At 39.0% G+C, this 72,089-nt stretch overlaps 2 protein-coding genes across 3 annotated transcripts in view; both read left to right on the forward strand.

The window, feature by feature from the left end:
* The first annotated feature begins 38,172 nt into the window (after window positions 1-38,172).
* LOC127417408 (NEDD4-binding protein 1-like) lies at window positions 38,173-51,380 on the forward strand. The gene is made up of 7 exons (XM_051657442.1): window positions 38,173-38,737; window positions 40,988-42,531; window positions 48,336-48,466; window positions 49,068-49,164; window positions 49,398-49,505; window positions 49,688-49,789; window positions 49,873-51,380. Exons 1-7 carry the CDS (start codon window positions 38,429-38,431, stop codon window positions 50,177-50,179), a joined length of 2,598 nt encoding a protein of 865 aa, XP_051513402.1. The 5' UTR covers window positions 38,173-38,428; the 3' UTR covers window positions 50,180-51,380.
* A 5,086-nt stretch (window positions 51,381-56,466) lies between these two features.
* LOC127417412 (E3 ubiquitin-protein ligase Siah1) overlaps window positions 56,467-72,089 on the forward strand; it is a 32,479-nt gene continuing 16,856 nt past the window's right edge. Inside the window, exon 1 of one of the 2 annotated variants that reach the window (XM_051657452.1) lies at window positions 56,467-56,628. Coding sequence is in view for 1 of the 2 variants with exons in the window: in XM_051657451.1 (XP_051513411.1) it covers window positions 67,340-67,436 (97 nt within the window). In the remaining variant the exon portion in view is untranslated. Of the gene's footprint in view, window positions 56,629-66,619; window positions 67,437-72,089 lie in introns of those variants that run through there. The other variant, XM_051657451.1, reaches the window with a different exon arrangement.

Genomic DNA, 72,089 nt, shown 5'->3' on the forward strand with positions numbered 1-72,089 from the left:
ACTTGTATTGTATGGACTACAGAGCTGAAATATTCTACTAAAAATCTTAATTTGTGTTCTGCTGAAGAAAGAAAGTCATAGACATCTGGGATGGCATGAGAGTGAGTAAATGATAAGAGAATTTTCATTTTTGAGTGAACTATTTCTTTAAGTAGCACATGGAGGGGGCACACTGAGATACAATGTTCCACATTGATTTAGTTATTTTCAATGTTTTCAATGTTCCACATTGATCTTTTAAGCCCAGAAATAGTTGTGTTCTCATTCTAATGCATGATGCACAATTTTCTGAAGTTTGTGACTGGTGGAATGTTCTGCCTGAAGTGTTTCTCTACAAAGGTTGATACTTTTCTATCAGGCATTAGAAAAAACATGATAAAGGCTAAGCATAATTATAAATTATTTTATCATCTCTACTTTCCTGGTAATTTATTATACAAATTAACACTCTCTACATCAGGGGTCGGTATTATTAAAAAAACCTAACAATATTATTAAAAAATATTATTATAAAAAATGTCACTGTTTTATTCTATTACATTAATATTTTTAAAGCTACTCAAGTTATTCAGCCAAAAGTTGTGAGTGGTTTTCTCATTTCCTTGTTATTGTTGTTTGATTAATAGCCTTTATATGACATAGCCTACTAGACAGTGCTCAATTCGGTTACGTGCACATCAAGTCCAACATTTTGATGCAAATACACTTTTTGTCCCACTGTTTACGTTCACTTTAGACCAAACCGACTGCGTTACCTCACCAAGATGGGCATTGGTGGAATTATGAAGTGTATTTGACCATTTAGGTACGTACACGCATTAGCGCACAAACATTAGCCGCCTGTCAATCAAACAGCATGCAGCTACAGACGTCAGGAAATAAAAAGTTTTTTATATTTTATCTAGATCAACCAACCTTGTACCTAATTACAGTAATGTGAGTATTTGTAAATCGTTACTTTACACCCCTGGGTGCCAGTGGCTTGCAACATCCCTTCAAGATCTATAAAAAAAAAGCCCTAATCATCAGCGTTAGGTGTGTAAATATTAGCCAAAATCAACCTTCGCCCCTGAATTTCAGCTAAAACAATAATGACTCTTCCTAATTTATCTTTAATCTGTTTGAGACATTTGAATTGTAGATGTTTACTTATCAATGTAATGACTCACCTGCTCTTACTTGAGCCAGCATTAAAGAAAACATGTCCACCCCATATCAAATTTTTCAGCTTCCTGCGGGGAAAGATGTGTTTCTTGAAGAAACACTATATGATGTTTCTTACATTTAAGAATAGAAATAGCCTTCCTTCTTTTTATGGGGTGCCCCAACCCATTCACATTCCACGTGGAGAGAGACAATCCACTCATATTAACATCTAACATTTTGACATATTAGAAAAAGTAGATTGTGTCAAAACAAAATTATAAAGACCACATTCCAAAATTAGAGCAAAAACATACCCCAGACTTCCCCCAGAACAAAAACAAAAAGACAGAAAAATGTGCGCATTAACCCCACGCATGACAGCGCCAACTGGCATCCATCCCTCTAAACTCAAACAGTCACTTTTGCCATCGGATTGCTCAAGTCCGGTGTTTCTATAAAAATTTTGTGAGACAGAATTACACAACAGAAAATAATCTATAAAACAAACTCCAGCCAATATGAGGCATAAGCACAAAGAACATGTAGATTCATCCACATAACTGTCTCGAAGGTGTGTTCCTCCACAAACAAGCTCCAGCTGCTAGAGGAACCAGCAAAAAAAAAAAAAAGGCAGTTCAGTTTCCTCGGGCAGTCAAACAAATGTTCAGTGAGCCAGCCCGTTCAGCTGTTACATGAGTGGAACAGATGCCCTAATCACTCTAATTGTCATGTTTATGTGTTTTGTTCTTGTTTTCATGTCTTTTATTTTCAAGTTTAATTCCTGTTCAGGTCATGTGGTGTCATGTCATGTGATTTCCTGTTCCCTCGTGATCTTGTCATGTGTTTCTGCTGTTTATGTGTCTTGTTTTCATTGGTTCATTGTTTGATTACTTTGTTTTTAGTCTTGTCTTTTCATTGGTTAAAGTTCATGTTGTCTTGTTATCTTGTTTATAGTCTAGTCTTGTGATTGGTTGTCTTGTTTACTTGTTAAACATGTCCTTGTATTTAAGCCCTCATGTTTGCTTTTGTATGGTGTCAGGTATTGTGAATGTAGCCTTGTTGTTTTGTTTATAGCCACATCAAGTCGAATTCATGTTTATGTTTTATTTCATAGTCTAGCCAAGTCATGTAAAGTTAAGTTTATCAAGTTCATGTTTATGTTTAGTTCACATTTGTAGTCAGGGTTTTGGGATTCCACGTTTGGAAAATAAACTGCACTTGGGTTCGTCACTTCATCGTCATCGTCTTCATCATTGTCAGTGCCAGCAGTGCATCGTTACACTAATGATTTGCAAGAAATATTCCACAAAACAAACTCCATTCAATAGGAGGCATAAGCACAAAGAATGTGCAGATACATCCACAAACTGTCCCAAAGGAGTGTTATTCCACAAAACAAACTTTAGCCACCAGGCTGAACCAACACAAAAAGAAACAAAGAAAGCACTCAGTTCCTCAGACAGTCAAGTGAATATTCAGTGAGTCAGGTCCACTCGGCTGTAGCGAGAGCATCACACAATGACTTACTCATTCCATTGACTTTATAAAGGACATCGCTTGCTGTGGGCATGTAAATATTTTGCGGCCATCCTTAGTACCTATTCTCAGTGCAAAAGCGACTTTCCATTGATGTAAGAGTTTCTTGCATTCCTTGAAATCGATCATGTTTCTCTCTTGTCGAATTCGCAAGGTCTGGGAAAGAAAATGCTGTGGTTCTTCCAAGAAAGCCTTCCTTTACTCCTCGCCTCGCATAACACAAGAGCTTTATCGGATGATCTCAGATATTTGGCCAGAATTGATCGGGGCCTGTCTCCCTCTGTGGATCTCCGAGCCGGATCTCTGTGAGCTCGCTTGATTTCCAGCTTATGGCCTGTTATGTCGAGCAGACTCTGGAAGAGCTCATCTAGGAATTTCACCATATCTCTGCCTTCTTCGTTCTCAGGAATTCCAACAATTTGGATGTTGTTTCACCGGTTACGATTCTCAAGGTCTTCCAACTTTTCCCAAACGTGTTCCAAGTCGACCTTGGTCGCTAGCGGATTAGCAGCTAATTCCCTCTCCGATGACTCCAGATAATTGATCCGTTTCTCGACATCCCCCACTCTTGTAACCAACCAAATTTAGTCTCCATGGCAGTGAGCGATTGACGTATTACAGTAAGATCCTCCAAGTCAACAACGACCTTCGCCAGCAATGCCGACATGATTGACAGCTGTCGCTGAATCTCTCCCACCACACCATCCAAACTGAGTCCCCAGTCTGTGACCCTGTCAGGGGCTTCAGCTTGAGCATGTAAGTGTCTTTTTAATGTCTTCAGAGCCCGAGAATTTTGAATTCTTTGAAATATTGTAAAACATAGAACAGTTATGGAACAGGGTGTATCGAATCTCACTGGTTTATGACACAAATGTATTAAAAACTAGCAAAGTGCGCAGAGCTCGCCGTTCACACGTCCGACCCTCGCATGGCGCTACGCGACTCTCCGACCAACTGTTTTTGAGATTTCGGTGTTCCCCTATTCAAGTAGATAAGACTGCTTGGATCATTCCAAAGATGGCCACCCGTTGACTGACTTGCTAGAAAGACTTTGGCTGGGCTTCCAGGTGGGATAAAAATGCACTGATTGAAAGCCCACTGTCCAATCAACAATCCAATCATTTCCCTCATGCAAATAGCACTCATGAAGCTCCCATAGAGTCCCAGAGACTTTTTTGTGTCAAATTACACTCATGTTGTCCATCAGTATTGCACTGTCACTTAAACCCCTGCTGCAGTTCCGCTCACGCGATGCTCCTGCTACGCTCTGACGTGCTATTTCTTTGTTGCCCAATTTATTAGATGTTGAATTTTCATAACCCCTTGCTTTTAAATTCAGGTTTTGTCATGTATTGTATATTGACCTTTTTTATATATATTAGTATTTTAAAAAATCATGTGACTTCTTGTGAGCATATAACCTAATTTAGATAATTTGGTGATCATTAACTGTCATTATCTGTTTCTTTATTGCTATGGTTCATTTTGCATTGGGGTTGTGCCTGATGAAGACCTAATGGTCGAAACGTCACAAGTTAACTAGGATTAATAAAGTTTTTTTGGAGCAATAATATCAGTGTTCTCATACTTACCATTTTCTTCCTTACTTACTGTATTGTGTCTTGCACCTGTGCCCAATCTGGTTTGGATGTACTGTTACTGTGCATACCTTTATTTGCATTTTTTTCTAAACCCTTAACACTAAGGCCCTTTTCACATTGCAAGCGTGAGCAAAGGCGTGAGCAGAGCATAATTTGTTTTGGTTATTTTGGCATCTATTACAGGTTAGAGCAATGTGCTGCCAAACGTAAACAAATACACAAACATTATGATCATTAATAAAGGAAATACTCAATATATTTACATAAAAATTATCATTGCCGGTTTAAGGAAGTGACGTCTTTGTCCCGTGAACATTTATCTTGTTGTCAAACTCATTCAAAACAACAGCGGGAGGCGCTTCATTCATTGTGACTTTAACACAATTAACGTTAAAACAATTAACATGATTGTTTGTGGCTGGAAGCTCTCAGGATGCCTGGAACCAACGGAAATGAAAGCATTTAGATTGCTGAACGAGCAACCACAAAAGGATGCATGAACCGCTGCAGTAAAGAAAGATGACTGGATACGTGCTGTATTAACAACTGTATCACACATTTTATCTTTGGTAAGTGAACCACATTTGCCAACTAATAGTAAATTTGATAGGTAGAGTTTAGCTAGTTAGTTAAGTCAGAATATTTCTTTACAGATTCTAAAAGTAACTATATCACCCCCATTAAAATGAATGAAGCTGCGCAAGTAATTTACATTTAGTCAGTTAGCAGACGCTTTTATCCAAAATGACTTACAAATGAGGAACCTAACAAGCAATTTGTCACATAAACATCAACAATATCTGCAGTATTGCACTGCTAAGTTCTCAGAGTAGCTGGAGTAGTATGGAAGCTAGCACAGAAGAAAAAGACACAAGGAATGTTTTTATTATCATTTAAAGCTTACAGCATTAACCGTTTCATTGGTTATAAGGAGCAATCCAATGTTCCTTGCTACTGAGGAAATAATTCTGAGCATCTAAACTATGATACAGTTTCATTGCCTCTCTCGCGCAGGCACGCTCAGTATCAACAACACATCTCTTGAGGTAAACTTTTGATGTTCTTTGAGAAAATTTGTTGACATTTGTTGACTTATTTAAAGGATCCAGTAATGACACGTCATTGTTTATTTTCAGTTTTTGCACATATCTTGTTTGTTCTGTTTTAGCTATACTCTAAAGTATACAGTACGTGCTAGTAATTTTATTTTCACAGTTCTGATTATAAAAATGCTGCTACCAGAAATGCTTCAGGGCAAGACATGCACAGTAGCGTTCTAATTAATTTGTTATTGTTTACATCCTTGAAAAGGTCTATAACGCGGCTGTAACGCTGTAAAAAAAATGCTTCTATTGTGAAAGCCCTGGTGGTCTGCAGCTGTAGTTATGATGTAGTTGTGCTGTAGCTTCACACACACCTTGCTCAAGCTTGCGTGCCTACAATTAATTCAGCTGCTTAAAGGGATAGAATTAAAATTCTCTCATTTGCTCACCCTCATGCGACCTCTGTAGGTCCATACAATGCAAGTGAATAGGTGCCAAAATGTTGACGCAGCAAAAAACACATAAAGGCATCATAAAAGTAATCTATATAACTCAAGTTTTTAAATCCATATCTTCAGAAGTAATATGATAGTTGTGGGTGAGAAACAGATCAATGTTTAAGTTTAGAAATTATTTTCCCTGCCCAGTAGGGGGCGATATGCATGCAGAAAGTGAATCACCAAAAACACAAGAAGAATGTGAAAGTGAATGTTTACAGTGGAGATTGACTGAAGATATCTTCTGAAGATGCTGATTTAAACACTGGAGTCTTATGGATTACTTTTATGCTGACTTATGTGCTTTTTGGAGCTTCAAAATTTTGGCACCCATTCACATGCATTGTATGGACCAAAAGAGAGAGAAATTATTTTAAAAAATGTTTGTGTTCTGGAGAAGAAAGAACATCATACACATCTGGGATGGCATAAGGGTGAGTAAATGACAAGAGAATTTTCATTTTTGGGTGAACTATTCCTTAAAAGCTGTACTCAAATCAAACTTTGTTGTTGTTGTTGTTGTACATAAGTTCAGTCTTAGTTGTGCTATTTTTCTGTAAACTTCTAACTTTTTAAGAAATTTAAGATGAAAATTAGAAAATCTCCCAGTGGCTTACATAGAATGTTTATCATTCAAAATGTAACCAACAACAATGTAACTGTATTACATTAATAATATTTACTTCAATTGCTGAATTTACTGAACTGTGATTGGTCTTGCCAATATTCAATATATAACCATTTAAAACTGCCTTTATAAGTTATATGAGCTAAAACTTACCTAAAATGTTAACACTATTCTTTAGCTGACTTGCAAATACACTATACTGCCAAAAGTATTCACTCATCTGCCTTTAGACGCATATGAACTTAAGTGACATCCCATTCTTAATCCATAGGGTTTAATATGACGTTGGCCCACCCTTTGCAGCTATAACAGCTTCAACTCTTCTGGGAAGGCTTTCCACAAGGTTTAGGAGTGTGTTTATGGGAATTTTTGACCATTCTTCCAGAAGCGCATTTGTAAGGTCAAACACTGATGTTGGACGAGAAGGCCTGGCTCGCAGTCTTCGCTCTAATTCATCCTAAAGGTGCTCTAACGGGTTGAGGTCAGGACTCTGTGCAGGCCAGTCAAGTTCTTCCACACCAAACTCGCTCATCCATGTCTTTATGGACCTTGCTTTGTGCACTGGTGCGCAGTCATGTTGGAACAGGAAGGGGCCATCCTCAAACTGTTCCCACAAAGTTGGGAGCTGGAATTGTCCAAAATCTCTTGGTATGTTGAAGCATTCAGAGTTCCTTTCACTGGAACTAAGGGGCCAAGCCCAGCTCCTGAAAAACAACCCCACACCATAATCCCCCCTCCACCAAACTTCACAGCTGGCACAATGCAGTCAGACAAGTACCATTCTCCTGGCAACCGCCAAACCCAGACTCGTCCATCAGATTGCCAGATGGAGAAGCGTGATTTGTCACTCCAGAGAACGCATCTCCACTGCTCTAGAGTCCAGTGGTGGCGTGCTTTACACCACTGCATCCGACGCTTTGCATTGCACTTGGTGATGTATGGCTTGGATGCAGCTGCTCGGCCATGGAAACCCATTCCATGAAGCTCTCTACGCACTGTTCTTGAGCTAATCTGAAGGCCACATGAACTTTGGAGGTCTGTAGCGATTGACTCTGCAGAAAGTTGGCGACCTCTGCGCACTATGCGCCTCAGCATCCGCTGACCCCGCTCTGTCATTTTACGTGGCCTACCACTTCGTGGCTGAGTTGCTGTCATTCCCAATCGCTTCCACTTTGTTATAATACCACTGACAGTTGACTGTGGAATATTTAGTAGCGAGGAAATTTCACGACTGGACTTGTTGCACAGGTGGCATCCTATCACAGTACCATGCTGGAATTCACTGAGCTCCTGAGAGTGGCCCATTCTTTCACAAATGTTTGTAGAAGCAGTCTGCATGCCTAGGTGCTGCATTTTATACACCTGTGGCCATAGAAGTGATTGGAACACCTGAATTCAATTATTTGGATGGGTGAGTGAATACTTTTGGCAATATAGTGTATGTCCTTCAGGAAATGCAAATCTTGTTATATATTTGTCTAGTTTCTCTTTCTCTACTGTAAATTTATTTTCTTTCAGTAAATGTTGAATCTGAAGAAAGATTGAAAAAATTCAATTGTATAGTGAACCTCTATTTAAATGACAATAAGAATTTGACTTGACTTGAAATTACTGTATAACTTAACTTGATCCCTAAACCTTGCCGCTTCCTTTGGTGAAGGTTGTGCTACACTGATAGACTGAACACTGGGCTTCTCGCTGGTAACGAATATTATCCATAACAAGCAAATTCATTATTAAACATGATAGTCACTCTAGGGAGAAATGCAACTGTCGTATCTGCAGGTCAGAGATGGTGAAGCGGGGGCGTTTTGGCCTGTCAGTCATTGATGTTCTATGGCAGTTTTGGCATACCAGGATGGCTGCTCGAACACTTCCGGTGGCTTCACCTCCTGCTGGCAGTTTACCCTTGTGTGAGTGATCCAGTTTTATGGATGCTTCTCATTTCCTAAATTGTGCATCCTCGTTCCTCGCTCCTCCGTACTCGGGCCCGTGACCCAGAAACCGTTTGAAGTCCGCCACCATTAAGGATGTACCAATTCTTTAAATGCACCACTACGATCGAGGACAGAGGAAGCTTCCCGAGGACGCTTGCACGAGGAAACACCGGAGCATCCTATGCCTTAGACTTTTTGGTCGAAGCACCTGAGGCATGTATAAATTGTCCTCCCCCCTTCACATCTGACACAACAGTTTTAATTCGTGTTTCACCTTTGAGGTTTAAATAAACCATAATTGTCACATACTTCAACAGAGCATCTTGAATTATTTCTATTTATTATGAATATATTAATTCATAAAGTTTCAATAACATAAAAGCAAGCATGCCGAGGTACTCCAGCTGTGCAAAAACGCACTCTGAAGTGACACGCAAATGAGCAAGGACATTTCATTTTACAAACACGTTTTGCTTAAATACCTCTGTCCTCATTTCCTTTCATCCTTCCAGAGGATGAAGCGAGGAAAGGAAGCAAGGAAAGGAAACGAGGATGCACAATTTCAGAAATGAGAAGCAAACTATATATACACTCACCAGCCACTTTATTAGGTATACCTTTACATCTACTTATTCATGCGATTATCTAATCAGCCAATCGTGTGGCAGCAGTGTAATGTATAAATCATGCAGATATGGGACAGGAGCTTCAGTTAATGTTCACATCAACCATCAGAATGGGGAAAAATGTGATGTCAGTGATTTAGACTGTGGCATGATTGTTGTTGCCAGATGAGCTGATTTGAGTATTTTTGTAACTGCTCATCTCCTGGGATTTTCATGCTCAACAGTCTCTAGAGTGTATAGAGAATGGTGCGAAAAACAAAAATCAACTAATGAGCGGCAGTTCTGTTGGCGAAAAGGGCTTGTTAATTACAGAGGTCAGAGGAGAATGGCCAGACTGGTCCAAGCTGACAGGAAGGTGACACGCATTACAACAGTTTGTGATGAGGAGGAAGGCGTGGCCGGGCCGTGAGGGTGCACGGCCAGGACTGAATCAGATGATCAGTGGGAGAGTGAGATAAAGGGGAGCCGGAGACGCCAGTTCGAGAGAGAGAGAGAGAGACGCACGCGGCCGAGCTGCATGTGTGTCTGTGTCCTCATGTTTTATGTTGTTTTAATTTCATTTATATCATTGAAGTTTATGTTGACTGTTCAGCTGGTTCCCGCCTCCTCCTTACCCATCCTTTACCTGTTACACAGTTTTATGCAGAAAAGCATTTCTGAACATACAACACATCGAACATTGAGGCGGATGGGTTACAGCAGAAGAAGACCCCTCTGGGTACCACTTCTGTCAGCTAAGATCAGGAAACTGAGGCTACAGTGGGTACAGGCTCACCAAAACTGGACAGTAGATGATTGGAAAAATATTGCCTGGTCTGACGAATCTGGATTTCTGCTGAGTACACAAATGGTAGGCCCACGGCAGCCTCAGTTTTCTGTTCTTGGCTGACAGAAGTGGAACCCAACGTGGTCTTCTACTTATGTAGCCCATCCGCCTCAAGGTTCGACATGTTGTGCATACTGAGATGCTATTCTGTTCACTACAATTGTACATTGTATTTTTATCTGAGTTACTGTAGCCTTTCTGTCAGCTCAAACCAGTCTGGCCATTCTCTATTGACCTCTCTCATCAACAAGGCATTTTCATCCACAGAACTGCCACTCATTGGTTGTTTTTAGCTTTTTGCACCATTCTCTATACACTCTAGAGACAGTTGCACGTGAAAATCCCAGGAGATCAGCAGTTACAGAAATACTCAAACCAGCCCGTCTGGGGGGGCCTGGGTAGCTCAGCGAGTATTGACACTGACTACCACCCCTGGAGTCGCGAGTTAGAATCCAGTCAGGTCTCCTAAGTAACCAAATTGGCCCGGTTGCTAGGTAGAGGGAGAGGGAGGGTAGAGTCACATGAGGTAACCTGCTCGTGATCACGATTAGTTGTTCTCGCTCTCAATGGGGCAGTGGTAAGTTGTGCATGGTTCGCAGAGAGCAGCATGAGCCTCCACATGCGGAGTCTCCGTGGTGTCATGCACAACGAGCCACGTGATAAGATGCGTGGATTGACTGTCTCAGAAGCGGAGGCAGCTGAGACTTGTCCTCCGCCACCCGGATTGAGTTGAGTAACTGCGCCACCATGAGGACCTACTAAGTAGTGGGAATTGGGCATTCCAAATTGGGAGAAAAGAGGATACATTGGTTTTTTTTAAACAGCCCATCTGGCACCAGCAATCATGCCACAGTCTGGCATTATGTTGTCATGCCAATGAAGTTGTAAAATTGGCTATAACTTTACACATGTAGTGGGACAAACAGTGGGCATTGTTCAGAGTTTGCTGTAATTATTGTACCACGCCTGTGGGTGCATGGGTTGTCCAATCATAGGCCTTTAGGGATCCTATAAAATGGAAATGTAGGGCACTGCTTGTATGTCAGAGCACCGTTTGTGCGTCACTGCCTGAGGACCGCCCATTCCGGTTTTGATCCCTTCCGCTTTGGAGGTATGTATGTTTGTCTAACTAGCTAACACTAATATGCTTGGTTTGAGGTAACCGGTTTGTTTATTTGGTCAGTTAGCTTTAGTACATACAGTTTATCGCTGTGGTCAGCTGGCTGCTGTCATTCCCTCAACATTCTCCCTTCAACATTCTCCCTCCGTTTTGGAGTGCTTTACTGGCATGTTGATGCCTTTGTTATTCGCGTGGGTGTGCGGTTGGAGCTACAACATGAAGGTATGTGGAACTATCGCTATTTAGGCATATTTTTATATAGTTATGTTGTAAACAATCCTTTGTTTAATATGTAGGGGGAATAATCGGTGTTCTAGGAAACATCTCGTTGATCCGGCGGGGCAACATTCCCCGCAGAATAATCGGGTGTTTTGGAAACCTCTCGTCTGATTAAGCCTGCGGGGCAACAGTCTCCAATGCTGCTGCTTTGTTTGTAGTTGCTTGTCTTTAGTTTGTGTTTGTGTTTAGTTGTTGTTTTTGTTTTTATTTGTTTGGTTTTGGTTTTATGAAGTTTAGCCTTGAGCTATTTTGAGTTTTGTTTCATCTAACCTCTTCTTTGGCTCTGTGTGACTGAGTGTTGTGAATAATCACCTCCATACATGTGCTATATTTGTGGGCCTGTGAGGTTATTTGTTTTGTTCTGTTATTTATTTTGTTGATTTATTGTTTTGAACTGTTCATAGAGAGTGGTTTAATATATAAACAGGAGTTTCACGTCTCTATTTTCCCTGATTAACAACTGTGACCACTCTCTTGTGCTGTTGTAGTGTTTGTTTTTCATGGTTTAACTGTAATTTATTATTTTTGGAGTTTATTATTTGTGGTTAACTTTTGTTTCTGTTTACAGGAGCCGAGGCCCAAGGCAGGCAGCTAGCCAGCCTTCTTGTGCGGTGGTGGTACTTCTGTTACTGAGTGATGTGTATTCACGCTTGACCTCATTTGTGTGCTGATGTGTGCGTGGTGAGATTTGTGCACTGGGTGGTAAGATTTCATGATATAGGAGCCCTGTGCTCATCAGCTAGCCTACCTGCCACTGGTAAGCCTCAGCCTCTTGTTTTGTAGTGTTTGTGTGCATGTGTGCATTCTTCTGCCTGGGTCATACAGTTTTTTAAATGTTTTAAAGTTAATGCTTGATAATTGTAGTAAATAAAGATTTTGTATTTTTGGTATATTTTGTATTTATGTCTTTGTTCCTTTTTTTCGAAACAAGTGAACATGTGTGCCCTTTTTGGGTGATTTAAATACATTTTAATATTTCCCTGTTTAACAGGGTGGCGTAGTAGTATTTTTACGTAAAAAAATGGGCCCCCATTCACTTACAGTATAAGTGCCTCACTGTAACCCTGATTTCTGCTTTTTTTAAAGAAGAGGAGGGGCAAGTAAAAATGAATTTTTGTGGTGTTGGGCCTCATGTATTCAGATAGAAGACAAAGGCAGGCCTTACAGTCGTAAAACCTAACTCAGCCCCCACACATTTCATGTCGTAAATTTTCCTGATAAAAATCGCTCCAAAATCAAACAAAGGGAGTCCAAAACAGACTACAAATCCAGGAAGCCTTGCTCACTAAAGGATCGAGCTCTCAACTCCTATTGGATGAGGCACACAACAGAACGTCCCTCAAACATGACATCATCAGGAGTTCAAATATTTCTGAAATGCTTCCAGAATTCGCTTCCAGCGACTTCGTTCACCGAATAAAGACATAGCTTTTGCTGCTCTCCGGTGCAACCTTGTGGCACAAGGAAGTAATGTCCGAACTTGAAACTGTAGCCATACAATCTCCATCTCGCTGGACGAGTTGAGATTACTCTGTGTTCAAACGAACACTCTAACGGATCCAAACGAGAATCAACAGCCGTACCACCCGCCGAGCAATTCGCATCTTCATCCGTTTGCCTACAGAAGTGAAGAGATTAAAGATTTCTCTTCCATCTTCAATCAAGTCAACATTTCTGAGTTCTCCGCCAGCCCGCCGAGAATCAACAGCTGTACCACCCGCCGACAGAGCGAGGAAACGGCCTTCCATCATCACACGAGCCTCAAGGAACCGGGTCAAAGTTAAAGGACGGAGGAAAACACATTCTACCTGTGTCCTCATGCGATTCAAGTAAGAGGTTTACGTCTGGGCAGAGATAGAATATTATAGTGTGTTATTCTTGTGTTTCAAGGTTTTTGCTTGTACAGTTTACGGACCACCATGTCCGCTCATTATTAATACTCAAATATTAATTATCACAAAATTGTTTTGCTGTATTGTGGTCCAACCAAATTGGATTGTTGTGCATTTTCGCCATCGTGGGGGAAGACAGAAACTGAGTTCATCCATTAGAGTCAAATAACGCAGGACTTTTACGAGCCCCGCTCGTAAAACCGCATCTCTGAGTGTTGAACACGGCTGCTTTCTCTCCAGCTATCGTGAAATCAGCTTTCGGGCTGTCACTTAATAATCTTTCTCTCTCTCTCTCTCTCACTAACCACACTGACACACCCACACACTGTCACACACACACCTTATGTGTTATAGGATTATTTTTATTTCCATATCTAATCATGTCACTGTTTAGTTTGTTGTTATAAGTCGGAAGTTTATTGACTGCATTGTATTAATTATTAATTGATATTACTGCATAAATAAACTTTGTTTATATTACAAAGAGAAGTGTTTTGGTTTGTTTTGCATACGCCTGTGTCATGCTGACGGGATGTCAGTGCTCGGATTCAAACCTTCATTCATTGTTTTTTTTTTCCCCGAAAATCGATATTCTTCGGATGTCGATTTTCCTAAGAAAACAATCTAATATTGAGACTGTTTTACTATTTGGTTATTAGTCCCTAATTCCAGGGTGGTGCCCCGTCAATGTTAATCCTTATTAATATTCTATTGATTTTTGATAATTGATAATTATCTTTGATTGAATTTGAATGATCAATAAGCTAATGTTAATTTTAATTAATGTTTCATCGATGTTAACAATTAACGATTATCTTTGATAATTGTTGATTTAAAGGATTAAAAAAAAGCTAACATTGATTCTCATCAATGTTCTATTGATTTTAATAATTAATAATTATCTTTGATAATTATTAATTATTTCTAATAACCAAACTTGCTCCTAAACGTAGCACACTACATTTATTGGAATCCCATATGAGGTTTTAATGAGTTAGATCCAATTAATTAATTTAAATATTAATTAATAACTACAGAAATAATTATTAATTATTTCTGATAGTAACACTGATCTAAACAACCAGTAAAGCCCTACAGTGGTAATCAATATTTTGCCACAAATGCTGTCGATTAAGCTTAACTTGTATTGAACCCGGAACATTCCTTTCAGCTCCATCAAAAGCATTTGTGGCATAATGTTGATTACCACAAAAATTTATTTTGACTCGTTCCTCCTTTTCATTAAAAAAAGCAAAAATCGAGGTTACAGTGAGGCACTTGCAATGGAAGTGAATGGGGGCCAATTTTTAACATTAAAATACTCAATGTTTTCAAAAGTATAGCCACAAGACATAAAGGATATGAGTGTAAACATGATTTAATTTCGATAAAATCGCATACAACCTTTTCCATGTAAAGTTATTGCCAATTTTACAACTTCGTTACAATGACGATGTTATGTCAACAAACCCTAAAACGACTGTAAAAATGGCAATTTAAACAACTTTACAGCTCAAATAATACACAAGTTTTAACAGAATAATGAATTTAAATGCTTTTATAAAATGATGAGCTTCACATGTGCCTCACTGTGCCATCGATTTTTTTTTATTTTTAAAGAAAAGGAGGGACGAGTCAAAATTAATTTTTGTCGTAATCAACATTATGCCACAAATACTGTCGATTGAGCTTAACTTGTATTGAACCCAGAACATTCCTTTTAAGAAAACCTTGTTAAATATGTTAATTACTGCATAAACTCTGGTTTCAGAGTAGGAAGGCGTGCGCACGCAGATGTTCATGCACACACTAAAACAGTAACTAAATAATGCAAACTTCTGATATCCTTGATGTATCAATCTCCTGAGGAATGAGAATATGCATATTACGATAGCAGCGCTGTCTTCAACCTGAAATCCCCCAGGTGCCTAGTTGCGTGAAACATCATTAATGGAGGAGCTGCTAAAACAGATAAGTGAAGTGGTTAATCTCTGTCAGATTATAGTTTTACCCCCTACGTAGTGTGCTACCTCCCCAAAGTTTACACACACACCAATAACAGGGTAAACCAATAATTTGGGTTAGGAGTCAGTCTATAGTCGGTGATTGGCACAAACACATGAACATTTATTTAAAATAAAAATACCTCAGTTTAAATTTATCAAAATAAAATACCAAATACTGTGTGGATAAAATTTATCAAAATAAAATACAGTTTTATGTATCTTGAAAATACAAAATACATGTAAAATTGGCCATTCAATGATGTATCACTATTAGGCTGAAATCTCTCTGGACCAATTCTGAATGCAAAGAAAATGTTGGTGTACAACTGCTTAGAAACTTTTGATTTCATTTCACCTAACTCTTCCCTTCCCCTGCCCAGTAGGAAATAAGAAAAAAATTATAATAATTAAAACACCTTTATTTATTTATTTATTTATTTATTTATTTGTGATATGTATGTGTTACCATGTTTTTGGACCTAGCACCTGATGTAAACTATGGTAATGGTTTATATCAAAGTACCATCTGATGCTATCACTGTATGGCACTGCCACAGTACTTTTTTGTAAATGTTAGGTAATGTAAGGCAATCATTAAAGACAAATATTTATAAACAGGTACCTGATTACAAACTTAAGTAGTGCAATATGCCAAATAGCAGCCATTTCTATACTTATTTCTGTCAAGGTTACACTGCAGCCTGCTATTACTTGTGGTGAACCCATTAAATAAATCATGTGTAAAACAGTGGGTACATTTCTTGCTATCTAGCAAGGAGTAATGTTTTACACACTTGACTAGCTAGCTAGTAAACACACAAGCAGTTGCTAACACCAACAACCGATTAGCTAGCAAGACTAGGGTGACCATACGTCCTCTTTTTCCTGGACATGTCTTCTTTTTTGGACCTAAATTTGCGAAAATGTCCAGGATTCGACTTTAGTTGCATTATGACGTGCATCTGGTCTAATACTTCTATGTGTGTGCGCGCATATTTGCATTGCTTTAAACCCTCTTTGTAAGTCCCGCATTCTCGCACACCAATTGGTCGATTATAAGAGGCTTGCAGCAACTATTGTCCAAATTCCTGCCTGTCAATCTTTCCGTGAACGCACAAAGCATTGTTGTGTTCAGCATCAAACATTTGCTTCACAGTAGCAGCAAATGACAGCTGAGTGGAAACAATGCCCAAACGAAAGTGCAAATTTACAGAAGATTTGCACAAAAAATTCCCATGCTTTCGTCCAGGTTGAGATCCGTGGGAAGCAGAATCTATGACACTTATGTGTCAGTTGCTAATAAAGGTGCAAATGATTTAGAAGCACACATTAGCTCTAAGAAGCATAAAGGGTCAGAAAAAGGTGAAATCAGGTAAATTAATGGACTACTTTTTGTGACCAGGTAAAATTGTTATCACATTGCTTCATTTTCCATGGCCATTCAAAATAATATTAATAGTAAACTAGATAGTAAAGTTTGAAGACAAACTTCATGTTGGCTTGATAAAGCCTTGTCTGAAAGTTTAAAATAGTTTGAAGAGTTGGAAGTTTGAAAGTCTTAAAATCAGACAGACTGAAGGAACATCATACAGAGAGCAAGAAGTCCTATGCAACCCTACCCCTTGCTTGTTTTTCTTAATGGCAAATTGGTTGCTAGGGTAACCCCATTTGGTTGCAAGGCAGTTACCAAGGTGATACTCAATAGGCTCCTTGCCATCCTGACTGAAATAAGTCAACCCGGAAGTCTCAACGATGTTCTGGTGCAGAGATATGTAATTTGTTACTTGGTTGCTAGGGTAACCCCATCTGGTTGCTAAGAAGTTACTAGGGTGATACTATTCAAGGCTCCTTGCCATCCTGAGTGAAATAAGTCAACACGGAAGTCTCAACGATGTTCTGGTGCAGAGATATGTAATTTGTTACTTGGTTGCTAGGGTAACCCCATCTGGTTGCTAAGAAGTTACCAGGGTGATACTCATTCAAGGCTCCTTGCCATCCTGAGTGAAATAAGTCAACCTGGAAGTCTCTACGATGTTCTGGTTCAGAGATATGTGATTTGTTACTTGGTTGCTAGGGTAACCCCATCTGGTTGCTAGGCAGTTACCAAGGTGATGCTTGTCAAGGCTCCTTGCTACCCTGAGTCAAATTAACAAAACCAGAAGTCTCTACAATGTTCTGGTGCAGAGATATGATTTGTTACTTGGTTTCTAGGGTAACCCCAACTGGTTGCTATGCAGTTACCAGGGTGATACTTATCAAGGCTCCTTTCCATCCTGAGTGAAATAAGTCAACACAGAAGTCTCTACGATGTTCTGATGCAGAGATATGTGATTTGTTACTTGGTTGCTAGGGTAACCCCATCTGGTTGCGAAGCAGTTACCAGGGTGATACTTATCAAGGCTCCTTGCCATCCTGAGTGAAATAAGTCAACCAGGAAATCTCTACGAAGTTCTGGTGCAGAGATATGTGATTTGTTACTTGGTTGCTAGGGTAACCCCATCTGGTTGCTAGGCAGTTACCAGGGTGATACTTTACATGGCTCCTTGCTATCCTGAATGAAATAAGTCAAGCCGGAAGTCTCTACAATGTTCTGGTGCAGAGATATGTGATTTGTTACTTGGTTGCTAGGGTAACCCCATCTGGTTGCTAAGCAGTTACCAGGGTGATACTTGTCAAGGCTCCTTTCCATCCTGAGTGAAATAAGTCAACCCGGAAGTCTCTACGATGTTCTGATGCAGAGATATGTGATTTGTTACTTGGTTGCTAGGGTAACTTGCTAGGCAGTTACCAAGGTAATACTTAACATGGCTCCTTGCTATCCTGAGTGAAATAAGTCAACCCGGAATTCTCTACGATGCTCTGGTGCAGAGATATGTGATTTGTTACTTGGTTGCTAGGGTAACCCCATCTGGTTGCTAAGCAGTTACCAGGGTGATACTTATCAAGGCTCCTTGCCATCCTGAGTGAAATATGTCAACCCGGAAGTCTCTACGATGTTCTGGTGCAGAGATATGTGATTTGTTACTTGGTTGCTAGGGTAACCCCATCTGGTTGCTAAGCAGTTACCAGGGTGATACTTATCAAGGCTCCTTTCCATCCTGAATGAAATAAGTCAACCCGGAAGTCTCTACGATGTTCTGATGCAGAGATATGTGATTTGTTACTTGGTTGCTAGGGTAACTTGCTAGGCAGTTACCAAGGTAATACTTAACATGGCTCCTTGCTATCCTGAGTGAAAGTCAACCCAGAATTCTCTATGATGCTCTGGTGCAGAGATATGTGATTTGTTACTTGGTTGCTAGGGTAACCCCATCTGGTTGCTAAGCAGTTACCAGGGTGATACTCATCAAGGCTCCTTGCCATCCTGAGTGAAGTCAACCCAGAAGTCTCTACGATGTACTGGTGCAGAGATATGTGATTTGTTACTTGGTTGCTAGGGTAAGCCCATGTGGTTGCTAAGCAGTTACCAGGGTGATACTTATCAAGGCTCCTTTCCATCCTGAATGAAATAAGTCAACCCGGAAGTGTCTACGATGTTCTGATGCAGAGATATGTGATTTGTTACTTGGTTGCTAGGGTAACTTGCTAGGCAGTTACCAAGGTAATACTTAACATGGCTCCTTGCTATCCTGAGTGAAATAAGTCAACCCGGAAGTCTCTACGATGTTCTGGTGCAGAGATATGTGATTTGTTACTTGGTTGCTAGGGTAACCCCATCTGGTTGCTAAGCAGTTACCAGGGTGATACTCATCAAGGCTCCTTGCCATCCTGAGTGAAGTCAACCCAGAAGTCTCTACGATGTACTGGTGCAGAGATATGTGATTTGTTACTTGGTTGCTAGGGTAAGCCCATGTGGTTGCTAGGCAGTTGCCAGTGTGATACCAAGAAGCCTGCTTGCTGTTCTGAGTCATACAAGCCAACAATGAAGTCTCTATGACATTCTGAACCTGAGATACCCATCTAAGCAATTTTAAATGGAAGTCAGTGGGGATTGGTTGCTAGGGTGTTCTAAATGGTTGCTAGGGCGTGGCTAAGTAGTTTCCATGAAGACTGATTGCTCACCCAATTCAAACAAGCCAACTCTCATGTCTGTAGGACATTCTGATCAGGAGATATCACACTCAGCCTTTTTGAATGGAAGTCAAAGGGGTTTGGTTGCTAGGGTGCTCTAAATGGTTGCTAGGGCATGGCTACGTAGTTTCCATGAAGACTGATTGCTCACCCAATTCAAACAAGTCAACTCTCATATCTGTAGGACATTCTGATCAGGAGATATCCATTTAAGCCATTTTGAATGGCAGTCAATGGGTTTTGGTTGCTAGGGTGCACTAAATGGTTGCTAGGTTGTATGCAGTTGCTAGGGTGTTAAAGTGATGGAGTGAAAGAAAGAATAAAAAGAGTGATGGAAAGATAGAATAGAGAGTGATGGAGTGATAGAAAGTATGAGTGGTAGAGTGATAGTAAGTAGATTGAATCCTCTAAAGGGTTTATTAGAGGGAAAAGTTTTCACACCTTGAATGTGAGTCAATTTAAAATCAGTCCTGTTCGGAAGTCTGATACGGGAATACCGGAAGTCCGATCAGTGACAAAAGAGATAGCAACCCGAGTCAGACCAGTCTGAAAGTCTGTGGCGAGTTTGGTGTTTGTAGCTTGAAAGCTCTAGGAGGAGATACAGTTTAAATTTTGGCTCAGAAGAAGAAGAAGAAGCTTAAATAGTAGATCAGTATGTTGGCTTTGACAAGCCAACATAATGAAGGTACACTCATGGCATCAAATATTTTATTTTAGTACATGGACATTCAAAAGAATGTTGGAAAAAAAAAAGTTATTTATATATATTTATGTTATGCTAATAGAGTGTCTTTTTCACTGTATTAAAGTTTGCATTCATAGTAACACTGTTTTGAACCCTATTCCACCCCCCACAAAAAAAAAAAGGTGTCCTCTTTTTGGAAAACCAGAATATGGTCACCCTAAGCAAGACTGACTAGCTAGCGCTAATGTCTAGTGCTAGTGCTAACATTATTTTCCCCTTACCAGTGCTCTTTTATTCCTTCATATTAACTGAAGGCAAATCTGAATGATGTTCCATTTTAGCTTGTTAGCTAGCGATCTAGCTAATGATAGCTAGGGAACTCGCTAACGATAATTAGACTAGCTCGCTAGCTGGCTGCTGACTAGTTTTGATTTCCTCACTGTTGACACACAATGCACTGGCTGGCGAGAACTATCATAGCTACCTTAATATTTTAATGGAAATTAAATAACAGTTGCCAGCAATTATTATGTTTTTTGCAACCAGTAGATTCGACCATCACATCCTCACCTTATCTTACTCCATATTTCCTTGTAGGAGTGCAGAAAATTCGCTCACGCAATGCAAGATGGAGCAATTTTCTCTGACATCTGCAGTTTGCGTGCATGAAAGTTGGGGTTGGGGGCATGTCTGAATTAGTTGATAGAGGAAATCAGCAGCCTAGTAAAGACTGGCACTAAGTATTTAATGTATTTTACAAATACCAAACTCAAATGTATTTAGATACAAATTACATTTGATTTTTTTCAAAGACTTTAAAATAAAAAGTAGTATTTTGTATTTCAAATATATGTATCTGAAATACTGCCCGTCCCTGTCTATAGTTATAGTATATAAAGTCTATGTATAACTAGTGTGTGTGTGTGTGTGTGTGTGTGTGTGTGTGTGTGTGTGTGTGTGTGTGTGTGTGTGTGTGTGTGTATATATAGGGGATCCTTATAAACCCACAGTTACATCTCTTCCACCATATGTAATCAACATACCCCACCATTTAAAAAAATGCAAAAACTGTTTCTCTGTGTTGAATTCCCGAAGGCACAACATAATTTTTATTGACTCGTATTATTACAAGCTTCCATTAATTGTTAATAGCCGGTCAGTAATCAGTCAGTTAAGTTAACTGCGTGTGTATGTGCATGCGTATTTGTTTTCATGGATTATTAATTTCCATCAGTGCAGAACGGCACACCTGTGTGCCATAAAGGTCCCTCTCACACACACACACACACACACACACACACACACACACACACACACACACACACTGTTCACCCAGGTAAGAATGGTCTGTGCACCCCTGTTTATCCCTGAGCTCTCAAAGCTGAGAAAGAGGTCTGTTTTTGTTGATTGCTGGGGGGGAACAGACTATTGTAAGTCCGTCCAATCAAAGCCCTCCACGCTTTGTGCACGCCATGTTGAGGAGTTAAATGTCATGAATTCTTAATGCTTAATGAGCCCATCAACCCTTGAGTAAAAGTGCTCAGTGGTGATTTTGCTAATTGGCTTCAGTGGCTGGCTGCTCTCCCATGCCGGGCTGAACCTGGAGAAGAGGGGGGAGGGAGGAGGGGAGGGAAGTGTTTGTCTGTTTTGGGCAGGGGGTCCAAGATGAGAGGGTCGGCCAGGTCGAGTGGTCTGGAGCGCCTGTTCCTGGTATAAGCAAGTTATTTCCCTGCCACTCTATTGCTCTTATTAGCTTGCAGCAGTATGAGGGTGGTACTGCTACCTCTGTGGTTTGTTATTAAGCATATTCGTTTATTGTATTTTTAGCCTTATACAGAATGGGGCACATGAGAGGTTTTCAGGTTTCTGTGGCAAGCAATGTTAATGTCAGTGCCTAGGATTAGTTCACTCAAAAATGAAAATTCTATTGTCATTAATTAACTTACATGTTGTTCTATACCAGTATGACTTTCTTTCTTTTTGTGGAACATAAAAGTTCCTTTGAATGTTATCCTCAGTCACCATTCACTTACACTGTATTGAGAAAAAAAAGATGCAATGAAAGTGAACATTGAATGAGGCTCCCAAACATTCTGTGTTTGTGTTCCATGGAAGAAAGAAGTTAGAGTTGTACCTAGGTTACTGTTGTTAAAATGGATAACTTTGAAGCCTGTCTCTGAAAAAATTGTGTGGCAGTATACTTTTTTACAGCACGGTCACGACAAATGAGTGAAGAGTTTTTAAAAGTGTTAGGGGCCGTGACAAGTTTAATAAAACAAAGAAGCGCCTCAGCGCTAAAAGCGGCGGTCCACGGAGAGAAGAACCTGCATTACTGGCTTTACTTGTGGCTGGAACACTACGTTAAACACTGTGACATCACCCTAAACGAACTAATTTTAAAACGACATTGCGTGTAGTATAAATGGTGGTTTTGTTCTCCTAGGGTGCTTTAGTTCATCCAGGAGAAAAAAGTTTGGTTTCTTCTGAAGTGTAATCCAGGCTTGAGTCTGAGCTCCACCCCATTAGGCCTTCAGAATTTCTACAGAATCCCTCAACATGGCAGTGAATAGGCAGGATTAATCAGCCAATCAGATTGATTTATTTGTTCTTGGTGGGAGTGGTCTTTAGGAGGCCTTCTAGCAATCACACTTTAAGTGATGTACTGTACTATACTATAGCTGATGAGTCGGCTGTCATCACTGCCGCTATCACCATTGAGAAAGAGATTCTTATAAAAACCCGAGATGTAAACAGGAAAGAGAAAAAGTCTGATTTTCACTTCAAACAAATTGGTAAGTGCTTTTTCCATTGTTATAGCAACATCAGGAGTTTTCTAAGTGTAAATTAGGCTGGCATGTTTCATTCAGTGTCGGTTCAAGTTTTGAAAATTAACTGTGTGCCCTTACGAAACAAAATGTATTGCAAGCAACATTTAAATCGCAAATATAGATTAAATTAGATAGCTTTTTCCTGGTATTAGACCCCCTTGGTTTTGGCTTTCGTGCGTGGACATGTTTTTAAAATGTAAACTGGTATTATTAGTTGGCTGCGATTCAATGTATGTTATTAATTGTGAAACTGTGTTTTCTTAATGGCATGAATTACACTGAAGGCCTAGACTTAATATGCATGGGCCGCCACTGCTTGGTACCAATACCACTGAAATTTGAAGATTCTTGATACCAAAACTAATACTAACTAATTTACTAGAATTTCCTAATCTCAGGAGCAGATTTTCCTAGTGCCACCCCAGAAACGGCTGACACCATCATGAAAACCCCAAATATCCAGGTGATTCAATTGGTTTAAAAACATATTTAATGACTTGCCATTCTAAACAGCACTGACAAGGAAAATAGGAGAAAACTCTGTGCCATACAAATATATACTGTACATTGGAAACTTCAACGCTATCGACGTAATGAGCACCCCTGACTTAAATCATTCGTATTTCCCAGCACTACATGAGAGAGGAAGGTGAAGGAGTGCATTTGATTGCTTGTTCTGCGATTGCTATATAATGTGACAAATGAAGCGTTTTGTGCCGCTACAGCGTTACTCGTTGGAAAATGTAATATAGCTTGTTACTGTAAAAGCTACACTATTGTGAAAATTGATGAGTTACTGTCACACATAGTTAAAGTTAATAGTGTCTCTACTTTTAGTTGACTACTCCCCAACACAGCAAATATAATTTAAATGTGATTACCTGCGGCCTAATGCCAATATGGTCAAATCAAAGCCATGCTGACATTCACTCTAGTAATTAATTGATACTCTTAATTAATATGCTGTAGTTTCCTTTTGCTATTCGTCTTCATTTATTCTGTCCACCACTGTGGGATGTCACTCTATATAGCATGTTGTCAGCTTAATAAATCGCTATCCACAATATGCAAAGCTACAGCGTGGGGTTAACACATCAGACAGCTGAAGACAAGTGGATGAGTGCAAGAAAATGAGTGAGTGGGAGTTTAGAAAAGAGGGATGGAGAGAAAAAGAAAAAGACATGAGGGGGTAGTGTTACGATTGGTAGCACAAGGACTTTTACCTCTCATCCTAGCGACTCCCCTGCGTGCTCATTGACTAGTGTGAGCCGTCACTGCCTCCCCTGCTGTCCATGGCCAGCTTCTTCTAACCACTGCAATTGCCATGACCGGCACACAAGCACACACTGCCTGCCCCTCCCCTCCCTCACCTGCATGCACTGTGCCATTTCCAGCATCGCTACCAATTACCATCCAGCCCAGCTGCTGCCAGGTCTAAATCTGTGGATGAGAAGAAGAGGCATGTTTGCTGATTCAGCCCCTGCAGAGCCTTTACTCCCTGAGCATGGGATGTGGAGTGGGCCACCACTGGTGGACGTCTGAGATTCTCAAGAGTGAGGACAGACACTGTCCCCACAGTCTTACCTTCCCACGTCACTGTGATGCCCATAAATATCACAAGTATTGATCTAGTTGAGATAATTGTGTTGAGCATGCTGTGTTCTCAATTTGCGGTTTGTGATATGTCATTGCTGCATGCCACATTCTCGACTGTATCAGTGACAAAGCAGAATTGTATTTGGTTGGGATATGCTGCTATTCCTATGCTATTGCTATTCCTAAAAAGGTTAAAGGAATAGTTCACCCACATATGAAAATTCTGTCATTATTTATGTCATTATTTTTGCACCCTAATATTGCTCCAAACCTGTACGACTTTTCTTTCTTTCAAGCATTTCTTGGCTGCAGTTGTGCTAATCGAGCTCCAAACACACTGTTTATGAGGGAGGGTTGTTAGGAGCACTGATTCCATTGCTTCTTATCTGTTCGTCGGATTATGGACATGATAAGATTAAAATTGCATGTCAGAATGGACCATAGTCCATAACTGCACCGAAGTGAGCATGTTTGTTGGCCGGCCACTGTTGCGCTTCAAACATGAAGCAGCTGTGTATTTCAAGTGCAATTGGGGAGGCTGTTCTGTCTCGTTCTCATTGGGGAGCATGGTGAGTTATGCATGGATGCCGCGGAGAATAGCGTGGGCCTCCACACACGCTACGTCTCTGCGGTAACGTGCTCAACAAGCCATGTGATAAGATGCGCGGATTGACATCTCGGACGCGGAGGCAACTGAGACTTGTCCTCCGCCACCCTGATTGACGCAAGTCACTACACCACCACGAGGACCTAGAGCGCATTGGAAATTGGGCATTCCAAATTGGGGAGAAAAAAAAAGTTGGTAAATCAACTGCTGTGAAAAAATCAAAATCAAAAATCAGACTGGTCAAGATGAGAGTGGTTTCAGTCTACTAGTTGTTCAACTTTTGGAGCTATTTGGATTAGAAAATGAAGAGTCGTAAAATTTAAATGATATCACAAATCATGAAGAATCACATTCAACATTATTTACATGTCTAGGTCAGTGCATAGTGGATTTATAGCCAATCAAAGTCTGAATTTCAAACCGCAAACTATCTTTACCGTGGTGTTTAACAGGTCCTTAAAGTACTTAAAGAGCTTGAATTTACCTTTTAGAATTTAAGAACTGGAATACCTGGAAAATCGCCTTGTTTTGTTGAAAAGTTCTTGAAATTAAAACCATTTCTTCCGTGTAATGTGTGTCCATCAAAGATGACATTCATGCACTCCACTTTCATTGAATAATGTCTTTTAATATCCTTTCTGATCTTTATAGTCAGATATAAAGTAAAAAGAAATAGTCATTTTAATCACACATAGCACAGATGCGATAAAAAATACGAGAGGCTTCTCTCTCAACAGCTGTGCGAGTCTTTGAGATGCACGTTAACTTCACTATATGCGCTCAACCATTACACAATAAAATATTATTTATGGACAGCGAATGTGTTTAAAACTTAATGGGAATTAAGTAAAATAATTGGTGTACATAGCCTAAGTAAGGCTCTTCTAGCCACAATTTGATTATGTTTTTAATATTATTACCCCATTATAATAGCTGGCCTTATTAACATTAGGCCTATCCTCCATGTGAGTGCCTTGGATTTTAGGCTTGATGTACCAGCAACGCGATTCTCTAAGACCAGGTTGGATTAATGGGCAACACTTTTAATACACTTTTGGTGTAGGCCTATTACATTTACCTTTTTGATAAAAAAAAAAAAAAAAAAGTTTCATAAAACAGATGAGCAATTACACAGATGATCAATAAATTAATTACACTAGGGATTCATGCTTTCAGCATGAGGGGCCGTTTTCAGGTTCAGATAAGTAGGTCTAATGATTTCCTTATTTTTTTTTAAATAAATCAAGCAAAATGCAACTGCATGTCAGTGAAAGTAAATCAGGAACAAGGTGTGTTTAGTTGCATTTTATTTTATAAATTCAATGGAATGGCAAGCAGGCCTCGGATAGGCGGTAAGTGAAGAACTGCGCATGACTCGTGCCCCGACAATGAACTTGACACTTGCCGAATAAAGACTGGAAAGCAAAAGGTGTAACTATGAATGAAAAAAAATTGAAAGAGAGAATAAAATAAATAATAATACATGGACAATACATTTGGCAGACACTTTTATCCAAAGCAACTTACAGTGCCCTTATTACAGGGACAATCCCCCTGGAGCAACCTGGAGTTAAGTGCCTTGCTCAAGGACACAATGGTGGTGGCTGTGGGGATTGAACCAACAACCTTTTGCTTACCAGTTCAGTGCTTCAGTCCACTACACCACCACCACTCCACAATATGGGCTGAGAGCCTTCCCTCAAAAAATCCTAGGTCCTGCGAGGCTTATTCACATCCAGTGAACATTTATATTTCCCCTTATGTTTCCCCTGCAATTATTGGCTTGATTTAATTATCATTAATATTAACAACAACAATAATGATCAGATAACAAAGTATATTTAGTTACAGTTAGGTCTGTGCACCGCATCCCAATTCATAATTTTCCTTTTAAAAATAAAAAAGCACTGCCACCCCATCCCGCGGTGACAAAAGCAAGTTGGTGAGTTCATTGGTTGTCGTATCCAGGTGTTCATTGCTTGATTGCAATAAACATGCAACAGTCGGAAGTTTTTCTAAGAAATATTAATGTTCTTCATTAAAATGATTAGAATCTATCTGCAAAAGCAATTGACAAACTTGAACTTGGTGAATTCTTATTTGCTATGAACGGGATTGAGGTAGAACAGATGATGGCGCGCATTGACCAATCAGTGGAAACTGGAGGGACAGGCCCGACCACAAGTGCAAAACAAATATTCAAGTTATAATCTCGGTTTATATGCACGAATGAAAAATGTGTTCCCTTACCACTCAGTACACTTGACATTGCGTCACCAAGCTGATGCATATGGGGAGTGTCTTTCTATACGACCTAGTTGAAACCTCTCTACAATAACGGCAATTCTAATATTGGCTATGGTGTTTGTGCCCCATCCTTTTAGACTCGAAGCTGTCCGTTATAAAAGCGGGCATGCAAACACCATTTCTCAGAATTTTCTTCTTTCACTACAGCGATTCATCTCTCATCTAGAAGTCCTCTCCTACTTCGCCGTCAACAAACACGAGTCAGCGGGTGGGATCTTCATGGCAATAAGAAGACTTTCCTCTCCCCTGCAGTGTTCCGGCAAACATTTACTCCACCTTGAAGCTTCACTGGTGAACGGGCCACTTCAGCTTCCTGATTCCCCGCAGTGCTTCGGCAGGAGTTTTGTATCCTTATAAGCTATTGTGTTATTGTGTATATGTATGTGTGTGTGTGTGTGTATATATATATATATATATATATATATACACACACACACACACACACACACACACACTACCGGTCAAAAGTTTTAAAATACTTATTCATTCTTTATTATAAAAAATTTTTCTTCACATTTTAGAATAATAGTAAAGTCATCAAAACTATGGAATAACATAAATGGAACTATGGGAATTATGTTGTGACTAAAAATCAAAAATAAATCAAAACTGTGTTATATTTTAGCATCTTCAAAGTAGTCACCCTTTGCCTAGAATTTGCAGACATGTACTCTTGACATTTTCTCAACCAACTTTTAACAGTGCGCTTTTAAGTCCTCGTGGTGGCGTAGTGATTCGCCTCAATTTGGGTGGCAGAGGATGAATCCCAGTTGCCTCCGCGTCTGAGACCATCAACCCGCGCATCTTATCACGTGGCTTGTTGAGTGTGTTGCCACGGAGACAGAGACATGTGGAGTTTCACCCTGATTTCTCCATGAAAGGGAGATTAGTTTTAAAAAGTTTGAGAACAACATTTATTTATATATATATATATATATATATATATATATATATATATATATATATATATATATTTTTTTTAATCCTTGTCAGTCTCTTCCTTCTGTGCTAGCTTCTATACTACTCCAGCCACTTAAAGATCCTGCAGATACTGTTGATTTTTGTCTGACAAATTGCTTGCTTTGTTCTGCTAAAGTGTCTACTAAATTACTTAATGTAATGTAATGGAAATGATAAGTGTGAGAATGTGTATCCAAGTGTCATGTTGTGTAGTGTCACTGTATGATCTAACGTGCTTTAATGTGTTCTTTAGCTAAATTTGATAGAACTTCACCTGGTTTGAACTGAGACATCAGCTCATTTTATGGGTATACTGAACACTTGACATGCATGTCTCATACCATGGCAACAAATAACAAAATGAATAAAGATCAAAGAAAGAGGTGAAAATCACAACTGAGATGAACAGAATAATAAGACAGTAAATTAACAATGACAATACATTTTAGTCAGGTGGGACAATGTGACAATATCAACATCAAACCTGCATGTTGTGACTGTGTGAGTATCAAGATTTTGTTTTCTTAATTTTTTTATTTAATTACATGTAATTAAAGGATTGATTCCTGTTTTGTTTTTTGTTTTTTTTGTTTTTTTGTTTTTTTTAAATCCATACAAAGTTTTTTACTTCTGAGGTACATTTGTTGAAAGATTACCTCACAAAGCTTGATCTAATCAGACTGATATCTGTGCTTACTGAAATTCAAAACACTGCCCCGTGTGGCCAAAAAGGTAAGTGTTGTTGGGCGTATGGGGTCGTGTGAGCTCCATTTTCCAGGTGTAATGTCCATGCACAGGCCCCAACAGAAAGTTGTGAAGTGAGTTGTTTTCAGCTGTACAGCCAGTAATACAGTGAAGAGGAATGCATATTTTATAAACTGTTCCCCAAACCCCAAATCTGAACCTAACCATCAGTAGAGTTAATATGTAATGTTAGAGGGAAAAATGCAACCTCAGAATCGCGTTCGTCATTGATTATGCTCACGTGATTACTCTGTGGGTTCAACACGGGATCAGAACTCGGTTCTCCTATGCTGCTGGGGCAACACGGCTCCGGTTGCACCACAGGGGAAGGAAAACATTTTTGAGGCCATGCAAACATGTCTAATGAGATGGTGCTTGTCAGTGAGTCGGAATAATGTGGCTGATCCTAGGGTACCAAAGTATCAGAAACAACATGCCGACCTCCCGTGTGATTATGTTAATCTAATTTCAAGCTGTAATTTTGGGACAAATTTTGCATTGTGGCATATGGATAAAGAAAACCTTGTGACAAAGAATAAAGAATAATGAAAACTATAAAGAAAAGGCAATTGGCATTCAATACGTTTGAAAGAATAAATTGTTAATTGCTTTCTTCATTTAATTTTGTAGTGGCACTCAAAGTCCTCCATACAACTCTACTGTAAACATGATACATACTTTCTCTCCAATAAGTGTATACCAGGGAGAGTGTGTTTTTATCAACAGGCATCCTGCAGGGTAACCAATCCAGTACATTGTCTCTGGAACCAGGGCTAAAGTGTTGACTCTGATGAGCCCTGTTCTTGTCAGGGGTTCCAAAGAGTGCCTGAAAGACCCTATTTGTCTCCCTAATCTTACACGAAATAACATTTGCATTCAGCCAGCTGCCTGTAATAAAGGCTGGCAGTTATGAGGCCCGCTTCCATGTATTATCATTAATCACAATTAAATAGAGCTTAGCGCTTGGTGCATGAATATTTACAGTGTGGCAGGGACCATCTCACACTGTAAATTCATAAATCATTTGGCCAGATTATGGAATTTATGGCTGTTTTATTATTCATGATCTGCCTTTTATGTGGTGTTATATTTATTTCCCTTCCAACTGGACGGGCACATTGAGCTGGGCTTAGTGGGCTGTCCATCATACCTGTCATACACATCTGGGCTGTCACACACATACACCAACAGGGACAACAACACCCGCATTATCCGCATTTCCCCGATAACCCATCCGACAGGGTCCATCTCTTACTCTGACTCTTGCACACAAGCAAATTAGATTTTTCTGCCATAGAAAGAGTGTTCAAGTGTGTGGCTACATTCAGAATACTAGCTTACTACATATGAAATACTGCGCAGTAGACTGGATTCTCTGTGTAGACTGGATTCCTTTATATATATATATATATATATATAGAGAGAGAGAGAGAGAGAGAGAGAGTAAGTGAAACAGTTGCCATTATTCCATGACCCTTAAATGCATAGGTGTTTTGCCAAACATTATTACATACCTCGGGTTGTTAGCAACCCGGCATGTACGTATATCTATCCAAATTGATCTGCAAAATGCCCAGTTAGTGTCAAATTTCTAAAACATTTTCAAGATTACATTTCTAAGTCACAATTAGAAAATAATACAATAGAATATATTCTGATATATTTTTATTTTGTCAAAAGATATGATGCAACAAATATAGAACAGGAATAACTGAAACATTAGCGCCACACTGAGTAAGAAATAGCATGTATAATATGTATGTGTACACACATATGGAATCCTGATAATTGAAAATCAGCTTGATATAGTTGTCATTTGTATGAATATAGTACTCATTTGTCTTGTAATAAACAAAAAAAAATTATCCTGTGATTGTATACTTATATAGATCAATCATTTATGATATAATCATAAAAAAATATGATTTTATGCAAGTGCAAAAAAAGTGACATTATAAAATCTCAGGTTTTCATCTATATCTCGGGTCATGACCCTATACACTTTTGGTACTTAAGCAGTTATAATATATTTATAGAGAAAATCACAAGATGACATCACACTAACATGTCAGCACCTAAGGAGATTTACACAGTTAAGATTCCACCGCATGGCATCACTTCCCTACAATGCAGCTTTCCCTTTATATCTCACAAAGAGCAACAGGTGGCTTTGATATGCATTCCTATAAGAGAGACTGTGAAGTCATCATCCACCCCCTCATTTTCTCACACACGTTGGGACAAGTGGCTGAGAAAATTATGAGGGCTAGAAAAAGATGGAGTGGTATAAAAGATTCTGCATATAAATTTATGTGAGAGAGAAAACTGTTAATTGAATTTTTTCAGGTTACACTTTTCATATTCACCATTATTCTCAGAGATTCAAAGGCTGAGATTTGCTTGATCTTGATTGCTGTGATTAACAGCTGATTCAGCCGCTGACCTGCGCTGTGCACAGCTGTGGCCTGAGCCTAGCCAATCAGAGCTTAAGTGCACCATGTGTTCAGGGTCAAGATGGCCGGGCCCAGCAGCCGAGAGGCCACCAGCAGCTTCCAACTACAGAGCCAGCCTGAGAGACTGCACAATGTGCACAGCCTGCAGTGAGTTCTTAATGATTGACCAAGCCATAGCAGGTAATGCCTGCCTTACTAAAATGAATGCAACATGCCACTAATCTGATCTGTTTATCTTTCATGATTGCATCAGGGTAGTTTATTTTTTTATTAACATTTTTATTTATTCCATCTACAAAAACCAATAAACACAACATAAAATATGGAATCAATTATATGATTCCGAACATTCTAAATGAACATTCTAAATGAAGGACTTCGCTATACTATCAAATTGCTTAAAATAAGAGAGGGGGACATCTACGGGGAGAGATTGTAGTAGGTAGTTGAATTTTGGAATACAATTCATTTTAATAACATTAAACTTCCCAATCATCTATAAATTTAATGAATCCCACCTACTCACATCACTCGAAAAATTTTTATTAAAGGGTCAAAATTAACTCTGACTAAATCACATAATTTTGCTGGGAATAAAATGCCTAAATACTTAATGCCCTGTTTGGGATATTGAAAGGCGCCCGGTTGAAAAGCCGTTACTGAGCAGTACGCAGTCAGAGCTAAAGCTTCAGATTTAGACCAATTAACTCTGTATCCCGAAAATTTAGAAAAGGAATTAATAATTCTGTGGAGGCAAAGCATAGATCTAGTGGGGTCGGAGACGAATAATAAAATATCATCTGCGTAAAGTAAAAGCTTATGTGCCACACCTCCCAACGTCACCCCTGGAAAATCATCCTCCTTTCTTATCACAGCTGCTAATAGTTCCAGGGCAAGACAGAACAATAATGGGGAAAGAGGGCAACCTTGCCGATTGCCCCTATTCAGAGTAAAATAATCTGAAATTAATCCAATTGTTTGTACCACTGCTACTGAGTGTCTATAAATAACTCAATCCATCCAATAAAAGTATTTCCAAACCCATATATTTCCAAAATCTTAAAAAGATAATCCCATTCTACCATATCAAATGCTTTTTCGGCGTCAAGTGAGATGGCAGCGACCGGTGTCTGATCATTCGCCACTGACCACATGATATTAATGAGATGCCAAATGCTGTCAGAAGAGCTGCGGCCCCGAATAAACCCCACCTGATCTATATGTATAAGAGATGTCATAACTTTACATAATCGGTTAGCCAGAATTTTTGCCAAAATTTTTACATCTAGCTGGATCAGGGAAATTGGACAGTAACTTTTACACTCGCTTGGATCTTTGTCCTTTTTAAGAATCAGACTGATCCGGGCTTGTGTCTTGGTTGGCGGAAGCTTTCCATTCTTTAATGATTCCATATAAACTTCTAACAAAAGTGGAGCCAATTCTGTGTATAAGATCTAAAAAATTCAGCGGCAAAGCCATCTGGTCCTGGAGCCTTGCCAGTAGGTAGGGACTTAATTACCTTGTCAAGTTCCTCCAAGGTTATCTCAGAATCAAGAGAATTTTTTTGCTCAGTCATCAGTTTAAGGAGTTCTAATGGTTCCACAAAGTTTCTAATATCTTCATCAGTTGACGAAGATGTGGAACTATAAAGATCAAGATAGAATTCTTTAAAAGCATTATTAATATCAATAGCCGAGGTAAAAATTTCACCACCAGCAGATTGTTATGAGTGCAGAAGATGACGAAATCATTCTAATGTCTCTTAAAAATACTCCACAAAACAAACTCCAGCCAACAGGAGGCATAAGCACAAAGAACGAACAGATTCATCCACAACTGTCCCGAAGCAGTGTTATTCCACAAAACATGTTCCAGCCACTAGGCAGAACCAGCACACAAAGAAACAAAACAGGCATCCCGGTTCCTCGGATGATCAAGAGCCAAACTCACTCGGAGGCCAAGAAAAAAAAATACAAATAAAATAAAATTACACCATGACTTACTCAGCCCGTCAACTTTATAAAAGACATCCTTTATGTGAGCAAGTAGATATTTTGCGGTCATCCATAGTGTCCATTCTCAATCTGGCTGGGAACTTCAGTGTAAAAACGATCTTATGTCAATGCAAATGTTTTTTGAAGGAAGTGTCATTCCACAAAACAAACTCCAGCCGCTAGGTGGCGCCAACGCAAAAAGAAACAAAAATGGCATCCAGCTTTTTTTATCTAGTATTATGCTATAAATGTGGTGTATGAGGACATTTCTAGTGTCCCCATAATACAAATTGCTTAATAAAATATAATTAAATGTGATTTGTCACAGTGACTTCTGGGAATGCCAAATTATTGTTTATCATGGCAATTTTAATGATAGTATAATGCAAAATTAAATGTATTGTTTGTTAAACAAAATATAAGATTTCAGAGTTAACTATAAGATAAATCATACTTTTTACTTCTTTGTTTCGTTAAATAAAATATTAAAAAAAACTTCACCATACATGGTAAGGAAACAACCAGTTGACCAATTAACAGTTTTATACTGTAGCATTTTTACATTCTTTTTGTGTTAAAATTATGAAAATTTTACAGAGCAGTTTAAGAACCTAAAATAAACACTTCCCCTTATACTTAAATATAAATTTTAACCTTAATGTTGGTAGATGTTGATAAAGCTCATGGACATGTTTTGCATTAAGTACCAATCAACAATGCTTTACTTTTTTGTAATAATACTTTTGTGTGTGTGTGTTTTAATCAGGAGAATTTTAGAAACAAGATGCTATTTTCCCATAATACTAAATGAGGACAGATGAAGGGAATTGCACAAATGCTTATTTATTGTTGGCAGGCAGATGTGATTCATAATGTGATGCAAGAGAGAGGAGGAGACAGAGATAGACTGTAGGTGTGTGTGTGTGGGCGGGTTTGGGTGGTTTACGATGACTTTTTTATCTAGTATTATGCTATAAATGTGGTTTATGAGGACATTTCTAGTGTCCCCATAATACAAATAGCTTAAAACAACATATTAAACTATGTTTTTTTGAAAATGTAAAAATGCAGAATGTTTTTTGTGAGGGTTCAGTTTAGGGGTGGGGTTAGGGGATAGAATCTATAGTTCGTACAGTATAAAATCATTATGTCTATGGACAGTCCTCATAAGGATAGCTGCACCCACGTGTGTGTGTGTGTGTGTGTGTGGGGGGGGCAGGTTTAAGTGGTTTACGAGGACTTTTTTTTAGGTGAGGGTTAGGTTTATAGTTCGTACAGTATAAAATGTGTGTGTGTGTGTGTTTGGGACGGGCACTGGCTGGGGGTTCAGGAACCAACTGAATGTGGCAGTGAGTTAAAAATATAATGTCAATCTGAAGCAATATTTGCACGCATAATAATACAAGCCATCCTCTCCTGCATTACTAAGTTTGACATACCTGTATTTCAACTGCTTCTGCAGATGTGGAGGACAGACAGCATAGTCACTGATATTACAGTCATGTTTCCCACTGGATGGACATACTGTACTTTTCCTTTCCTGTACTGTTCAACACTACATCTCTTCTCACTGAACTTTAATAAAAAGTGTATTCCCCTGATCTGTACGTCTGGACTCCAAATAATGAAACATATTGATCAGTGAGTTGGATCTCGCTCAATAGTCAAACTGCAGCTGCAATAGAGCACAAAGTCAGACATGGTCCAAACAGCATGCAAAGGGGGAGAGGGAGAGAGAGAGAGAGAGAGAGAGAGAGAGAGAGAGAGAGAGAGAGAGAGAGAGAGAGAGAGAGAGAGAGAGAGAGAGAGAGAGAGAGAGAGAGAGAGCACCATCTAGTGGTTATAAAACCAACACTCATGGCAGATGAGTGGCATGGTAGTCAAAACTTAAGTTTAGAAGTGCACATTTATGAGCATTTAGAGCAGTGTTTCATAACTGGTTTTGATTTAGGACCCAGATTGTACATGTAGCGACAAAACACAGTACCAAAATGGACAAAAATGTCCTCAAAGTCCAACAATGAAATTTATTATCAACATGAACTGCATAGGCCCAGGCTATGCAAAATATTTAAAATGACTTTGGCATGTTAGTTATTTGCATTTTTCACTCATTTTGGCATGTTAGTTATTTGCATTTTTCATCAGATCTGAAACTCATTTTGGGCCACGATGTAGCAGTTGAGAACTAGGCTACGGTTTTACAATACAGAATCTAATGTGAAATATGAAATAATTGATAATTTACTCATATAATACTGTTCCTTTCCAAATATGGACATGACGTTCATCTACACATGTGATTTAGCTTTGATTTGGACAGTTTCAGTATTTTATACTCATTCTGCATTGCTCATAAGAATTATACCAAGTTCTAGTTTGACAGAGAGACAGTATGTGTGTGGGTGTCAGCACGCAAGCACACATAACTGTGTGTGTGTTTCTGTGTCTGTATACAAGCGCTCTTTTGTGCTGTCTGAATATTTCTCATCTCTTCTCTGTAAAGAGAGTGCTCTGCCATGGCCCATAATGGATAACAGACTGAGTAGATAGATAGATTTACATTTATGCATTTAGCAGACGCTTTTATCCACAAAGCGACTTACAGTGCACTTATTACAGGGACAATCTCCCTGGAGCAACCTGGAGTTAAGTGCCTTGCTCAAGGACACAGTGGTGGTGGCTGTGGGGATTGAACCAGCAACCTTCTGATTACCACCTATGTAGTTTAGCCCACTACGCCACCGCCACACCAGACAGACAGACAGACAGACAGACTGACTGATGATAAAGTTGAAGTCAGAAGTTTACATACACTTAGGCTGAAGTCATTAAAACTCATTTTTTTAACCACTCCAAAGATTTCATATTAGCAAACTATAGTTTTGGCAAGTCGTTTAGGACATCTACTTTGTGCATGACACAAGTAATTTTTCCAACAATTGTTTACAGACAGATTGTTTCACTTTTAATTGACTATATCACAATTCCAGTGGGTCAGAATTTTACATACACTAAGTTAACTGTGCCTTTAAGCAGCTTGGAAAATTCCAGAAGATTATGTCAAGCCTTTAGGCAATTATCCAATTAGCTTCTGATAGGTTAATTGGAGTCAATTGGAGGTGTACCTGTGGATTTATTTTAAGGCCTACCTTCAAACTCAGTGCCTCTTTGCTTGACATCATGGAGGAAAAAATAAAAATAAAAAAATCAGCCAAGACAACAGAAAAAAAAATTGTGGACCTCCACAGGTCTGGTTCATCCTTGGGAGCAATTTCCAAACGCCTGAAGGTACCATGTTCATCTGTACAAACAATAGTACACAAGTATAAACACCATGAGACCACACAGCCATCATACCACTCAGGAAGGAGATGCATTCTTTCTCCCAGAGATGAACGTAGTTTGGTGTGATAAGTGCAAATCAATTCCAGAACAACAGCAAAGGACCTTGTGAAGATGATGGAGGAAACAGGTAGACAAGTATCTATATCGACAGTAAAACGAGTCCTATATCGACATAACCTGAAAGTCTGCTCGGCAAGGAAGAAGCCACTGCTCCAAAACCACCAAAAAAAAAGCCAGACTACAGTTTGCAAGTGCACATGGGGACAAAGATTTTACTTTTTGGAGAAATGTCCTCTGGTCTGATGAAACAAAAATTGAACTTTTTGGCCAAAATGACCATTGTTATGTTTGGAGGAAAAAGGGTGAGGCTTGCAAGCCAAAGAATACCATCCCAAGAGCGAAGCATGGGGGTGGCAGCATCATGTTGTGGGGGTACATTGCTGCAGGAGGGACTGGTGCACTTCACAAAATAGATGGCATCACGAGGAAGGAAAATTATGTGGATATATTGAAGCAATAGCTCAAGACTCAGCCAGGAAGTTAAAGTTCGGTCGCAAATGGGTTTTCCTACAAAGTTGTGGCAAAATGGTATAAGGATAACTAAGTCAAGGTATTGGAGTGGCCAACACAAAGCCCTGACCTCAATCCGAATGAAAATTTGTAGGCAGTACTGAAAAAGCGTGTGCGAGCAAGGAGGCTTACAAACCTGACTCAGTTACACCAGTTCTGTCTGGAGGAATGGGCCAAAATTCCAGCAACTTATTGTGAGAAGCTTGTGGAAGGCTACCCAAACATTTCACCCAAATTAAACAATTTAAAGGCAATGCTACCAAATACTAACAAAGTGTATGTAAACTTCTGACCCACTGGGAATGTGATGAAAGAAAAGATGAAATATATCATTCCCTCTACTATTATTCTGACATTTCACATTCGTAAAATAAAGTAGTGATCCTAACTGACCTAAGACAGGGAATGTTTTCTGATTAAATGTCAGGAATTGTGAAAAACTGACTTTAAATGTATTTGGTTAAGGTGTATGTAAACTTCTGACTTCAACTGTAGATAGATAGATAGATAGATAGATAGATAGATAGATATGGGTCTTAAGGATAAGATTCCATATTAATTTATATTATTTTATACTTTCAAGTAGAAACACTAGTAGCAGTAACAGTGTTATTTTGGCGGAAACTATGGAAACCACTATCAACCGTTTAGTACGCAGCGCAATGAGGGCAAAACTCCAATCGAAAGTGATCATCCCTATGCCCTACTCACTACGAAGGACAGAGCTCTTTATGTGGGGAGCATGGCATTACAGTTTGAATGTACCACTCACTCTTGTGAAAGGGCCCTTTGTGAAAAAAAATAACTTTCTCACTTTTGTTTGGAACGACACTTCGAGTGGCTTCCCCTTCCTGAAGTGCCCTTCAAGGGCACAAAAATGCCGTTTAGTACACTCATCTGCAAACGTCGTCGTCTGTTGATGGCGTCAGAGGGGATTTCTGGGTGCGACAGCTTGGGATGTTGGCTAGCAGGCTAACCGAGAGTAGCGTCAAAACACTGATTCTACAGCGGTATTGATTAACGTCAAGAGAATCGAACATGAAGGGGGTAAACGATTCATTTTTCCTTAAGTGTTTTTGAAAGTGAAGTCGCTGTGATCTACGTAGATTGTTATAGCTCAAAATTCAAATGTCAACAACACGGCCCCTTCTCGGGATGAAGCGAATCACCGAGGTTACCTGCACAGAGCCGCCGGGAGAAAGGCAGTCCCCGACCGCCAGTAGAACGCAGCCCGAGTCGCTCACCGTAGATGAGTTTGCGGTCCATGAAGACAAACAAGCAGAGCTCCGAATCAACAAACACAAAGTCGAGCAGCTTTTCCAAGTGACATTCACGATCATTGGGCTGTTGGATCATACTGGAGCCCATGGGAGTCAAGCTTCCAGGCAGATCTGGCTCCAGTTGAAGGGGACAAAGGAGAATGTTTTAAAAGCGAAGGTAGGTAAAGTGAGCGAACTGTCAGTCTTTAGGGTAAGCAATGTTTCTGCTTTAATCGACTAGCTTGTTTGTTTGACTGTCACATGTAAAAATGGTGGAAATAAACTTATTTTAGGTTATATTCAACGCAATCACAAGGAAGCTGATGGCTTGGAGTGTGTTGTAAATTGAGTTTTGTGTTTGTTTTGGCTGACCCCAACAAAATAATTTATATCAGTCTTTTACTTAACCTATTAAAAGCGTGTTTACTATCACGTAACTCAGCATTTCAGTAATAATGCATCACAATTGTGCTTCATTATAACGTCACTTGAAAATAAGTATCACCAAACTCTGAACATCCGGCGTCATAGTCAATGCAAATGGATTTCGTATCGGTGTATTTTATAATGTCTCAGCTGAGAAACACACTAGTAAGCTTTCACACATATTTATGATCCAACCCTGTACATTTGTACACAAATGTTTCCCATTACTTTGGCTTAGAAAAAAATTAGTTACCATCACCACGACGACAACAACGAAGCACATGTCGCCATCACCCAGTTCTCTGACATGCCATTGTTTGCTAATTTAATAAGGAAATTAAAACCACTAAGTGCCAGTAAACGTGGAATATCCTTAATGTTAAACACTGGAACGGAAATGCCACTCAGTGGATGTGTTTCGCCACCTCATGCAGTTCCTCTTTGTCTAAAACATGTTGATTATTGGATTTATTTCTATTGTCAGTTGAGAGATTCCACATAACTCTAATTATTCAGTCTAATATCTGGATGCCTGACAAACTAGTGCATCAACATGGATCAAATTTAAGTCCCTTTTCTATTCAAATACCAGATAGGTACAGGTATCTGCTTCTCAACTGTGTCATGAATGTTCTCATGTGGGTCTTTGTCTTGGAACTGTTTGCTTAGTCAGGACAAGACGGGAGGCCCCCAGTGTATTTCACTTTTGGTTTTAGTTACTACTCAGAGTAGTGGCTTTTGGCCTGGTGTCATTACTGGTACCGTATATGAGTATTCTTTTTACCGTAACTTGCGCACTCAGATCAAAGAAAGAACAAGTTCAGCAGAGTTGTGGCAGAATGGTCCACCCCAATGGGTTCCTGTCTTGTTTTTGCAGTTTGCGATCTACTATTGTATCAAGAAAGAGGAAGAAAAAAATATTTTGTTATTCACTTGCATAGGCACACCCACTTACTAGTACTACATTTGCATAAGTTTTGATATAACTGTCTTATGTTAAAGAATCCAAAAGAAGCACATTAATGCACTCTAATTTTTTTTTTTTTTTTTTTTTTTTTAGTTTGAGTTTTATAATATTTGCTAGTTTGTTTTCCTAATTGTCAGATAGTGTTTTGTGCAAAATTGTGTTTGCCTACAAGTCAAGGACTCTGACCTAATGTTTTCTGTTACTTTCACTCAGTGTTGGAACATTGTGAAATGAGAAGATCTATGTTTTAACTTGTAACAGTTGACATAGGGGTGTGGTTTCATACTTGCAATAGCTGGTAAGGCTATTCACACTCTCATTGATATGATAATGTATAAATGGATCCTCCCTAGAAAGAGGTAGCTGTACACTGTGTACTGCGTCAAAAGATGGCATAGCTCTTGGTCATTTAGGCTCTGTCCTCAATAAGAAATCAATACTCATGGGGCCTGGGTAGCTCAGTGGTGAAGACACTGGCTACCACCCCTGGAGTTCGCTAGTTCGAATCCCAGGGTGTGCTGAGTGACTCCAGCCAGGTCTCCTAAGCAACCAAATTGGCCCGGTTGCTAGGGAGGTTAGAGTCACATGGGGTAACCTCCTCGTGGTCGCTGTAATGTGGTTCGTTCTTGGTAGGGCGCGTGGTGAGTTGAGCAGGGATGCCACGGTGGATGGCTTGAAGGCTCCACGTGCGCTATGTCTCCGTGGCACATGATAAGATGCGTGGGTTGACAGTCTCAGACGTGGAGGCAGCTGGGATTCATCCTCCGCCACATTGAGGCGAATCACTACGCGACCATGAGGACTTAAAAGCACATTGGGCATTCCAAATTGGGAGAAAAAAAGAAAGAAAGAAAGAAATCAATACTCAAGGCCTATAATATGTACATGCTATTTTAAAATAAAGAAAACAGGTTGACTGGTTTCTGCTGTTTTTTAGAAAGTTATTCATAGTATTATTTAGAATTATGGACTCTATGCACTTTAAGATTTGCAAGGTATGCGTTGTAATATGTTCCTGCTGTATTTGTTTTGTAGGAGTATGTGAAAGGCCTGTGTGACCCAGAGCTTCAGAAGGAAGAGCGCTACCCGGTGGACATGCATTGCATTTTTGCTGGTGCTCGTGGACTCTTTTTGGACCGGTTGCTTAGGGACACAAGTGCAGAGGTCCAAGTGGTGGAACCAGGCCGTCTGAGGTTGATTGGATGTGCAGAGGCTGTCGTCATGGCGCAGAGTCGTGTTCAACAGTTTGTTGTGCTCTTTCAGGAGAACCGGAGCTTGCCTGCTGATAGGGAACCCTTGGTTAAGCGCACCTTTAAGACCTTTGTTGAGGACAGGGCTGATAAATATGCCATGGAGCTGCTCTTGCTGCCTAGTGCCCTCAAAGAGGAACTTCTGGGCTTAGCCCAAAGCCCAACCCAGCTTATGGCTCTCAGAGACCTAGACCAGGACCGGTCTCAGACCAGCACACCCGTAACGGACCTCTCCAACCGTATCCTGGATGCCACTTTTGAGGACAAGTCCTCAGGTCCTCCACCCTCTCCTGACATCATGACCGGTCCGAACGGTCGGCCCTGCTGCAAACGGCGGTCATCTGAAAGTGAGCAGAGAGACACTAAACGACAATACTCATTGGAGAGGAGAGAAGAAGAGCAGTGGGAAGAGCGACGAGAGCCCAGCCAGACTCATGCAGTAACGTCTGCAAAGGGGGTGCAGGGCGCAATGGGGCTAAACTCTAGTGAGGTGATGAATGAGGGTGAGACGGTGAGTCCTGAGACTAACTTGCGCTGCCTGGTTAACTTCTTCAGAACTATGGGCTACCAGCAGGAGGTTGTAGAGCGAGTGGTGCGGGAGACGGGCCAGACGGACGATACATTCTTGCTGCTGGAACGGATTGTGGAGGAGACTCAGAGGACCCAGAGCACACAGGGTTCCCAGCGGACCTCTCGCACACCTGACCCTTCACCATCTGCAAATGCTTCCTCCACCACCACCTGTGCCAGGCTCAAAGAGAAGGAACGAGTGCAGATGCGAGCTCTCACAGAGATCAAGTGCAAAGAAAACATTAGGCCTCCCAGTAGTAATGGCATAGGTCAGAAGAACCAAACAAGCCATGCGCCACTGGCTTCGGCGACTCTCAAAAGAAACAATGGCGCACAGAATGACATGTGTGAAGTCATCATTATTGATGATGACGATAACGACCTGACAGAGGTGGAGAGAAAGCCCCGAATCGCAGGGCTAGATTTGAAGTCAGAGCCCAAGTTTGATTACCTGCCACGTGGAAGCTCTCAAACGATGGTCCAGGTGCGGACAGAGAGTGTGACGGCTCTCCGTAGCTCTTCTCAAGGCCCTCCTCTCCGCAACACGGACACGCGACCAGGCTGCTCTTACCAGACTCTTCCTGGAAGGGCTCCTCTACATCGCTCTGAAGCAATTTGCACCCCTAAACCAGCACCCCTCACCGGTATGTCGCGTTTCCAGCAGTCCCTGAGAACACCCTACCGACTAGTCCTACAGAACGAACCGGGTTGCCCTGATCTGCGACATATCATCATCGATGGCAGCAATGTGGCAATGGCGTAAGTTTCCATCAGATTGTGTCATTTTCGGTAGGAATAATGCAACAGTAATTTAGACTCTCTCATTCTTTTGGATACGTAATGGAATAGTTCACCCAACAATAAAAGTTCTTATGTACTCACCCTCGATGTGGTTCCAAAGATGTATGACTTTACGTTTTTCCATCTAATACTAAATTAGTTATTGTACAGAATGTCTAAGTTGCTCGTCATTTGTAGCTTTGTAAGAGGAACCGACCAAAAAAGTCATTATACTTAGGAAATATTCCTGTCCACCGTAGCTCTCAGTTGGTCAAGAGAGCAAATGCCATTTGGCTTCATTGATGTCAAACATGGTGCGACATGTTTTCTTGCACCATTTTTTTAAATCTAAACGCAAATTTGAGAGCTGTGGTGGAGGGAAAAGTTAATAGCAACTTAAATGTAATTTGTTTCCCTCACACAAATCTATTATATGGTTTTAGAAGACATGGAATGTAGTGCACAATTAGTAGTGACTACTTTTATAGTGCTTTTTTGCCCTTTTTGGTGTTTGAAACCTTTGGTTAATGTTTAGAAAAGAACAGTGTGAAGATTCTTCAAAATTTGTCCTTTTGTGTTCCACTGAAGGAAGATAGTCATACAGGTTTGGAAACGACATGAGATTGAGTGAACTAAATGCTATATGAATACATATATTTTCGTTAATTTAGGTTTAGCATTTGAATAATGCTTGTGTTATCAAACTGTTGTAAAGGACAGGTGTGATTGATGCTTTTTTTTTTTTTTTTTTAGAAACAATTCGAGGAATTGTGAAAAGGTTTTTGATTGTGTAAGCACTCTTAAAGGTTAAAGTAAGTCACTTCCAGTAAGCTCTGTGAGTTTATGAACTGTAGTTTGTAAATGTTTGTGTATGAAAACTTAAAACCAGGTGCAACCCCTTTCTTCCTTTCTGCAGAGCTGCATCTCTTTCTCACCCACACCCCCTTCCTCCCTCCCCCCTAAAAGGCAACCTCTCAGTGGGTCTCTCCCCTTGTCAGCCCCTTCTTATGTCCTGTAAGCAGCTTACCGGAGGTGACTGAGGTTCTTAGAAAAAGCACTAGTATGGAAACTGAGGTGTTATAACAGATTGAGGAGAGAAAAATATCTTTTAAGACCCTATTTTGCTCACTAGTAATAGTTGTGGGGTAAGGTGTAAAGTAGGAGTTCTTAAAAGACCTTTCCCCTTTACAAAAGACGTGGGCATATACTAGAAAGATGTGAGACATGGGGTATGCTTGAGTTTTTAAAAAATATTCCCACTCAAATAATTTTTAAGAAAGTATGCGTAAGGTATGCATAATGTGAAGGTTGTCTTAAGCTACTCAAGGAAACAAAGTCCTTTTGTGGGACAGTGGTGCACTACTGCAGAGCATTTGTACCTTGACTAATTACTCCATATTGTTCATGCAGAGCTATGAACAGTCAGCCTATCACATGTTCAACCAGTCTTGAAGACAAGAGCTCACACAGTTCCTCAGGGCTGATTTGTATGCTTGCATGACTGTGAGACGATCTAAATCCGCAGGTGAAATCTTGTTGCTATAGCAGCCCAAAAATGTAATTATCAAGAACTAACACTGCTGCAGCAGATAAGAAAGAAAGGTGTTGATATCTTGCATTTGGGGTTGAAGTCTTAATGTCATAGTGAGAGATCAATGGCACAGTTAAATTTTCAGCAGCAGGTCAAAGGCCATGGGTGTGAAACTGGTGCAGTGTAAATGCAGCAATTCCTGATTCTGGTGAAATGATGTCATCCATGGCTCTAGTCTGGCTCTTTTCCAGGATTTTGTTTCCATTTCATTTCTCATTTTTGCTGTTTTCTTAGGTGGTATGATTGTTTTGGCTCCTTGACCTGTAGAACATTTGGGTTCTAAAAGGAAAATTAATTTTCTCCAGAGCACAACAGTCGTGATTCGGAAGGAAAAATCTCATTCATTTTCTTGAGCGCAACAGTCGAGTTATAGTCAGTTAGAGTTAGTCTTCCTGCAATGTCATACTTGATATATTTGTATATATGTGAATATTTTGTAATAAACTTAAAAAATATTGTTTTATATGTATAATCAATCAACATAATCAACCCCATCAATTAATACTTTGCAATGCTTCATGGGATTGTAGTTCCCTCATAAAATTGTGATAAGTACAGTCTTGTACCTTAACTTGATCTTTGACTTATCTGTTAGCCAATTGGTTCATTCATATGTGACGTTAAGCCAATCACCTTGCATCTCTCTCTTTGTCTAATATTTTAATGGCTCAGTTTTGCATACTAACTGGTTTCTCTGCAGCGCACTACAAGATTTTTTCTCTGAAACCCACCTCCACATACCTAGATCTGCTACATGAGGATTGTTTGTAATGTCAGTTTTTGCAGCAGCATGTCCACATGCTTAACTCAGTATGTCTGTGTATTTTCTAGCAGTAGCAAGTCTCCGTACTTGCTCTGCAGCAGTGTTAGCAGATCTAGTCCACCAAGACCAGTATCCTATCAATATGTCATACCCACATTAATATGCTAAAACTTTCAGAGAGTAGTCATGATTGAAATAAAGAAGAGTAACACATTTCGGTAAATATTAATTATGGCTTGCTGGATTTGGTGACCCTACTGTATCACTATTTATATTCTTATCAGATAATTTTTAATTTTTTTGCTTCCAGTCAAAGTTTGTAATGTTGTTTGTGATTGTTTAATGATTCATCTTGGAGCTGGTGGGTTTGAACTTTTAATTGAGAAATTTTTTTGAAATCCCTATGGAGAAAATGAATGGGATTTTTGAAATCCCTATGAAGAAAATTAATTGGAAAAAAATTTCCCAAACCAAGGCCACCTTAAAAGTGAGTGATCACAGATGCGCTCTATACTAGCACAGACTATAGTAATTTAGGACAAAGGGCAGCTCTGGACGGTCCTCGTATGTCTCACCTGACTCTTTCAGTGCTAGATATTCAGGTCAGAGTGAAGACTCACTGGATAAGATCTTCATTAGGATGAGTTAGAGGTAAACCACAGGGGTTTTTCATTTGGTATTTTTTGCCATAAATACAAGGGAGAAATTGAAGTTTTTTTTGCATATTTAGCTATTTACATTTCCAGACTGGGAAAGTTATTTTACTCTTTACGTCAGTGGTAGTTGATTTAGTAACATTTCCTGTTTAAATTAACTTTCTCTCATAGAGGGAGTTTCCCTATGACCCCTCTGTGGTTCAATTGTGTGTCTGTGTGGACGGGTGGGCGTGTGTGTACACCAGAGTACATCTGTACGCGTTTGTCATTCTGTCTGACCGCTCTAAATGGATAGAGAGATGTGCATCTATTTTTGCACCCTTTTGCGTCACTGTTGAGTCTAATCGAGACTTGTTAAGCAAAAGGAAGTCAATGACAGACAACTGTTTTCAGATTCATTTACATCTGTAATTATCTCTTTATCACTAAAAGTTACATTGTGAAATTAAATTCAGTGCTATTTCCTGATTGCATCAATTGATATTCAAGAGGGAAACTTTTGTCTTTAGTTATTTAATGAGCCTTTCACATGAACTTGACATGTTTGGATGTAAATGCTTTAGACCACTTAACCAATTTTATACTTTTTTTGTTTGTTTGTTTTTTGCATTTTAATCCAATTAATTTTGTTTAAAAAAAAAAAATGTTATATATATATATATATATATATATATATATATATATATATATATATATATATATATATATATATATATAAAAAAAAAAAAAAAGAAAGGTCTGATCAAATGAGTCAAGTATGTTACAAATCGAGATTGATTTAATTGTCAGTTCATTCGCCACTAGAAATGTAAGGTCAACTCAGACGTATTGTATTGTGGGCCATAGTATCCCACGCATGCGCTCTGTAATATACTACACATTTTGGCAAAGTAAAGGGATAGTTCACCCACGAATGATTTTTAGAAAAATATCTAAGCACATCTAAGCACTGTAGGTCCTTACAATGCAAGTTAATGGTGATCAGACCTTTGAAGCTCCAAAAATCACAAAGGCAGCATAAAAGTAATCCATAAGGTTCCAGTGGTAAAATCCATGTCTTCAGAGGTGATATATGTGTCTGAGAAACCGATCAATATTTAAGTCCTTTTTTTACTATACATTTTCAGAATGTGAACGTGAAAACTGTATTTATGATGGGTTTAGGGTAGTAAATGATGAATTTTCCTTTTTCGAGTGAACTGTCCCTTTAAGTGGGTCGTCCAAGTATTAAATGTGCATACTGCAAAAATAGAAAGAATAATATGGTAATATACTATTCCAAACATGGCCCACCAAACTAGCTACGTTTACATGAAACGAAATAATCAGTTTATAATCTGACTGATAGCGTAGTCGGATTTAAAAGCCTTCATGTAAATGCCTCAGGTGATCCAATTGAGCTTGATCTGACTGAAATTTCCATCTGATTGAAAGGGGTGGTTTAGACCTAAAATAATCAATCAAATAATCAAAAGAAAAGAAAAGAAAAATATTAGCTATGTAAATATTTGCATCCGACTACTTTCTCAATCAGATTCTAAAATGACTTGCACTCATGCTCAGAGCAGTGGTGCATATGTATGATCCGTGCGTATGTATGACGTGATACTCATTGCAGGAACCTAATTTATACAAAGCAATGACAACACACATTAGTAAGGGTATGGGGGCTCGCACTGAATATTTTGCAGAGCACATGTTCTTTCATGACTTCACAAAGCAAAAAAGAACGTTGTGTCATTCTTAATAGAATCTTTAAGCAGCAGGTGCGGCTATGCAGCATTCTGTGTTCCATTTCATGTACGCGACTTCCTCACGTCGTAACCATAATTTCTAATGCATTTCTTCTCTGCCGTAGTAACAGTCGATACTACAAGACAGATTAGGAAAGTAAATGTTAAACTATGTTTTTACAAGAGGTGATGCAAAGTGAACAGCCTAAACATCCTCCTCAAAACTCATGTTAAATTTATTACCCACTGTCGGTTAGAGTAGACTTAGAAGAAGAAGGAAAAAAAAAATATAGATAGCCTATTAATAATAATATCTAGGTATTAGACTTAGTCTCTTTAGATTGTACAAGAGTAAAAACTCTTCTTCTGACAGTTATTTAACACTGCAAGCACCCCTTCTCTTGCTGTGTTAAATGCCCTTTTTTTTTCTTAAATAATTAAATGCTCATTCCGCCGTCATTATTGCTTAGTGATTTTTCCACAGCAGTTGCTGAAGTCCCTATTATTTTGTTTCCATTCCACATCTGTAAAATCCTTAAACGACAACAAGGACAACTCTCACCCACCTGTCTTTACTTCGTACTCGCATCCAGCGGTGCCAACATTTATATTGGAGGAGGAATGGGTATGAGGCAAATATGTTTAAGCCAAACATGATATTGGATGCTGCTTCTAATTCTTCGTTTGCCAAGTAAAGTGAGTAGCATAAGAAGAAAGCTTTTCTGGCTTATTTTTAGATATCTTAACAAAGCAAAAACCCAATTACGGACTTTGGTGTCATGCACGGTGGCTGTCTCCCTCTTTCTACACTTTTTCAGAATGCGCCGACTGACGCTCTTTGCATATGCAGAAGTTTTGTTCGGAATACATATATTGCACATGTAAATTAATACTTGTATCGGATTGCAAAGTTTAGGGTACATATAAACAGTACATTCAGAATCAGCAGTCGGATTGAATTTCTTCGGATTGACAAAAATTAGTGCATGTAAACATACTCACTGATTATGACCTTTGACCTTCCTTCTGGTTCTCCCCAGGCATGGACTTCATCGGATCTTTTCTTGTCGTGGGATTGCCATTGCCGTAGAGGCCTTTTGGCGCAGAGGTCACAGAGAAATCACTGTCTTTGTACCTCAGTGGAGACAGAAGAGAGACCCCAACATAGCTGGTAGGAGCTCAGTAGACCCTTCTGATAAGACATTTGCCAGACATATCAGCCCACCAGGAATTTTCTTTCTTTTTTTTTCTGATTATTGCAGTGCAAAATGACTGAATTTTAAGCGGCTTTCTCAAAAAAATGTATTCCGTGTTGTTGTTTTGCAGTCAAAAATCACCACTAATTGTGTAATTATCAGTGTGTATAATAACTGAATATGCAGCAAGTATGCAGTATATATTTATGCATTTTGTAATCAACTAAAGATGATAACTTTGTGGTCATAAAGTGGTCTTTTTAACTCTTTTTACATAGAGATGCTCACTTTCAAATGGAATTTGCTGCAAGACAACATTTCACTTGACCAATTTGATTGGCCTGGAAATCTTAGTAACTACGTTTTGTTTTTTACATTAAGTTTGTTTTATGCGGAAACAAAATAGTACAGACAAAATTTGTAATATTGTGGTGATTGAATTTGCATTAATTCTTGTGATCACAAGTTTGCAAAATCCTAGAGGGACTGATTGATTGAAACTGATTGATTGTTAAAGTGGAGATAAATATGGTCTCTTTTATATGAAGTTAGAATTATATATTCCACTTATTACAGAACAACACTTTCTGACCCAGCTGGAGAACTTGCGACTTCTCTCTTTCACCCCTTCTAGAGAAGTGTGTGGACAGAGGATTTCCTCTCATGATGACAGGTACAAGATCCAAACTCAGTTTGAGCTAAATAAGCCATCCAGAAATATTTCTGTCTGTTCCTCAACACATTATCACACAACATTGACTTCAGTTGCTTATGGCTCTTTTTTTATTTATTTTTTAACATATTTTCAGGAAATCTTTCTCAGATTCAGTGCATTCAATTAAAAGAGACAGTATTTCCATTTATCTCTCTATCCAGCCAGTCTGATTTATGACTTTTCTCTGACAGGTTCCTGCTTCATCTGGCTGAGAAGACCGGAGGGGTCATTGTCACCAATGACAACCTGAGGGACTTTGTGAATCAGTCAGAAGAGTGGAGATGGATCATTCAGGAGAGGTCAGCTGTATACCCATATTTTTTTCATGTACACCTTTACAGCCAGATGTTATCTACAACACTTTCAAAGCTTTCAACTCATGTTGTTAATAATCTGCTTTGATTATTTTTTATAATTTAGTGTGTTAGTCCCTGTTCCCTGAAATTTAGAGTTATATATTTGTTCTTGTTTTTTTTTCCAGACTCTTGCAATTCACCTTTGTCGAAGACCACTTTATGATCCCAGATGACCCACTTGGAAAACACGGACCTCACTTGGACGAGTTCTTGCTTAAGGAGAGACGGTGAGTTAAAAATAAATTTTTTCAGTGTTGTCACACATTCACAGGCTTTTAAGCAAAATCATAATTTTTCTGTCCTCTTTCAGAGGTAGTCCTATCATGCCCCCCTTGAGGACAGACCTCCGGGCTACCCCATCAGTATACTCCCAAACAACGCAGTCAACGCCACATCCACCCTCCCCTTCGCACTGGCCCCACTCCGGCCCTCCTGACTGGCACCTCCCTCGACCATCCCCCTCTCCACCCCCCCAGCGATCCTCCTCGGAAACCACCGAGCTCAAGAAGAAGTTGTACGACATCTTTCCTGACCAAAAGCAGCGCATTGACCGGATTCTCAGCGACAATCCATACATGAGGGACTTGAATGCACTGTCAGGCCTCTTGCTGGGCTAATGCACACTCACACACCAAGTACAGTTTTACTCTTGGCTACATCCCAGTCTAAGATGTGACTGCGGCAAACAACAGTATAAGTGCATGGAGGTCACAGGGCTTTTTTTTGCTTATCAAAGACCACCATGTTGGAAAAGTGCTGCTTCAAGCATTTATTTGTTCAAGGATTTCTGTTCCATCAACTAATTCCGACAAAGATATCTATGGCCCTCCACTTTGACTGCAAGCACAGTAAACTTCAGTTATGATTTGTTGTCAGCAGGAACTTTAACAATGCGAGAATGTACAGTCCGAATGGCATACATTTTAAGTAAATATTTATGAAGAATAATATTCCTTTTCTGTAAGTTGTTCAAAAATCTTTATTCTAAAAGGTGTTCCAGCTACACAGTTGTTTTGAACTGGCTTTGCTGAAATTATGGCTGAAGGACAAATGTCTATTTCCTTTTTTTTTTTTTTTTTATGATTGTGCTTTGTTTTAAACTTTTTGTAAATATCGACATTATTGAGCCAAACAAGTGCTAGTCTCCAGTCACTCAAAACTGCCCTACTGAAGTATCCTGTCATTTGCACGATAGAATTGCTCCACTCTGTCCAAAGTGACATTACTTCCTGATCACTAATTTTAGTTTCTGTTTACTTCAGTGATGGGGAAAAAAATGGTAACCTATTTTTAGGAATCCATGAAGACCCCCTATGTGGCTTAGGTGGTAATGAGTCAGTTCAGGTTAAATGGCTTCAAAAATTTCCAGATTACTCGGCGACCTGGCACTCCCTTTCCACTTCCCTGTTGTGCAATCTACCATTAACGGTTACCAGAGCCGTTGGATGCAACCATTAGAGGGCGCTGTGGGTTTATTTGTTCGCATTATGTAATGAAGAATGAATACAGTGCACAGTTGAAAAAATGCTGTTTTCTCAGTCATTTTAAAAACTAAAAGCATTTATTATATTACCACTACGGTGAAAATATAGTTCTATACTTTAAACTGTAATTGTTACCATGTCAACTTGTCGCTGTTTCTGAAATATGTCTAGCGTTGGGTTTTGTGAATTGGTATTCAATTTTGGGAATGAAAATTCATAGGCGTTGAACCCATAGTAGCATCACAGACACCGCAGGCACTGTGGGTATCTCACAGTATGGCTGCTGAAAGCTTTTTTTGGAAGGCAGTGTTAATAAAGGCAATTTATGTGTTTATTACGACTTCTACGGTGTGTTGTTGTTGTTGTTGTTGTTGTTGTTTTATCATACAAAAGTAACGGATGGTTTTAGCATTCGCATTTTAATGGGAGCAGGACGTACACTTCAAACTGGATTGCATTGCATATGAACGTCTGCGACAGTAGGGGGCGACATCTCATACAAATCCAGTACTCGATCCTTTAAGCATGAACATTCAGATGCTTGGACAGTCACAGAGATCTGAATTATACGACAGCATAACAGGCGTGTACGTTGTCACATTTAATTTCCTTCTCTGCCTAAGTTATTTCAGAAATACATATCTTTTACTTTTTGAGAGGAAAGAAAAACCTTGGATAGCAGATATTGGCAAAATTATCACAAATTATTCTTTGTTTTTCAGTTATTTTTGTGATAACTGTCAAAACTGATTAATGATGACAAGAGTCTTAGGAATTAGTTTTGGCAGTGTGACAAAATGGGTGTCCCTGTCTTCCTCTGTGACCTGGCTTGTGGCTCAGGTTCTCTAAAGTAACACAAGATGAGACTATCGCAATATGCAAATCCAGCACACCTGTAGTTTGAACCGAGTTTTACTGGTCAACTGCGTGCTGTTACAATAGTACTGGTTTCTTTACAAAAAAACAAGAAAAAAACCACTGCTGCTTTCACACATCAGATGCTCTCAGACTTCTGTGAAAGCTTAGAACAAGGCTTTTTTTAACTGAGAAATAAAGGTGAACGCTTGATGCATTATAAAGTGTTTACAGTGTAAAGTGTTTACTCAAGTTCTGCATAGAAAATGAACTATTATCATTTTAGATTAGTGATTATGTAATTGGCATTTTCTTCCTAATTGCTCTAGTTTCCTTTGTTCATTTATTCCACTCTTGTAGATTCTTAGTCAATATTGTGGATCAATTTAGTATGAATGGCACTTTGTATTAGGTTGTAATCAGCTGTAATTTAAGTATATGAGCATTATTCAAACTTTTGTATTGTTTAGACATGAGTCTAAACGTTTTTCAAAGAAAATGGGGGCTTACAGACTTAAAGCATAAAGAAAAGCTGAAATTATCAGTCTAGTCTCCCATCTGTTCCCCCATCTGTCCCTTTTTCTGCTGAACATGGCAAGAGAAAACTTTCTTTGTTCGGTCATGGTCGGGCGGTTCAAATACCATCAACATTCCAGAAAAGCTCAACATTCTCAGGAACACAAAGTTTCTCCTCCCACCAAATTTCCCACTTGCTTGCTTCCCTAACTTTACTTACATTTCCAGTCTCCATCTTTCTCTCTCGCTCCCTCTGTTTGGACAATGTGCTTGCATAACTAGTCAAAGTAATCCCTACCAGCCCTCCCCACTCTCCTGTACCCATTGGTTTAAACTCACCCAGCAACACTCATATCTGCTTGGATTACCAGTAATAAGGAAGATATATTCCCATTTAATCTTTAACTGTAAACATACCAATGGAAAGATCTTTATTTCACATAAAGGAAGCAAGACTAATTGAACAGAAGCCAGAAGAAATGTAGCAAGTCATTCATAAGCTGCAAAAGTATGCATGGAAACATTTTGTTCTGGTAGACCTCATTGAATAGAGTCATTGTTAGCACAGATTATCATTAGCAGGGAGGCTTAGGATATTTGGGGAATGTGGATAATGTTAGTTCCAGAGGAAAACATCATAGATAGTTTGTGGCGATGGACTGTGTCCAAAGTATGCAAATAGAAGCTGAGCAAGATCAAATGTTGAATGACTACAGAGGCCAGTTTCATCTTTGGTACAGTCAATACTTTAGCACTGTTTGTATTGAAGAGTTGCAAAAATATTGAAACATTTTCATCATCCAGAGTAACTGAAAATGAAAATTATCATAATTTACTCATCCTCATGTTGTTCCAAACCCATATGGCTTTCATTCTTCTGTGGACAAAAAAGGAGTTGCGAGGCAGAATGTTAGGATGTCATAAATAATCACTTTCATTGCATCTTTACATACAATGAAAGTGAATGGTGACAGAATGAAAATTCTGCCTATTATGTCATTTTGTGTTCCATGGAAGAAAAAAGCAACATGGTTTTGGAACAACATGAGGATTTGTAACTCATCCCACAGAAATAAATGCAGCAATTTTTCTATAATGTAAAGTATGTCTGCATTAAGAAGTTTGCTGACAAGGCAGTTTCAGGCTGCAGTAGACAGTGATGTAGTGAGATCCAGAGTGCTCTGGTATTTTAATACGGTGGTCTGCTCTAAGGCAGAGAGAAAAATAGAATAAAATGTGTGACTAAATGCTGTTTTGTATCCTTAGTGTGGCACACTGGTTGCTCCCGTGGCTAAGGGAGGGGCCACTCCTATTCCTCCATCTGCTGCAGAGCTGTAAATTATGTTATTTCCTCTCAGTGGCTGAGTTGGCAAATGTGGAGGCTTAAAAGAACACAGGGCTAATTTACAGTGAAAGTCTACTCACTTTATTACTGTTCTATTTTGCTATCACTTTTTTAGTTTTGACTTTTCAAGAAATATTAATATTTGTCCACGATGTGCAAGACCAAAGATGAAGATGTAACCAAATGATTAATAATAAGTCATTATTTATATACAGCTATACTGTAGGTGTGGCTGGTGATCATTCAAAATGATGTCACTTTGTAATTATCAACTTGAGTAGTATTTCTCTGAGACATGAAATAGTTTTGGCTGTATTTACACAAAGGTTGTTGCCAGGATCTCACTTACTTCCAACACCTGTTTTACGCAATTTAGATAAATACATTAGTTACCTCTTACTAATGCAGATGAGAGTGCTAATGTGTTTCATGGTAATGTCTGATAGATGCATGGAAAAGAAAAATAAGTGTTGTTTTCTTATTGTCTGTAACACTGGACCTAAAATATGGAACAAACAGAATCTAAAGTTACAGCTAATACTGTTGTATGTACATATCTGATTCTGTCTTTGTTAAAGTCATGTCATTAAAAAGAACATATCAGCACCATATAAATACTTTAGTAGCACCATATAAATAGGTCAGAATAGTTACAGAAATTATGTAAAAAGGAATGATAGCAATGGAAGTCTCTGTTTTATAATTCAGATACACACACACACAAACACACACACATATGACTATTTATGTATGTATTTATACACAGTGTGTATATATAGATATATATACATAGAGAGATATGATATTAATACTGTATATACACACATATGTTAGAATTCTGCACTAATATTCTAAAAGGTTATTAGAACGGAATTACTGAATAATAAACACAACAGTGTAATTGTTTGTTTTCTTTTTTCAAAAAAAGATAATAGCAAGAATATTAATTTATATTAATTAAAATAAATATAAATATATAATTGGCAAGACACAACTTGCTCGCTTTTGGCATAAAGTTCTGCCTTTTGTCTCAGTTGTTTTTAGTCACTTTGTTGTGTTTCTTGTATTTGATTAAATTATGTTCACTGTAGTTTTAGCAATTATTTTTCAATGAATTGTTGTGCTTATAAAAGGTGTGTGCACTTTTCCACATCTGATGGGACAGCTGCAGGCCCTATTGGTGCCTAGAAATAGGATTTCTGTGTTAAAGTATCACTTAACTCATAAAAACAAACATGTAGAACACTATGGTGGTTATCATCTGAAATAGGATAGGACACCTTAATAAAGAGTACCCAATTGCAGGTAAAGGTATCCCTGTTCATTCTAGACAGGGAACTCTCAGGAGTCCTCAGTCAATAAATAATTAAAAAACCTTTAAGCAGACACACAGCAAAAAATAGACTTGCGTTGCTTAATTACACCATGTCACAAACTTTTAGGCTAATTAAATGGATAGTTCACCCAAAAATGAAAATTCTCATCATTTTCTCACCCTCATGATATACCAGGTATATATGACTTTCTATCTTCAGCAGAACACATTTGAGGAAAAACAGAAAAATATCTACCTTTGCATGCTGCGCTTGATTGTTCTGGATAGACTACTTACAAATTTTGAAATATTATCTAAAAATAATGAGATATTATCTTGAAATAATTAGATAATTTCTCAAAATAATGATTTTATCTCAAAATGAGATATTATCTCAAAATATTTAGGTATTATCTCAAAATAATTACTTGTGTGCTGGAATTTTTTATTTTATTTTATTTTTATTTTTTTATGTGGTGGAAACAGGCTTCCGTAGGTGAAGTAATCATGTTGGCACATGAGACACACAAGAACTGACGCATGTGTGACACACATGGAAGAGCAGCGCTGTTTACAACCGAATAGGAGAAATGCTGTACAGAAGCTTCACTGGTTCTGGTTTAGATCTGTATTTGTATCTGTATGTTTATTCACAATGGTATGTTTTTGTGAGGTCAACCAAGAGGAGAACACGAGATTACGTCCGTAACATGGCAACGCGAATACATGAGTCCGCACTCCACTCTCTCGTGAAACTTACCGGAAGCAATGGTTTATAGTTAAAACGTACTTAAATACTGATCTTTTTTCTCACCAAAAGCGATTGTATCACTTTAGAAGACATTAATTTAACCGCTGGAGTCATATCGATGACATTTATGCTGACTGTCTGTGATTTTTGGAGCTTCAAATGTCTGATCACCATCCACTTGCATTTTAAGGCCCGTCTGAGCTGAGATATTTTTCTATTTTTCTTCAAATGTGATTTGGTGAAGAAACAAAGTCATTCACACCTGAGATATCACGAGGGTGAATAAATGATGAGAGAATTTTCATTTTTGGGTGAACTATCCCTTTTACATCACTAACACACTGACAGTTGCTCACATGGTGGACCTATTGCAATTATGCAATCCATTGAAATATATAGACTGTATAAGATTTTCAATATATTCACTGCACTATATACCATCATCAACCCAATTTTGCCTGCATCCTCGCAGACAGAAGAACGTTTCAAATAAATCGTCTAATTTTTGGCTGTTGACACAACGTCCCCTTCCCACGTTCATGTGTCTGAGTGAGGTTACACGGAGGCGCGTTCACGTAGCCCCAATGCGCAGCTCTCTTGCAAAAATAAATTTTCGACAGCTTCCAGTTGGAGCGCGAGACCGAGACTGCCGGGCGACCGCAGCGTCTCTTTTTTTTTTAGCGAATGTTGGAACACAAACATTTAAGCGATTAACGGACTTATAACCCAACGAGGACTGACGTGTTTTGGATTAATTTTTTAATTGTTCATTTTGGCAGCATAAGGATATTTCTCTAGAGGTAAGCGGTGACTTTAAATCCCTCATTCGAGGATAATGGCTCTGTTGTTGATTTTACTGGGCTTAGCGGTTAGCCGACCATGCTATCTAACCTTTTACTGTCTTATTAAAAACACCTCTTGTATAAACTTATTGTTCTGTTAATACATGACAGTTGCTGGTGTGATTCATATAAAGTCACGAAGCGTTTATAAGTGATCTAAAACGCTGCGATTTGGTCCCTGTAGCCTTTATTAGCCTGGCTAGTCCTCCCTGTGTGCTAACTGAGACAAATACTGTTTATGTTAAGCTGCAGCGTGCTGCTATTATAAGTGTAGTAACGTGACAATTGCTGTTTATTTCCCTCTTAATAATAAGATGCGTGCAGCATGCTGTTTGTGGGTTGTTTGTATTTTAATTGTGAGGTTGCGGCCTCGTTAATTGCCATTGAATCAAATGAGACAGACTGTCTCAAACAGGACTGACCAGCTAAAGCAGTAATATCAGATATGCTTATGGATATGATTGCTTTGAAACATAAAGAAGCTTTATGTCATCAATGCCCGTGTTTTTGCTATGCTACACGTGGGATTTAATTTTAACCTTCCTTGCTCGCAGACGCATTGAACTTGGTAGCGTGATCATCACTCTGTTGTGTTTACAAAGCTACTGTGGTTTGCCATGGATATGGTACGGTTGCATCATTGTTGCCGGCTAGTTTAGGACTGAATTGTGCTTTAAGGTTTTTGTTGTTGTCTACCCGTAAAGTTCCCCTATCGATTACTATAATTGGGATTAAGTTGCAGTTGGTTGAAGAATCAGAATGAGCTTTATTGACAAGTATTCTCGCGTACACAAGGAATGTTTTTTTTGGTGATAGGAGAAACAAGTGCACACAGAACATTACAGTGAGATACAGAATATAATCCTAACCCTAAAACAAGGTAAGAGTATAAACAGACAAACAAATATAGGACGTATAACAGAATGGCGTATGTACATGTGCAAGTGGAAATGTATGTGCAAGGTAGGGGTATGTACAGATATTATGTGAATTTACATATGTACATGAGATATGTATTTACATTATTGCACTATGGGAGAGTCCTGAGGCAGTTTGGAAAATCTCTCTACCCCTTTTTCTCACTTAAACACACAGCTTTTCTCTCTTCCCTCTTGTGCCACCAATATGTCTACTAATTACATAAAAGCTACACAGTCATAATTGTGGTGACCATCTGTCCAAGTGTAGCAGACAAGAAGCCTGATTGTTTATGTTGTGTGTAGGAGCTTGTGTATGTGCACTGAACTGAGTGTTTTCAGTCTTCACATTCTCTCCCTCAGTGTTCTTTCTCCATGTCAACGCTGGTACTGACCTTTGTGCATTTCTAGATTAGCATGTTTTGGATTTAGATGTTGCAATTGCTTCTCATAGACTAATAGTCATTTTAATATTTGAGCTACTTTGTTTTTTTGTTTTGCTTAGTTTTATTTGATGTATTTTATACATTTGAAACTATTTGCATAGTGTCCAGGATTCTGTAGTTTTCAGTACAGTACATAATAGCATGCTTGCAGAATCGACATGTCTCTTGATTGACAGTTGTGGCCTGTGACGCTTTTCCTGTTTGGTCACACATCAGACAGAGTGGGTGTCATTTATTAGCACTTCTACACTTTGACTGCATAATAGCTCTTGAATTTTCAAGATGCACAAAGTCTCCACCCCCTGTCTGCACTCCACATACATAAATAGAGATTCACGCACTAATACACAAAATGCCACAATATGATGATTATGTCTAGATCCATCCTGCTGTCCCACAGCATCAGTCTGATAATGGTTATACAGAAGGGATGTGTGGAACGACTAATTTCACTGACGTTTAAATGAAAATTTTGAAGTCGACTAGTCTAAAAAGAAGCCAACTTTCAGAAAACGGTAAAAAAAAAAAAAAAAAATATGTGACCCGATTAAGTATTTTAAATTATTCCAAATCTGACACTAAATTCCACTGAAAAGGGGCATTTATCTGTGACGTGCTGGCCTTGAATTTTGATCATTGTACATTAAATATAGAACATGACACGCATTCACTGAATCAACGTTAACGTTAGCAAATATTTAACAGGCATATTTATTGAAAACAATTGAATGAACAGTGCAGGACCAATAAAGCAACGCAGCCTGTTCTAAACAGAATTCACTAAGTAAAAGTTACTTAACACATTAAAACAGTCAGTACATTGTTGAAAATAATTAACAGGTAGGCTAAGCCAAATCTACAAGAGAAAAAATATGCGCTGAAAAATTGCACGTATTTCATGACTTGCAGTCGTACATTAGCCATTGATCAAATATGACAGCTGTTCATTAAAGAACATTAACCAATAACAGTTACGATGAAAAAAAAAATAGCTATAGGATAGAAAAAATAGGCCTGTGATGTAGCCTACAATAAACCTAATGTATTCTAAACATGATGTGCACACAGAATAAAAGATAGTTTAACCCTTTAAGCAGTCTCGTTGAAAATGGCCTTAATCAGCAAATTAAAAAATGGCATAACTAGCCTAAAACAGTCATTTTCTAGGCTACTTAGTCAAGTAGAAAAATTAACGTGTCAAAATTAACACGTCAACATGGTCACCTGAGGCGGCTATCCTGCGCTTGAAAAAGCCTGCACAGTGGAAAACATACATATAACGTACAAGCACGCACAGATTTAAAGAAGACTCAAATATAAAAACATCCATAGGGACTTTCAAACATTTGGAAATCCGATTCCCGCACCACCGAAGAGATTTCATAACTACTTTGCCGAGTTTGCTGGTGTGAAATGAAACTTTGTATCTGCTCCAGATATCCTATTTTTAAAATAATATTTGTATTATTAATTCTATTTAAAATATGTAACCTTAATATGACTTAAGCGCAGCTGCTGTAAAAATATAAAGCCAAACGTAAATGTGTAAAAAATTATTATCAGTTTAATGGGGGGAAATATTAACCGACTAGTAATTCCAGTGTCAACTAGCAGCATCAGAAACATTTAGTCGACTAGTCTCGCACATCCCTACTATACAGTAGCTGCAGGTTACCTTAGCAGCCCAGCCCAGTGCTCTCTGCATATAGAGTTACGGCATAGAGCTCTAATGGACTGTGCATCAAGAAGATATCTTGGAGCAGGAGATAATGGATGGGATAGAATTGCTAATGAAGTGTGCATATTCTGCTTCATTTCCCCCTGTTTGTCTTCAGATGGAAAAGCTTCTGTTTCCCTTTTAAAAACGATGTACTAAAAACTGAAAAGTTTTCCTTTTGCATTTTTGAAAAGTTTTGCGTACACACGGATCTGCGAAAACGACTAAACATGCTGTATTATGCATGCCAGGCCAGTAGTTGGCGATGTCACTTTGTAAAGAAACACTACGCGCCTGCGCACATAAGCATTCTTCCACAGAGCTGTGAATACAAACAATGAAGATGGCGAAAGCATCGAGCAATTTTGTCTGGACGGACGATGAGGCTGCTTTATTACTGCAAGTCTTGAGCAGCACAGACACAGTCCTGTAGTCCGCCATTGTAGTTTTGAATGTCTCGCACGTTGTTTTGAAGTACTCACGCGCATGCCTATAGACTGAACACGTAATATACGTGCGCATGACGTCATCGTTTTCACTGATTTGCATTTTTGTATGTTTACACGGAGACGATAACGCTGGAGTCACTCAGCACGCCCTGGATTCGAACTCGCGACTCCAGGGGTGGTAGTCGGCGTTTTTACTCGCTGAGCCTCCCAGGTCCCCCTCTTCTACTAACACTTATTAAGCATTTGGTCACTGAAGACACAAGTTTATGTTTAGAAAGTGGAATTTTCCCCCAGTCATCCATTATGTAGGTCTTTAGATGCACAATTGTACAGGGTCTTCGTTGCTGTATGGTGTGCTTCATAATGCACCACACATTCTCAATTAGAGACTGGTCAGGACTGCAGGCAGGCCAATCTAGCACCCACACTCCCTGCTTACACAGCCATGCACTTGTAATCCGGGCAGTATATGGTTTGAAGTTGTCCTGCTGGAAAATGCAGGGACGTCCCTGGAAAAGACTGTGCTGGATGGCAGTATATGTTGCTCCAAAATTTGTACATATGTCTGCATTCATGGTGTTCTCACAGATGTGCGAGTTAACCATGCCATGGACACCCCCCTGGCCCATACAGACACTGGCTTTTGGACCTGACACTAATAACAGCTTGGATGGCCCTTGACAGCTTTGTTTTAAAAAAAATTGAAATGTGTGCTCTTTAGACCAAAAAACACAGTTCCACTGTTCTACTTTCAATCTAAGATGAGACCGAGTCCAGAGAAATCGGCAGCACTTCTGGACAGTGTTGATGTAGGGCTTCTGCTTTGCATAGTAATATCTTAACTTGCATCTGTGGATGCAGCGGCGAGTGGTGTTGACTAACAAAGATTTACTAAAGTTATTCCAAACCCATTTTCATGATATCCATTACAGATGAATGCCGTTTTTTAAGTTCAGAGATCACTCGCATTCAGAAATGTTTTTGTCTTGCCCTTTAGGCACTGCGATTTCACCAGATTCCTTGAATCTTTTAACTATAATGTGCACTGTAGGGGGTGAAATGCCCCAATTCCTTCCAGTTTGTCTTTGGGGAACATTGTTTTCAAAGTGCTGGATTATTTGCTAAAGCATCTGTTGGCAAACTGACAAGTCTTGAATGATCCTTGCTCTTGAAGGACTAGGCTGTTTTTGGAGGCTCCTTATATACTATGACACGATTGTCTCACCTGTTTAACATCTCCTGTTTCACATTGTCTTGTTATTTCAACTCATAAAATTGTTATTAGTCTTAAATTGCAATCATCTGATTTGAAATTACTGTACATTTTCAAAAAACAATGAAATTCACAAGGAAAAACTTCATATAATGTGTAGTTGTTCTGCTTTCAATAGCAAAGGGTGAATATAATTTACAAATCACTCCTTTTTGTTTTTATTAGCATTTTTTATACTGTACCAACTTTTTCAGAATTGGGGTTGTATATGAAATATAATATCTTATTTATTGATTGAATACATTATTTGTTGATTTTTAAAAAGCCAAAATGTGATAAATGAAAAAGTAATAAAATATAATTATTAAAATTTATATTTTCCTAATGTTAAAAGGTCCCCTGTATAATTAACAGCATTAGCTGGGAGATTGTTTCTTTTATGTAAGCAAAAGGGACATTATAACTGAAATAAACCCATATGAATCGATATTGATTCGAATCGAGAGCTTGTTAATCGGAATTTAATTGAATCGGGAAATCTGTATCAATGCCCAGCCCTACTGGACAACTAGTTGTTAGTTACTCATGTACAGTGAGAGACACACTGCACTGTAAAGGCGTGTGTCTCGTGCGTTTCATGTGGGGTTTCATTAACTCACGGAGATGGAGAAATGAGCTGCGTGTCATCCGAATATTCAGCCGCTGTCTTCCACTGGCTGCTCATGGGCGTGAGCAGTGCGACAAAAGCTGCGCTCTGCATGCGGTTAAAAGAATAATTCACAGAAAAATGAAAATTTGCTGATAATTTACTCACCCTCACTGTACTTTTTAACTACAAATGTTCACTTCTGTACATCTCTGTGACATGCACCCTATGAGACCAGTGCATCAGTCAAGTTTTGAGCAATAAATTCCCCCTTATGGTCCTCTGGCAAATATGCTGTTTCCAAGCATTTACTCTTCAGATCCCATTCGCCGTCAATGAAATGCACACTTAAGCTTATGTACGGGTCACATGTGTGACTTGACCAGATGACTGTGGTTGTTACAAAGTATGAGACGGTGGACAGCTCTTTCTCTACTGCTTTCCTACACTCTGAATAAAGTTCTGGAATTGCAGTCTTTGTAAAATACTTGCGGCCCGGGACAACATAGTGGAGATCAACCATGCTAAGAAGTCTTCCGAAGCCTGACTCACCACGCTGAGTGGCAGCATTTCTTTCGCAATGTAGAATGCTATTGCGTGGGTTATATCATTGTATTGTTTGAAGGATTTCTCATAAGGCATTGTTGCCGAGTACCTCTCCATCGTGGACTGCTTGTGTGTTGTTTGTTGAGGTGAGGTAGATGTAGGTTGTGGCGGACGACATGCTGCATATTCTAAAGGGTGGAAGCAGTTAAGGTGATGAAATAAGTTGCTTGTGTTTCCGTACTTGGCCGGGACTTTTTTTTGCAAAGCTTACACACAACGGTGTTCTGATGTTGGTCAGACGTAATGAAACCCAAAAACTTGTCCTTTTTTTTTTTTTTTATTCACAATCTCCTCATCGCCGGCAGGTACGGCACTCATTTACGCATGTGTTCGTGTGTTCTGATGTCATGTGGCGATGGCGCAACCGAACCCCACAGTAACGCAACTTGTTATTGGCTGTTTGCTTGTCACTCATAGCACGCTCCTTTATCAAGCCATATGATAGGCTGTTTATGATCCAGGGACGGCGCACGCTTGAGGGTTGTTCATGCAACCAAACTTCATGTCTATTTACATTTTAATGCATTTAAGTGAATCTATCGAGTGTTATATCGAAAATGTTTTATATTGTTATCGATAGAGGTGTACCGTCAATAAATACAGATACTGTTTTATCGCCCTGTCCTACCACTCCACAGATTTCATATTAGCAAACTATAGTTTTGGCAAGTTGTTTAGGACATCTACTTTGTGCATGACACGTTTAATTTTTCCAACAATTGATTGCAGACAGATTGTTTCACATTTGATTGACTATATCACAATTCCAATGGGTCAGAAGTTTACATCCAATAAGTTAACTGTCTTTAAGCAGCTTGGAAAATTCCAGAAAATTATGTTAAACCTTTAGACAATTAGCTTCTGATAGGAGGTTACTGAATTGGAGGTGTACCTGTGGATGAATTTTAAGGTCTACCTTCAAACTCTGTGTTTCTTTGCTTGACATCATGGGAAAATCAAAAGAAATCAGCCAAGACCTCAGAAAAAAAAATTGTGGACCTCCACATGTCTGTTTCATCCTTGGGAGCAATTTCCAAATGACTGAAGGTACCATGTTCATCTGTACAAACAATAGTACGCAAGTATAAACTCCATGGGACCACGCAGCCATCATACCACTCAGGAAGGAGATGCATTCTTTCTCCCAGAGATGAACGTATTTTGATGCGAAAAGTGCAAATCAATCCCAGAACAACAGCAAAGGACCTTGTGAAGATGATGGAGGAAACAGGTAGACAAGTATCTATATCCACAGTAAAACAAGTCCTAAATCAAATTAACCTGAAAGGCTGCTCAGCAAGGAAGAAGCCACTGCTCCAAAACCACCATAAAAAAGTCAGACTACAGTTTGCAAGTGCATATGGGGACCAAGATCTTTTTGGAGAAATGTCCTCTGGTCAACTGTTTGGCCATAATGACCATCGTTATGTTTGGAGGAAAAAGGGTAAGGCTTGCAAGCCGAAGAACACCAAACCAACTGTGAGTTATGGGGGTGGCAGCATCATGTTGGGGAGTGGGGGGGGGGGTGGGGTGGTATTTTGCTGCAGGAGGGACTGGTGCACTTCACAAAATAGATGGCATCATGAGGAAGGAAAATTATGTGGATATATTGAAGCAACATCTCAAGACATCAGCCAGGAAGTTAAAGCTCAGTCGCAAATGGGTCTTCCAGATGGACAATGACCCCAAGCATACCTCCAAAGTTGTGGCAAAATAGCTTAAAGACAACAAAGTCAAGGTATTGGAGTGGCCATCACAAAGCCCTGACCTCAATCCGATTTGTTAAATGAAAACTACTTCATCTTATATAATTTTCTCTGTATTTAGAACTTGACAAACAAAGTTAAAAATAAAATAAACACTTAGTTTTAAGTCAACTTAAGCATAATACTCAATTTCACATTATGCAACATTTCAGTCTGATATGTTGTTGACCAATATTATAATTTCCTAAAAAAAAAAGCAAACAAAGAAAATATTACATAATTTTAGTAAAAACAAAAATCTTTACTCAATCATGAACTTGAGCTGCAGTGCATCATCATTAGAGTTTAACATGATCTCATGTTGCATTAAACAATATTCAACAACGGAAATTTGTCAATTTTTTTTTTTATTGTCGAAGTTGTCTAACGTCGACTAATTATTTCAGCCCTACATTAGAGCCCTACTTAAACACTTAAGCAATGCATACTTAATTGAGAAACACTTGAAGGAAACATGAACATCTTATTTGATTATTTACATTGAAATTTAACTTTACATATGCTAAAGAAGCGTGTTAAATAGCACATTACCATATTAGCACATTTTTGCTGTGGTATTGAAATTGGGATTGAGAACCAAAATATTTCCATGGAATTTGTACAGACTACTGAAATTTAGTATCGTGACAACACTAGTTGAAACAGTATTCATTTTCTTCATCTCAGACATTATTTGTCCTTTACTTATAGACAAGACTTTTCCACTGTATTAGTGCAGACAAGTCAGTGAGAAATTTCAATGAGCATACCTTTTAACTGATTTTATAGAAAAGGCCGCCTGCAGGTGTTTTGGTCCACACTATGACTAAGGCAGGACTTTGCAAAACCCATTTTTCAAGCGTGACCCCTCATATCTGCCCTTTCTAATGATAATGCAGGAACACTGGAACAAAAGACTTAGCAAATGGCCTTCAGCTCTTATACTTTCAAAGGCTTTCATGTGTTTTGCAATAATAATCAGCTTCATTGTATTTAACAGCTCCATGTTTAACAGGTATTTTACATATAAGAGAAAAGACTGTTTTGGATCAGAAGATACTAATGACTAACACCTTTTACAACAGAAACTCTCAAGGAGATGTGATGTAACGGCCAGTATTTTCGGTAAGAGGAGTCACAAACGCAGCCTTGTGGAATTTGTTGTTTTGGTTGTCTTGTTATCACTAGTTTAAATCTACAGGGCATTTTTTGACGGGGTTCAAGGACCAAAGGTCACACAAGACAATTGGAGCCCTGTAGTGACCTGCTGAAAACAGTAGTGATGATCATCTTCCAGGCCTTAATGTCAGTTTCAAGAGCAGAAAGGTCAGGTTGTTTTTAACAGCCTCATTCTAAGCATGTGGGTGTGTGCTAGGGTATTTTGGGTAGCTGTGAGAGCCTGGTGAGTGGTAATACTTGGTGGTAAACATCTTTGTGCCTGGTATATGATGTGGGATGTGATGTCTATGCCCTTAGCTTCTGTATAGCAAGACTGGTGATAATGAATTTATTGTAATGTGCCACATTCTCACTCTCAAAGATTTTTTTTTTCATTGCAGTGCATTGAACTGAAAATTTCACTCCATCCTCATGTTCTTCCAAACCTGTATGACTTTCTTATTTCTATGAAGCACATAAGATGTTAGGCAGAATAACCATCTCAGTCACTGTTCACTTTCATTGTAAAAAGTTTCAATGAAAGTTAATCGGTACTGAGGCTAACATTCAGCCTAACAACTCCTTTTGTGTTCCAGATATTTGGCAGAATGTTAGTCTCGATCATCATTCACTTTCATTACATCATTTTTTAAAAAAAATTTTTTTTTACATACAATAAAAGTGAATGATGAAGTCATATGTGTTTGGAACAACATGAGGGTGAATAAAGAATGACAATTTTCTTTTGTGGGAGAATTAACCCTGTAATGTGCTTGCAAAGCTGCATTATTTTTTTTTTGTTCCCTCTGAGGGTTCTGCGGTTTTATTGGTGTCGTTTACGAGTGCCTTGTCTACCTGTCAAGTTGAGTGTTTGGCGGTTGGCGGCTGCCGTAGCAGTTCCATGCTGTAAAGTCTCTTTGTCTGAGCTGCGTGAGTAGAGGCAGAAACAGCAGTAGGAGGAGGAGCTGTGCAATCTGACACTGCTGGGCACATGAACAGGTCCCACCCCTTCTCCTCAGGGAGAGAGAAAGCGAGCGAGCATGCTGACTTCAGTCTGACATTTGACTCCTCAACCCACAGGCAGCAGTGGTGACTGTGCAGGCGGTACTCTGCCTCGTCCGTCTCTCCCTTCCTTCTGCGGTCATTCTGAGAGTTTACTTCTCTGTGCAACATTGTTGTCCTCTCTCTGGTTTCTCCTCTGGAGAGCTGGTGGGAAACTCAAAGTCCAGGGAGTGGTCTCTCTAACACGGATCCTAGAATGTGCTTTAAAAGGGGGAGAACGCGAATCATCTCGGCTCACCCCCAGTATTTAGCCTTTTTCCTCTTTCCCTGGACTGCTTCTTAAGTCTCCAGCCAGGCGCTGGGAGCTGGATCTACGTGTAACATTCCTGGATTACTTCAACTTGTTTAATTTTTTCACCTTTTGCTCCACCAACTTTCTTTGTATCCCGGACTGTACTTTTAAGGAGATGTTTTATTACCGCAAAACGCATATCTCCTGTTCTACATTGAGGAATCAACCAGGTGGTTGCTAGAATTAGTTCCGCAAGTCCAGGTGTTTATGAAAGACTCATCCCTTCCTCCTTTGGGGAGGTTGGGGGTGGGGATAACTTACCACGGCCCGGGGCGACCTGTTGGAGCTGTTTTTCTATCTTACACCAGTTTTGAAATAAGACTAAGAAAACTAGGGTGAAACGGGAAAGGAGAGGCCCTTGCTTATGGGTTCTTTTGTTTTCATGGAAAGAGCATGATGATTAATCAGTCTGCTTCCCATGTCTGCCACTGTTAGGCTGCAACCTGTGTACTCATGGAAGGGCATGCTCAAGCTCTTCTCTTGCATAGCGGTCCGAACTGCTAGTAAACCTAAAGGTAATGGCAACATGCTCTCATTATGGCTTGCATGCATACTACCCACTCACCTATGTGAAGCAGGCCATATGCAATGGCTCCGTTTCGTTCACGTCATATTTACTGTGTTAACCCCAGGCTTACCGCTTTTGTTTTTATATGAAAGAAGGCAGCCCATTCACACAGTTTGTTTTCTTAAGGCCTCTGGTTACATTCCTGGGTTTTCTGCTCCTGACAAAGAAGGGAAAGTTGTCTGTTTTGAGAGACAACACTTGCTATTTTCTTTCCTCTCTTGGCATTAAGGTGCTGAGATCTCTCCCATCCCTGATTTTTGTTTTCTTTGTCTTCATACGTGTTTGTAGAAAGCTTGAGTTTATGGTGTGGAAGTAGGGCTTCAATGGAGCTGTCATCAGATCTACAGTGTGCAACCGTGCATTGTCCCAGGGTCTTTCACTCCACTGTGTTTTTTCTTTTTTCTTATTCTATTCACTTTCTTGGTACTTTAGTAGTGTATACTGGGTACATGTATGTGGTTTGGGTTGGTGTGGGGGGTTGAACATTAAAGTGAGACCGTACATTCAGGGCAGGCTGGGACTTGTCTGCCTGCTCAGGCAATACTGACTCACAGGCTGTAAGATTACATGTGTTTATGTGACCTGTGCGTAATATCTTGATCAAATGTCTCTCAATTTGACTCTTTTTACAACTTGTCCCGGACAGCAGTGAAGTACTGCCCCACACCCGTCAATCAACCTCTGCGCTAAAACAAGAGTTTAAACTTTGCCGGTTACGAGCAGATTTGAAAGGAAAATCCATCTGAATGGAAAATTTGAAAAAGCTAATACATAAGCATGAAAACGTCACGTATCTTCAGTGTGCCTGATATCAACATACAGGCTTGGACATAGATGACAAGCACGAACATCTGAAACTCCTTTAATACAGGCACTCCATTAAAATAACTAAGAATTCTGCTCAAATTTTGCGTTTGTGTTTAGATTAAATTTGATCTGCATCTGGGAGAAACAGCACGCCGGTTTTATTTGCGCTTTATTAGTCTTTTACCAGTTTTTTGGCGGTTTTGTGCAAGTGTTGTATTCATACCTGTTTACATTTCTGCGACAAAACCAGAGAATAATAAGTCTCATGTAATTGCAGGTTTCTTACGTTGTCAGATTTTTTTAATAAGCTTGTTTTTGTTACTAGGGTCTTGCTCAGTGTCACGCTACGTGTTGTCTGGAAGAGGTGCAGCTTCGCTGTTGCTTTTTTTTTTTTTAAGTTTCTGCATCTTAAATTCACCGATTTGCGTGGTGATGTCGGTGTAAATAAAATGCCATGTTTGATGTACTGTAGCTCCGTGACATGACACCGTTGTTTGGCAAATTCGACAAGCTGTAATTCTACAATCTACTTGCCGTTTGCCATCGATCTTCATGTCTGTGTACTGTAGATCTGTTGCTCTGTTGTTCTGTGAGAGCTCAGCGCCGCCTCTCCGGGGAGGAGACTGTTTCTGCAGCTCTCAATGTTGTGCTGCTTGGTTTTAATTAGGGATGTGTGCTACGACTAATTTGACTGTTGTTTAAACAGAAGTTTTGTAACAGACTTGTCTAAAGAGAAACCAACCTTCAGAAAACAGTAAAAAAAAAAAAAAAATTTTTTTTTTTTTAAAAATGACCCATTTAAAATACTTAATCTATTCCAAATCCGATGCTAAATTCCACTGAAAAGGGGCATTTATCTGCGACGTGCTCGCCTTGAATTTTGATCATTGTACATTAAATATAGAACATGACACGCATTCACCTTTAACAAATACAGGTTTATTTATTGAAAAAATTGAATTAATAGTGCAGGATCAATGGAACAACCCTAAAAGCCTGTTCTAAATGGAAATCACAAAGTAAAAACATATTAAAACAGTCAGGACATTGTTGAAAATAATTAACAGGTAGACTAATCCAAATCTACGAGAGAGAAAAAATTTGCTGAAAAGTTGTGCGTATTTCACGACGTGCAGTCGTGCTTTAACCATTGATCTAATATGACAGCTGTTCATTAAAGAACGTTAACCAATAACAGTTACGATATAAAAAAATAAATAAATAAAAAAAAGTAGCTATAGGATAGAAAAAAAATAGGCCTGTGATGTAGCCTACAATAAACCTAATGTATTCTAAACATGACGTGTTGTGCGCACAGAATAAAAGATAGTTTAACACGTTAAGCAGTCGTTACCTCATAGAAAATAGCCTTCTTAATCAGCAGATTAAAAAAATGGCATACCTAGTCTAAAACAGTTATTTTCTATTCTACTTACTCAAAAGCATACATTTTTTGATGAGTAAAATTAACACTTCGACATGGTCCGGTGAAAGATGGGACTTGACTCACCTGAGGCGGCTATCCTGCGCTTGAAAAAGCCTGCTCAGCGGAAAAATAACGTACAAGCATGCACAGATGTAAAGAAGACTCAAATGTGAAAACATCCTTAGGGACTTTCAAACATTTGGAAATCCGATTCCCGCACCAGTGAAGTGATTTCACAGCTACTTTGCTGAGTTTGCTTATCTAGCGAGAGGACATTTTCCTGCACGCACCACGAGAGAGAGGGAAGAAGCACATGCAGCCTGAGATGAAATTAAACTCTGTATCTGCTCCAGAAATCCTTTATATATATATATATATATATATATATATATATATATATATATATATTTGTGTTATTAATTCTATTTAAAATATGTAACATTAATATGACAGTAATTTAAGAGCAGCCTATGTAAAAATATAAAGCCAAACGTAAATGTGTAAAAAATTATTATCAGTCTAATGGGGGAAATATTAACCGACTAGTAATTCCAGTGTCAACTAGCAGCATCAGAACCTTTTAATCGACTAGTCTCGCACATCCCTAGTTTTAATTACACTATAATGTGTTTATGGATCGTACGATACATATGGTATTGTATATTGGGCGTTGTATCGGACGATACCATACAATATTTTCTTAAACCCCTACTATTGACTGGTCCACCTGATTTAGGCTTCTATACCTCTTAAACTGCTGAATAATTTCACCAGTACTTAAATGCACATTGATCAGCCTTCCATTCTGAATGACATCTGATGAAATATTGAAGTGTGGCCTAATGTGGAGAAATCAGTGCTAAGCCCAGCTGGTATTGTGCATTAGTGCATAACTATGTGGGAAGGTTGTTGCATCTAATTTAATAGACTTTGCATTAGAAAATCTAAAATGGAGTAAAGCTGTATTCTAAGGGGCAAAAAAAAAAAAAAGCAAGTCAGGTGGAGTGATGCTTTTATGTGCAATGTTGCTCAACATCACAGTATGAGGAAATATCTTTTCTTGTTCTGAACCTCAACTGTTCCATGCTGATAAATCTTCTGTTAAAATAATTTGTTGTTCATTCGCTGTAACAAAAACAAGAGACTAAACAGAAATACTCTACCAATAGGAAAAAAAATTGCAATATGTGTAACTTTTGTGGAATGTGCCACAAAACATTCGACTCCACTAGTTGAACTGAAGAACACCAACGAAGATCAGAAATAATAAAACACAAAGTTGGATTGTTGAAATGTCAACATGTTAAATTGGAGCATTTAGAAATGTTATGCTAAATGTTTTGGGCAATTTTAAAGTCATTCTGATCTCCGGTGGATGTTTGATTGCAGGGTTCGTGGATCCTTAAAGTCTTAATGTTTTAAATTCAGTTTTCCAAAATGTAAGGTCATTAAAAAGTCTTAAATATCTTGAATGATACAACTAAAGTCTTAATTATCATTTAAAGATGTCTTTAAATTTGGAGGTGGAAAGACAGGATTCCTGATATGACCTAATGTGATAAACTTCAAAAGAATACGATTTAATTAAATAAATGCATGCACTACATCCTTCAGAGTGAAAACGTGGCACTGTTGTATTTTCTCCAAGCACGTGGGGGCTTGTGAGTGTTTCCAGCTGTTGCAGTTCAGTTCGCAATCATTAAGCCATATCGGAAATTTATGACAAGCAATCGCTAATGATCATCTGTTGATGATTATATAGTGTTGATGAAATATGCTAATGTTTATTTTTAATTGTTTATATTGTAATACATTGTAGTTTATTGTAGGAGTATACATTTTATTTTTTATCTGTTTGAATGAGCAGCTAGAAGCAGTGAAGCGCAAACATTTCAAAATAAGAGTCTCTGGTGTATTTCAGCCTTTAAAGTTAAAAGTTCAGCGCTATGAATCAAATCTATTTTATTATTATTTTTCTTGGTTATTAGTTGCACCATAAACTGCATCTGGAATTTAATTCAATTTGAACTCTTGTGGCCTCTGTCTGGCCCTCCCCATCACAGATGAAGTCTAAGAACATTTAATATAGGCTACCAATTTTAAAAACTATTGGCAGTTTAATTGCCTTTCAGCACATTATCATATTATCATATTAGTGAAATCCAATATTGGTCGACCTCTTATTTGTATTAATCTATATAATGGTACATAACCAATTTTAATGTGATACTGTATATATGTGGAAAACATGTCTTGAGTGTTTTAAACTTGCATATAGCCTACCATGTTTTACTGACAAGCAATGTTAAGGCCATGTTGAATGTGTGCCCCTGCCTGTTTAAGTAAGAGTCTGTGATACATGATTTA

The sequence above is a fragment of the Myxocyprinus asiaticus genome, chromosome 26 (assembly GCF_019703515.2).
Source record: "Myxocyprinus asiaticus isolate MX2 ecotype Aquarium Trade chromosome 26, UBuf_Myxa_2, whole genome shotgun sequence".
Lineage (NCBI taxonomy): Eukaryota > Metazoa > Chordata > Actinopteri > Cypriniformes > Catostomidae > Myxocyprinus > Myxocyprinus asiaticus.

Bases quoted from the DNA above. Each gene is read 5' to 3' on its own strand.
- LOC127417408 (XM_051657442.1), top strand. From the start codon at position 38,429: ATGTCAACAACACGGCCCCTTCTCGGGATGAAGCGAATCACCGAGGTT. The intron at 38,738-40,987 runs GTAGGTAAAGTG...TTTGTTTTGTAG, and splicing joins AGAATGTTTTAAAAGCGAAG to GAGTATGTGAAAGGCCTGTG. The intron at 49,790-49,872 runs GTGAGTTAAAAA...GTCCTCTTTCAG, and splicing joins TTCTTGCTTAAGGAGAGACG to AGGTAGTCCTATCATGCCCC.